The sequence below is a fragment of the Capricornis sumatraensis genome, chromosome X (genome assembly GCF_032405125.1).
Source record: "Capricornis sumatraensis isolate serow.1 chromosome X, serow.2, whole genome shotgun sequence".
Lineage (NCBI taxonomy): Eukaryota > Metazoa > Chordata > Mammalia > Artiodactyla > Bovidae > Capricornis > Capricornis sumatraensis.
The window spans coordinates 12,937,737-13,009,825 of NC_091092.1; the positions used below are offsets into that span (position 1 = coordinate 12,937,737).

At 42.1% G+C, this 72,089-nt stretch overlaps 1 protein-coding gene across 1 annotated transcript; it reads right to left on the reverse strand.

Moving 5' to 3' along the window:
* Window positions 1–30,596: 30,596 nt before the first annotated feature.
* PLP1 (proteolipid protein 1) lies at window positions 30,597–39,635 on the reverse strand. The gene is made up of 7 exons (XM_068962523.1): window positions 39,554–39,635; window positions 36,316–36,502; window positions 34,615–34,771; window positions 33,273–33,441; window positions 32,751–32,824; window positions 31,927–31,992; window positions 30,597–30,668 (listed from the first exon to the last, which is right to left on the reverse strand). Exons 1-7 carry the CDS (start codon window positions 39,633–39,635, stop codon window positions 30,597–30,599), a joined length of 807 nt encoding a protein of 268 aa, XP_068818624.1.
* Window positions 39,636–72,089: the final 32,454 nt, after the last annotated feature.

Here is a 72,089-nt window from a genome sequence, read left to right on the forward strand (position 1 = left end):
CAACAACCAAAAAAATCTGAAGGAAAAAAAGAAACAGAAAAGCAAGATAAAGAAAATGAAAGTTTCCTTTAATCTTATTACTCTGAGGTAATCAGATTTTTAAATATTACTTTTTAGTGCATGTGTGTTTTAATATATTTATGTAATAAAGAAAATTGATATCATACTGCACAAGCTGATTGTAATGATTTTCACTTACCAAACGTGACATTTTTCACTAGGTCATTATATATTCTCCTAGGGATTATATTTAATGCTTGCATAATAGTCTATTGAAGGATTTGCCATAATACATGTAATCAGGGAAGAGTTGGTTCTCTAAACCTGGAGCTTATATCTCTCCATTCTTTGACTGAAGAATAAAGCTTTCCTTTGCTTCTGAAAAAAAAAAAAAAGATATTTCAGACACTTATTGCTAGACATTTAGGCTGTTTTCCAATGATTTCCTTTTTACAAAGTAAAGCAGCAGTGCATGTCCCTAATATTAATCAATTCACATTTCTATTATTTCCTATAAGTAAAATTCTAGGTCAATGAGAATGAATATTTTTATGATTTTTAATATGCATTATCAAATTGTCATGTAGAAGAAAAGTTGTCCCAAATTACATCAATAACAGTAAAATAAAAGAAGGCCTATTTCTATAAACACTCAATTTTTCATGGAATATTATCTCCATGAACCACATATGCCTAATTTGATGAATGAAAAATAATCTCATGTTTTGATTTGCATTTCTTTCAATCTTTGAGAAAAAATATTTGTTCATGAATTTATTGACTATTTTTATTTTTTCTTGAGTGAATAGCCCATTCTAATCCTTAGCACATTTGGGGAACAGTCATTTTTGTTTCTTATTGATTTCTAGAATCTCTTTATATATATATATATATTATATGCATTAACCTTTCATCATATTTGTATTACTGGTTTTCTGCAGTCCTCTCCCATACCTCTTCCTCTTTAATTTTGTTTATAATATTTTTTAAATGTTTGAAGATTATTGAAAGGGCTGGCAGGGTGGGGGAGGAGAGAGAAATGCTACTTGTTCTGTTCTTTGTTCTTGACCACATTTGAAACTATGCACTTATTCTTGTTTAGAAAGATTATGAGTCTAATCTTGTGTCATCGTGACAAAAAATTGATAGCAAAATATTCAACTTCTTTATCTGCATGATGTCAAAGGCTGGTTCCATTTGTGTTTTTTGCTGTTATTTTAATGAATATTATTCTGAAATCTTATACGAATACAGAAACAGTGACAGTTCAGCTTTCACCCACAAGGGGGCAATAAAGACCAGTATTCAGCGGTAGATGACCCACAAGACTGCAGACTGTTAGGAGCTGAAGAGGCGCCTAGAAATCATCCAGTTAGTCCACCTTCTCTTTATTTTACAGATGAGGAAAACTGGAACCTGGAGTGGTGAAATAACTTGCTCGTGGTCACAGAGGTGGCCAGTCAAAGCTGAGTCCTAAGCATTTTCCAGTTGACCATATTGTGATTTAGTTACATTGATACAAACTATAAACACATACATTTTTTTCTAATTTTAAATTTTTGTTTGTCTTTTCAGGTAAGAATCACATAAAATTAACCATATTAAAGTGTAAAATTCAGTAGCATTTAGTATATTCACAGTGTTGCAATCACATAGGTTTTAATCTTCTGAATTCAAATCCCAGTCCTGCCCCTCCCTGTAAACTTGCTGATCTTCATTTTCTTCAGCTTATGTAGTAAGAAAATGTCTTCCTTACCATGTTGTTTTGAGGATTACCAGAAACAATACTCACAAGGACCTAGCAATATTCTTGGCACAGAGTAGATGAGAAATTCTTTCTTTCCTTCAAGATATTAATCAACAATTCCACCATCTATATTTATTTCACATTAAGAACAGAAACACATTCCAGAGTAGATTTTTTTTCTCTTCTCATGACTATTACTGCAGTATTTACAATGAATTTTAAATGCGCTCAGAGGTTAAAAATGGTTTTTAAAAACTTCACAACATGGGTTCTTCTGATATAATTGGCAAAGGATTGCAGTATTCAATAGACATAAAGACTCTCTTTAAGACAAACAAGTTTCCTAGTTCAGTTCACTTCAGTCACTCAAGTTGTGTCCGACTCTTTGCGACCCCATGAACCACAGCATGCCAGGCCCCCATGTCCATCACCAGCTCTCAGAGTCGACCCAAACCCATGTCAATCGAGTCGGTGATGCCATCCAACCATCTCATTCTCTGTCATCTCCTTCTCCTCCTGTCCCCAATCCCTCCCAGCATCAGGGTCTTTTCAAATGAGTCAGCTCTTCACATCAGGTGGCCAAAGTATTGGAGTTTCAGCTTCAACATCAGTCCTTCCAATGAACACCCAGGACGGATCTCCTTTAGGATGGACTAGTTGGATCTCCTTACAGTCCAAGGGATTCTCAAGAATCTTCTCCAACACCACAGTTCAAAAGCATCAGTTCTTCAGTGCTCAGCTTTCTTCACAGTCCAACTCTCGCATCCATACATGACCACTGGAAAAACCATAGCCTTGACTTGATGGACCTTTGTTGGCAAAGTAATGTCTCTGCTTTTTAATATGCTGTCTAGGCTGGTCATAACTTTCCTTCCAAGGAGTAAGGGTCTTTTAATTTCATGGCTGCAATCACCATCTGCAATGATTTTGGAGCCCAGAAAAATAAAGTCAGCCACTGTTTCCCCATCTATTTGCCATGAAGTGATGGGACCAGATGCCGTGATCTTAGTTTTCTGAATGTTGAGGTTTAAGCCAATTTTTTCACTCTCCTCTTTCACTTTTATCAAGAGGCTCTTTAGTTCCTCTTCATTTTTTGCCATAAGGGTGGTATCATCTGCATATCTGAGGTTATTGATATTTCTCCCAGAAATCTTGATTCCAACTTGTGTTTCATCCAGCCCAGCATTTCTCATGATGTACTCTACATAAAAGTTAAATAACCAGGATGACAACACAGACTTGACATACTGGTTCCTTTTCCTATTTGGAACCAGTCTGTTGTTCTATGTCCAGTTCTAACTATTGCTTCCTGACCTGCATACAGGTTTCTCAAGAGGCAGGTCAGGTGGTCTGGTATGCCCATCTCTTTCAGAATTTTCCACAGTTGATTGTGATCCACACAGTTAAAGGCTTTGGCATAGTCAATAAAGCAGAAATAGATGTTTTTCTGAAACTCTCTTGCTTTTTTGATGATCCAGCGGGTGTTGGCAATTTGATCTCTGGCTCCTTTGCCTTTTCTAAAACCAGCTTGAACATCTGGAAATTCATGGTTCACATATTGCTGAAGCCTGGCTTGGAGAATTTTGAGCATTACTTTACTAGCGTGTGAGATGAGTGCAATTGTGCAGTAGTTTGAGCATTCTTTGGCATTGCCTTTCTTTGGAATTGGAATGAAAACTGACCTTTCCCAGTCCTGTGGCCACTGCTGAGTTTTCCAAATTTGCTGGCATATTGAGTGCAGCACTTTCACAGCATCATCTTTCAGGATTTGAAATAGCTCAACTGGAATTCCATCACCTCCACTAGCTTTGTTCATAGAGATGCTTCCTAAGGCCCACTTGACTTCACATTCCAGGATGTCTGACTCTAGGTGCGTGATCACACCATCGTGATTATCTGGGTCATGAACATCTTTTTTGTACAGTTCTTTTGTGTATTTTTTCCACCTCTTCTTAATATCTTCTGCTTCTGTTAGGTCCATACCATTTCTGTCCTTTATTGAGCCCATCTTTGCATGAAATGTTCCCTTGGTATCTCTAATTTTCTTGGAGAGATCTCTAGTCCTTCCCATTCTGTTGCTTTCCTCTATTTCTTTGCATTGATCGCTGAAAAAGGCTTTCTTATATTTCCTTGCTATTCTTTGGAACTCTGCATTCAGATGCGTATATCTTTCCTTTTCTCCTTTGCTTTCTGCTTCTTTTCTTTTCACAGCTATTTGTAAGGCCTCCCAGACAGCCATTTTGCTTTTTTGCATTTCCATTTCTTGGGGATGGTCTTGATCCCTGTCTCCTGTAAATGTCACAACCCCCGTCCATAGTTCTTCAGGCTCTTTGTCTAGCAGATTTAATCCCTTGAATCTATTTGTCACTTCTACCATATCATTGTAAGGGATCTGATTTAGATCGTACCTGAATGGTCTAATGGTTTTCCCTTCTTTCTTCCATATAAGTCTTAATTTGGCAATAAGGAGTTCATGATCTGAGCGACAGTCAGCTCCCAGTCTTGTTTTTGCAGACTATATAGAGCTTCTCCATCTTTGGCTGCAAAGAATATAATCAATCTGTTTTGGTGTTGACCATCTGGTGATGTCCATGTGTAGCGTCTTCTCTTGTGTTGTTGGAAGAGGGTGTTTGCTATGACCAGTGCAGTCTCTTTGCCAAACTCTACTAGCCTTGCCTTGCTTCATGCTGCACTTCAAGGCCAAATTTGCCTGTTACTCCAGGTATCTCTTGACGTCCTACTATTGCATTCCAGTCCCCTAAAATGAGAAGGACATTTTGGGGGGGTGTTAGTTCTAGAAGGTCTTGCAGGTCTTCATAGAACCGTTCAACTTCAGCTTCTTCAGCATTACTGGTCGGGAGTCTGGCAAGCTACTGTCCCTGGGATCACAAAGAGTTGGACATGACTGAACCGACTGGGCATGACCATGATACACAATAGATCCCCCGAACTTATTCATCTGATGTAGTTTGAAAGATGCAGAAGAGATAGAGACAGGGATGAAATGAAGCCAGAGGGGCAAAGAAAGGAAAGGTAGGTAAGTTTCAAGGAAATGAAGGTAAGTTTCTAAGCAGAGCAAGATTCAGTCTTCAGATAGTGGAAGAAGAAGTCAAAAAAAATAGCAAGCAGCTCTTTTCTGGAAGATAGATTGAGTCAGTCACGCCTTACTCTTCCTCCCAAGGAAGCAACCCTGGGAACTACTAAGAAGGCGTGCCTCCCCACAGTGTCTGCCTTACTGAACAAACAAACACTACTGAAAATTGTTGTTGAAATCAGAGCTGTCGGGTTTTGTTAGCATCCCAAGTCTTTTAAAGTCTGACTAAAAATTACACAAATGACTAAAATCGAAGTTTCTAATAAACAGCAAGGAAAGAGATATCTGATGGAGAGTTTTAAAAGAAAATCCGGTCCTTCAGTCCCACGTTCTCCTCCTTCATTTTATGTAGGTACAATAAGAAAAAGTTATTGGCAATCAATCGTAAAAACTGCTGTTAATTATTTACGGGTGTTAGCTCTTGTTATTAGCTGTATCTCAGCCAAGTGACAACCCACTCCAGTATTCTTGCCTGAAGAATTCCAGGGACAGAGGAGCCTAGTGGGCTGCAGTCTGTGGGGTCGCACAGAATCGGACATGACTGAAGCGACGCAGCAGCAGCAGCCAAGTGAGCTTTCTGATCTAGCTTTCTGATTTGTAGTGTTATTTTTTAGTTTGTCACAATAAAAAAAAAATTGGAACATAATAAATTGAGCTGAAGAATTATTGTCTCTGCATGACGCATGTCTTTATTATTTTTTTCTAGAATACTTCTTTTGTTACAGTAACAAAAGCTGAGTATCTTACATTTTGGCAGAGATTTTTGTTACCTGGCATTTCCACACTTCAATATTATGAGAACTAATGTTTGTAATGGTGGCCCATAGACATTGTAAGAGGCTAAATTATTTATTGGAACAACAAAGAAAAAAATAAGGGATGTTAATTTTGTTTGGTCTGTTCTGTAGTATGAAAAACAGATACTCCATATATAATATATATGGGTATGGTGTGTATGGTAATGTAAACCCATAATGCTCTACTTACCTGAAAAGGGGAGTTTATTTTCTTTCCTTCTCCCATTTAGCTTTATTACCCCATAGAATCCTATTTCAAGAATGGTAGGTTATTTCTTCCCAGTTTCACCAATTATCTGCCAAGTGGCCATGGAATCAATGCTGGAATACTGCAGAGGGCAGGAAATGTAACCTTTTTACAATGCAGGTGATTAATCTTTGCAAAGATGGTGCAAATTCCTTACATGGAGTCAAATTCTGACTTCTTATGACTTCCAGTGATTGCTCCTGCTTCTGCTCCTGCTAAGTCGCTTTAGTCATGTCCAACTCTGTGCGACTCCATAGACGGCAGCCCACCAGGCTCCCCCGTCCCTGGGATTCTCCAGGCAAGAACACTGGAGTGGGTTGCCATTTCCTTCTCCAATTCATGAAAGTGAAAAGTCAAAGTGAAGTCGCTCAGTCGTGTCCGACCCTCAGCGACCCCATGGACTGCAGCCTACCAGGCTCTTCTGTCCATGGGATTTTCCAGGCAAGAGTACTGGAGTGGAGTGCCATTGCCTTCTCCTACTGATTTGTCCTAGGGCTATTCAAAACAAGTATTTTACAGGTCTTTGTGTATATATCCCACATATATGCAGTGTACAGGAAGGGAATTAGACCTGCATATTCCAAATCTGAATTACAGTAGTCCAAAATAAAAATGTCTCTTCCCTAAATTAAAAAAAAAAAAAAGGAAACAAGCGTTTTACATGGAATAGACTTCCCGTATTTGAAAACAGCTCTGTTTTTTTTGACTTGAAATATCCCCAGGTCCCTAAGCAAGATATGATATGTTTTAAATTCCTCATTTTCATGGTAATGGGTAAATTTTTGTCCTGTGTCTCCCCTGTACCAGGCACTATTAAATGTGTGGGGATAAGAAGGGTAAACGGGAAGCAGCAGGAGCAGAAGTTGAGGCAGAAGCAAAAGCACAAAAAGCCATTTAATCCTTACTAAGGAATGTGGATGTGTTTTGAAAGTAATAGGCAACAAATGAAAGGTTTTTAAACAAACAGATGCGAAACTCCAATCTGCGTTACAGACATGCCACTTATGTCTATAGAAAGGTCCACAAAGCAGCAGAGCACCTAGAACAGAACCACCTGGAGACCTTATTGAAAATGCAAACACTTGAGCCCACCATGAGCTGCTAAATTCAGGTCTCTGTGGGCTGTGCAGCCCAGGCACCTACCTATATCTTTTCTCTCGGACTGCGATGCCCATGGTCTGAGGCCTTGGTGTTAAAAAGTCTCGGTGGTAGCAGTCAGAGACTTTGTTTGTCAAGTGAAAGTCAATGGCATCCAGAACCCAGAGCCTGACCCACCAAGGCAAAGGGCTTGGAAACACCCTGGCCCAGGGCAGGGACACAGTCGGCCCTCCTTCATCCTCTCCCCTCAGTCATTGCCTGCCTGGTGCCTTCTCTCCCTTGGGGTCAGGCCTAAGCATGACCTCTTTGGACTTCTTTCCTGGCTTCCTACTCTTACAGGCTTTCAGAACACCTCTCTATTTCTTTCTGTTTCTCCCAATCTGTAATCTCACGTGGATGGAAGGATGGATGGGTACCTAGATAGATAGATGGGTGAATAGGTGGGTGGGTGGATGAGGGGTGGGTGGATAGAAGAATGAATGGGTACTTGGTTGGATGGTTGGGTGGATGGAAGGATGGGTGGGTGCATGGATGGGTGGGTGGAAGGGTGGATGGGTGGGTGCATGGATGGGTGGGTGGAAGGGTGGATGGATGGGGAGACACTGGGGGCAGCCCCAGCTTGGACAACAGTGCTGAGTGGCAAACCTCTGTGGGGCCAGTCCTGGCTGCCCTATTGGCCAGGTTGCTCATGATACCATTAATGGCTTGAAGCACAGGCCCTTTCTCTGTAGGTTCCCAAATCTTGGCAGAATCATAGGTGACTTTCCAAATGGAAAGCAAACCAAAGCCAAGGCATCCTGGTCTGGGGTAAGAGGTCAAGGGAAGCTGCACATTTCTGGCTGGTTGTCTGAGTACCCAGAGGAGAGGCCTGGATTTGCTGACCTCTTGCCCTGGCCCTGGCCTCCCTTGCTGTGGCTCCCTGGGGGTGGGCACAGAGCAAGGGCAGAATTCACCACCTCAAAATATTTCTCTTTGGCATAAGGATTATTTTAGGCTGGTTATTTTTAAGGAACAGCAGAGCTAGGAAAGCTCTGGAAACCTAGTAGAAGTTACCATGTTGTAAGAAACATTTACATTTATCAGGGAAATCTCCATTTGAAGGGAGTCCCTTCCTGGACCAGGAAGAGAAGGATGGCTTAATCTCAAGCAACTCTTATCAGTGGAGAAGACAGCAACTGTTAAATATGCATGGCAATCTTATCCTTTTCCCCTGGGCTTTTCCTGAAAACCTCCCATCTCTGGCTCTCCCCACTCCCTCATCATTTTCTTTTGTTTTAGCTGGCGATGGTATATAAGTTGGAGGTTTAGACCATTTTGGGAAGTCACTCAATTTTCCTGGGTCTCTCCCACGAATGCAGGAGGTACATAGGTTACTAAGAGTCTGCTTGTTTTTCTCCTGTTAATCTGTCTTTTATTACAGGGCTGGGGGCTTCAGTCAAGAACCTAGAAGGATAGAGAGGAAATTATTTTTCCTCCTTCACAGTCCTTACTCTATCCTATGCAAAGTCATGGGCAAATGTCCTGGAAGCCTGGGAGCACTGGTCTCCACCGCAGGGTTCCCCAGGATGCCTCAAAATGAGGAGGGCCACACGAAGGTTTGCAGAACATCACACGTGATGTGCCTCCATCTTCTTCTGAAGGGCTGGCCCAGGCCACCTGCAAACCATGCCTCCTCACCACCAGAATGACATGTTCCCTCCGGAACGAAGAGCCAGGTCCCAGTGACTTGAACAGATCAGACTCTGGAGAACGAGGACCTCTGATGAGACGCACCCTAACCCTAACCCTAACCCAACCCTCTCTGAGTGCCTCTCAAGGCTGTGCGCTGGCTGCTGTGCAGTTTGCAGCAATCTTTTGAGGCGGGCACTATTTGTTGTCCCCATTTTACAGGCAAGAGGACTGAGGCTTTGTCAGGCTAAATGGCTTTGTCACTGTCACATACAGAGCTGAGATGTGAACCCGGGCAGCCTGGCTCCAGAGCCCGTGCCCCGATCACCGCACAGTGTGTACTGCCTCCCTTGCACCAGTGAAAACGCAGACACAGAAAAGCCAAGTGGTGTGCCCAGTCACACAGCTGGCTAATGGCAGAGCTGGAACCAGAAATTAGGGCTCCAGTCCCCACTCCATCCTCTTCCCCGCATGGCTCTGTCCCTCTAGGTACAATCGGGATGGATAACTTGTCCTACTTTACTGAGTCCTGGTGGCAGAGACAGGGGTGAGTTCTCCTCAGTGATGACTATTTCTTTGACTGCTCAGCACTTGGACAGTCTTAGGCTGAGAGGCATGGTGGGCTCAGGCCTTCTGTGCTTTTCCAAAGCTTTCAAGGAGGATAATGGCCCAGACTAGCACACTGGTCAGCCTGGAGCCCAGAGCCTGCCTGTGTCCATCACCCTCCTGACTCCCCGGGTCTCGTGGACTCTGTCTAACTCCCAGCCCAGCCACCATGTATGTCTCTTCCTCCCCTTGGCTCTTTCTCCTGTTAGCTGTGTGGGTTGGGGCCAGGGTGTGTCATCCCCACCCAGGGCTTTTAATGAGATGTTTTGTCATGCTCCAGGAAACATAGATAAATAATTCAGTGAAGGAAGCTCAAGAAATATTCTTCCAGAGATTACTTTGACAGTAGGAGAGGCAGAGGAGGACAGCAGCTTATTATGGGAGGGATGCGGGTTGGGTGAGGAGCCGTACAAGAGAGGAGGGGGAGAAGAAAGAAGACTGCATAGGAGTCACTAACAGTGCAGGCTTTCAGCAGAGTTTTAAACATAAAAGTTACTGAAGACCAGAATTGCCTTTCTAGAGTCCTCTGACTCCAGTGAGAGGTTGGATGTGAATGGGGGCTACAGTAGAGACAGGAAGAGCATAGAGGAAGCTATTGCAATCACTCAAGTTTCTGTTGTGATGAAAGGGAAAAGCTAGACTGGATAGGAGGTGTGGGTCATGAAGGCAGAGTCTAGGGTGATCCTTCGGTTCCTGAGCTCTGACCTCAGAGCAAACTCTCATTTGTTAATTCCTCTCTTAAAATGTGTCATTTGGGGTGCCTTTGGTGTACCACAGAGTCAATTTCAACCATCGGCTACTTTCCTCACCAGCACAGGATCCAGTGACAGCCTATGGCCTGGCGCATAGAGGGAAGATGGGGCGGGATTTGGGTGGCAAGGCATCCTCCACCTGCCAACTCTTCCTCCCCTAGGAATATCATTGTAGTGGGATTTTCTTGAGATAATCAACTCCTGCTAATTCAGCCTGAAATTACATTCTATTTCTTTGTATTTGTACCAGCTTTCTTCCCTTTCTCCTTCCCTTCCTCCCTTCTTTTCTTTCCTTTTCCTTTCCTCGAGCAGTTACTGCCAGGCACTGGGCTAGGCGCAACTAGCTACTCATTATTAATTATACCCCTTAAATGGCTTTCTCATGTGGTACTAATCAATCTTGTACTGCTCTCTTGTATTAATGCAATTCACTGGAGGGGATAGGATACTTACCACTGTGGGAATGCATTTACCCCTGCTAAATTGCATCTTGTTAGACTCATCCCATGGTCACACTTTGTTAAGATGATTTCTTAACCTAATTCTAGCAGCCACTATATTTGCTGTCACTCTCAATATTTGTCATTGACATATTTAATATGCAAGTCTTATTTTTTTTAACTTCAGTCATTAATCAAAATTTCAAACAGTATGTGCAATAATCAATATGTTTTCCATGTTATCTGCAAAACTATTGTGAGGAGTCCCAGCTAAATTTCTTCTTGAAGTCTGGATATATTCTTTTATTACTTTGGTATAGGTGGGAGCTGAGCAATCTTCAAGAATCTATCCCATATGTGCATCTAACAACAGAACCCTAAAATACATGATGCAAAAAACTGACAGAATTGAAGGAAGATGTAAACAATTAAACAATAATCACAGGAGACTTCAATACTTGACTTTCAACAATAGATAAAACTATTAGACAAATGATCAATAAGGAAAAAGAAAACTAGAATAGACCAAGTAGACCTAACAAAGCATCTCTAACGATTCAAACCAAAATGTATTCTTCTCCAGTGCACAAGGAACATTTTTCAGGATAGATCATATGTCACACAATTGCACAAGTCTCAATAAATTTAGAAGGGTTGAAATTATCTAAAGAATGTTCTCTGACCACAGCAGAATGAAATTAGAAATTAACAACAGAAGGAAATTTGAGAAATTCACAAAGATGTGGAAATTAAACAGTACTCACCTTAATAACCAATAGATACATGGAAAAATCACAGGAAAATTAAGAAATATTGAAGATGAGTGAAAAATGAAAGAACAACATGCCTAAACTTGGGACTGCAATAAAAGCAGTGCTCAGAGGGAACATCTGCATTAAAAGAAGAAAGGTCTCAAATCAGTAGCTTAGCTTTCACCTTAAGAAACAAGAAAGAGTAAATAAAAAATAAAACAAGGAGAAAGAAGGAAATAACCCAGACTAGGGTGCAAACAAGTTAAATTCAGAACAGAAAAAGAGCAAAATCAATGAAACAAAAAAGCTGGTTCTTTGAAAAGATCGAAAAAGCTGACCAAACTTTAGATGAACTGACCAAGAATAAAAGAGCAAAAGCTCAATTCATTAAAATCAAGAACAAAACATAATCTTATAGAAAATTTTTAAAAAATTATAGAGGAAATTATGAACAACTCTGGGTGAATAACTTAGATGTGATGGACACATTTCTAGAAAGGCACACAGTGCTAAAACTGACTCAAGAAGAAATAGCAAATCTGAATAAACCTATAACAGGTAAAGAGATTGAATTAGTAATTTAAAGGACACTTCCCACAAAGAAAAGCCCAAGCCCAGATGGCTGTAGTAATGAATCCCACTAAACTTTACAAAAAGATTAACACAATCATTCACAAACAATCCACAAAATAGAGGAGGAATGGACACTTCCCAACTCATTCTATGAAGTCAGTATTATTACCTCGCTACCAAAGTCACATAAAGACATTATGAGAAACGAAAATACAGACCATTTAACCCTTATAAATATAGAAACAAACAACTTCAACCAAATACCAGCAAAGTGAATCAAGCAGCATGTAATAACGATTATATGCCATAACATATAATTGGGATTTATCTCAGAAATACTGGGCTGGTAACATACAAAAAACACTGTCATATGTTAATAGAATAAAGTAAAAACACATGATCACTTTCATAGATGACAAAATTGAGCACTCTCTTGTGATAAAATACATGCAGACACAACACTTAGCAAACTCAGAATATCAGGGAGTTTCCTCAACCTAATAAAAGGCATCTGTGAAATATTTACACCTAATATCATGCCTGTAGGGGAATGACCGAATGCTTTGCCCCTATGATCAGAAACAAGACAAGATGTCCAGTCTCCACTTTTATTTTATGGTGATGAAAGTTCTAACCAAGGTAGTTAGGCAAGAACAAGAAATAAAAGTCTTCTACATTGGAAAAGAAGAATTAATATTATCTCTATTCACAGATGACATACTGTTGCTATTTAAAATTTTAAAGAAACCCCCCAAAATTATGAGTTAATAAAGTCCAACAAAGTCGCAAGTTACAATATCAACACACAAAAATCAGTTGTATTTCTGTATACTAGCAGTGAACAATCAAAAATGGAAATTAAGACAATTTTATTTATAATAGCATCAAAAAAATAACATGCTCAGAAGCAAATTTGATTTTAAAAAGTCCAAGACTTGTACACTGAAAAATACATAACATCATTGGAAGAAATTAAAGACATCCTGTATTTATGAATTGGAAGACTTAATATTGCCAAGATAGCAATACTCCCAAAGTGATCTACAGAATCAACACAATCCCTAGCAAAGTGCCAGCTGGCTTCTTTGCAAAAATTGTCAAGTTGATGCTGCAGTTGATATGGAAGCACACAGGATGCAGAACAACTAAAACAGTCTTGGAAAAGGAGAGCAAATTTTGATGAATCGCACTTCCAAAATTCAAAATTTATTACAAAGCTATAGTAATCAGGACACTGTGGTAATGACATAACAATAGATAAATAGATGAATGGCATAGAACTAAAAGCCCAGAAATAAATCCTTACATTTTCAGTCAGTTGGCTTTCAGCGGAGGTGTCAGGACAATTCAAGGTGGGAAAAAGGGTCTTTCCAACAAATAGTACTGTGACAACTGGATCAATTCAGTTCAGTCGCTCAGTTGTGTCTGACTCTTTGCAACCCCATGAACTGCTGCACGCCAGGCCTCCTTGTCCATCACCAACTCCTGGAGTCCACCCAAACCCATGTCCATTGAGTTGGTGATGCCATCTCATCCTCTGTCATCCCCTTCTCCTCCTGCCCTTAATCTTTCCCAGCATCAGGGTCTTTTCAAATGAGTCAGCTCTTCACATCAGGTGGCCAAAGTACTGGAGCTTCAGTCTCAACATCAGTCCTACAAATGAACACTCAGGACTGATCTCCTTTAGGATGGACTGGTTGAATCTCCTTGCAGTCCGAAGGACTCTCAAGAGTCTTCTCCAACACCACAGTTCAAAAGCATCAATTCTTCAGCACTCAGCTTTCTTTTTAGTCCAACTCTCACACCCATACATGGCCACTGGAAAAACCATGGCCTTGACTAGACGGACCTTTGTTGACAGAGTAATGTCTCTGCTTTTTAATATGTTGTCCCCCATGAACAGTATGAAAAGGCAAAAAGATAGGACACTGAAAGATGAACTCCCCAGGTCGGTAGGTGCCCAATATGCTACTGGAGATCAGTGGAGAAATAACTCCAGAAAGAATGAAGGGATGGAGCCAAAGCAAAAACAGCACCCAGTTGTGGATGGGACTGGTGATGGAAGCAAGGTTCGATGCTGTAAAGAGCAATATTGCATAGGAACCTGGAATGTTAGGTCCATGAATCAAGGCACATTGGAAGTGGCGAAACAGGAGATGACAAGAGTGAACATCTACATTCCGGGAATCAGCGAACTAAAATGGACTGGAATGGGTGAATTTAACTTAGATGACCATTATATCTACTACCGTGGGCAGGAATCCCTTAGGAGAAATGGAGTAGCCGTCATAGTCAACAAAAGACAAATGGATAACCACATAGAAAAGAATGGAGTTGCACCTCACACAATATGCAAAAATTACAGTAAGTCCTGTACATATGAATGAGTTCCATTCTGAGAGCACATTCAAAAGTCCAATTTGTTCATTAAGTCCAACAGTGTTAGCCTGGGTACTCAACTAACATAATCGGGTATATGGTCCTGTACTGTAATAGGTTTACCATGTTGTTCTGTTGCTCAGTTGTGTCCGACTCTTTGTGAGCCCATGGGCTCCAGCACTCCAGGCTTCCCTGTCCTTCACTACTCCTGGGAGTTTGCTCAAACTCATGTTCATTGAGTCGATGATGCCATCCAACCATCTCATCCTCTGTCACCCACTTCTTCTCTTGCCCTCAATATTTCCCAGCATCAGGGTCTTTTCCAATGAGTCAGCTCTTCACATCAGGTGGCCAAAGTATTGGAGCTTCAGCTTCAGCATCAGTCCTTCCAATGAATATTCAGGGTTGATTTCCTTTAGGATTGACTGGCTTGATCTCCTTGTAGCCCAAGGGACTCTCAAGAGTCTCCTCCAGTACCACATTTTGAAAAGTTTGCAATACTTTCACACAAATAATACATATAAACAAACAAACACACACACAAAATAAAGAAAACCTTTTAATCTTACATACAGTTCCTTGCAAGTATAGTGGTACAGTACAACAGCTGACATGCAGGGACCAGTTTGCATCAAGTGAACAGGAAGAAAAAGTTACTCACTAGAGCAGGGAGAAGGGGGTGGGAGGTGGAAGAGGTGGAGGATCATCAATAGGAGACGCAGGGCCAGCTGCAATTCCACATGCCTGATGGTGATGGAATGCGTGTTTGCATCTTTGAAAGTTTGCAACTTGAAGGTTCGTATGTAGGAGACTTAATGTAATTCAATATGGTCCATAGACCTAAACATAAGAGTTAAAACAACACTGACATAAAGAATGCATGGGATGGATACTGAAGGTGGGGGGTGATGAACTGGTAGATTGGGATAGACATATATACACTGCTGCTGCTGCTGAGTCACTTCAGTCAGACATATATACACTGCTGCTACTGCTGAGTCACTTCAGTCGTGTCTGACTCTGTGTGACCCCATAGACGGCAGCCTACCAGGCTCCCCCATCTCTGGGATTCTCCAGGCAAGAACACTGGAGTGGGTTGCCACTTCCTTCTCCAATGCAGGAAAGTGAAAAGTGAAAGGGAAGTCGCTCAGTCGTATCCGACTCTTAGCAATCCCATGGACTGCAGCCTACCAGGCTCCTTTGTCCATAGGATTTTCCAGGCAAGAGTACTGGAGTAGGGTGCCATCGCCTTCTCCACTACTATTTATAAAATAGATAACTAATAAGAACCTACTTTATAGTACAGGGAACTCTACTCAATACTCTGTGATGACCTAGATGGGAAGGAAATCCCAAAACGAGGGGACGTATACATAGAGATATAGATATAGATATATAGATATGTAGAGCTGATTCATTTTGCTTTACAACACAAACTAACAGCATTGTGAAGCCAATATTTCCCCCCAAAATTTAATTTTAAAAGCGATAAAATTCTTAGGAGGAAGCATAGGTGAAAACCTGAAACTTGGCTTATGCAAGGATTTCTCAGATAATAATAACAAAATCAAGAGCCTCAAAGAAAAAATAAATTAGACTCTTCAAAATCGAAGAATTTTTCCTTCAAAACTACCATCAAGAAAGTGAAAACACAACTCAGGATGGAAGAAAATATTTGAAAATCATGTATGTGATAAAGGATTTATAGCTCCTATACTTTATATAATACTCTTAAAACTCCATAATAAAAAGACAACTCCCCAGTTTTAAAAAGGGCAAAGGATTGAATAGCTATTTCTTCAAAGATGTGAAAATGGCTGATAAATATACAATAAGCATATTAAAAATGCTCATCATTAGTCATCAGGGAAATGCAAATCAAACCAAAATGAGATACCACTTCATACCCAGTAAGATAGCTATAATCAACAGATCAAATGGTAACACGTGGCAAAGATGTGGAGAAATTAGAACTTTGATACCTTGCTGTTGGGTATATAAAATATTCCAGCCACTGCAGAAAACAATCTGGCAGTCTTTCAAAAAGTTAAACATAGAATTAGCACATGATTCAGCAAGTCTACTGGCAGATATATACTCCTAAGAATTAAAAACATATTTTCTCACAGAAACTTGTACAGTAATGCTTATTGTAGCATACTTACCCAAAAGTGGAAATAAACCCAAATATCCATTAACTGAAGAATAAATAAAATGTGGTATATCCATACAATGAAATATAAATTATTTGGTAATTGGATATATTACTCAACAATTGGAAGATATGTTATTGGCCAAATAAGAACAAAGTACTGATATATGCTATAACACAGATGAACCTCAAAAATATTATGCCAAGGGAAAGAAACCAATCATGAAAGATCACATATTGTAGGTTACTATTTATGTGAACTATCCAGAATAGACAAATTCTTAGAGACAGAAAGTAGATTAGTGGTTGCCTCGGGCTGGAAGGGTGAGGATGAAAGGATAGAAAGTGACTGCTAATGGATATTGGGTTTCTTTTGGGAGTGATGCAAATGTTCTAAAATTATGGTGATGATTGCACAACCCTGCCAAAACACTAATCACTAATTGAATTGTACACTTTAAATGGGTCAGTTGCTTGTGAATTACATCTCCATAAATTGTTGAAGAGTAACGTCTTATACACTGACAGCCTGGGATATGAGTTTATTTTCAAGTCAAACTGCAAAGAAAAGAAACAAAGAATAGCCTAGTAATTTCCCAGTAAAGCAAAGGCTACACTAAGGTTCATTCTTATACAGTCACCTACTAGATTTTACTTACCCTTGACATGTATCAGACACTCTATATAGACAACCAGAAGAATGATAAGCATCTTCAAAAGTAAAGGATTCTATTGCAGGGCAACTATTTATTTGTTTAATTGGACCTCAGGTGGCTGAGAATTGAGTTGATCATAGTCCTCAGTTCTTAGTAAATTTTTGTCATCATTCCAGACAAGGCCTCTCTCTCTCTCCATGTCTTTCTTTTCTTTTTTCCTTCTTCCATGATTTCTACGCCCAGATCCCCCTCCCACTCCAGGCATCCACCCTAATGTATTTAATAGTCTTTAAACATGGTGATGGACAGGGAGGCCTGGCGTGCTGCGATTCATGGGGTCGCAAAGAGTCGGACACGACTGAGCGACTGAACTGAACTGATCCATTTATTTATTTTAAATTAATTTTTATTGGAGTATAGTTGCTTTACAACCTTGTATTTCTTGCTGTACAGAAAAGTGTATCAGCTATATGTATGCACATATCCCCTCTTTTTTTGATTCCTTTCCCCTTTAGGTCACCACAGAACACTGAGAGAGTTCCCTGTGGTATATAGTATGTTGTCCTTGGTTATCTATTTTATACATAGTATCAATAGTGTATATATATATATATATATCAATCCCCAAATCCATCCCACACCCCTCCCTTGGTATCCTTATATTTGTTCTCTATGTCTGTGTCTCTATGTTTGCTTTGCAAATAAGGTCACCTATAACATTTTTCTTCCCAGGTGGCTCACTGGGTAAAGAATCCACCTGCAATGCAGGAGACACAGGAGACTTGGTTTTGATCCCTGAGTCAGGAAGATCCCCGGGAGAAGGGCATGGCAACCCACTCCAGTATTCTTGCCTGGAGAATCCCATGGAGGGAGGAGCCATGGCTACAGTCCATAGGGTGACAAAGAGTCAGACACGAGTGAAGTCACTGAGCACACATTCATGCACATGCCACTTCTCTAGATTCCACATATATATGTTTATATATATATATATATATATATATATATATATATATATAATGTTTTTCTTAATTTCAAAGCCCTGATCCCCCATGATAGGATATGTCCTTGAGCTGGGAGAGCCACAGAGCAGTGGTTAAGTACAAAGAGGCTGGAATCTGACTGCCTAGGTTTAAGTTTTGCCAGGGGCTGGGGGTGGGGAAGAGAAATGGGGAGGCATTGGTCAAGGCTACAGAGTTTCAGTTCAGTTCAGTCACTCAGTCTTGTCTGGCTCTTTGTGACCCCATGGACTGCAACACACCAGGCTTCCCTGTCCATCATCAACTCCCAGAGCCTGCCCAAACTCATGTCCATTGAGTCAGTGATGCCATCCAATCATCTCATCCTCTGTCTTCCCCTTCTCCTGCTTTCGATCTTTCCCAGCATCAGGGTCTTTTCAAATAAGTCAGTTCTTTACATCAGGTGGCCAAAGTATTGGAGCTTCTGCTTTAGCATCAGTCCTTCCAATGAATATTCAGGACTGATTTCCTTGAGGATTCACTGGTTTGATCTCCTTGCAGTCCAAGGGATTCTCAAAATCTTCTCCAACACCACAGTTCAAAAGTGGCAGTTCTTTGGCTCTTGGCTTTCTTTATAGTCCAACTCTCACATCCATACATGACTACTAGAAAAACCATAGCTTTGACTAGACAGACCTCTGTCAGCAAAGTAATATCTCTGCTTTTAAATATGCTATCTAGACTGGTCGTAGCTTTTCTTCCAAGGAGCAAATGTCTTTTAATTTCATGGTTGCAGTCACCATCTGCAGTGATTTTGGAGCCCAAGAAAATAAAGTCTGTCACTGTTTCAGTTATGCAAAATAAATAGGTTCTGGAGACCTACTTTCAACACAGGGCCTGTGATTAACAGGCCCTTTTAACTGGATTGTGTAGCTAAAATTTTCCTAAGTTCTATCTTAGGCTGTGTTCTTACGGCAAAGCTTCTCTGGTGGCTCAGCTGGTAGAGAATCTGCCTGCAGTGCAGGATACCTGGGTTTGATCCCTGGGTTGGGAAGATCCCCTGGAGAAGAGAATGGCTACCTACTCCAGTGTTCTGGCTTGGAGAATTCCATGGACTGCAAAAGGAAAAACAAAGCAAAACAAAGTGGGCAGAGGAAACTTTTGGATGTGATGGCTAAGTTTATGGCTTTGAGAGTGATGATGGTTTCACAAGGCATACTTATTTCCAAACACATCAAGTTGTAATATATTAAATATCTACTGCTTTTTTATGTCAATCATGCCTCAATAAGTTTTAGTTCCACCAGTTATGAGCTTATAACTTTGGGCAATGTACTTAACCTGTACCATGCTTCAGTTTCTTCATCTTTATCATTTATATTAATAGTACAGACCTTTGGGTTGTTATGAAGCTTGCATGAGTTCATATCTTCAGAGCACTAAGAATAATGCTGACCCACAGCAGAAGTTCTATGTTCTTGCTGTTATTATATTTCCAGGTTGTTATTCATGTTACCAGATTGTCTGGTGGGGCAGGGAATTTCTTTGTAAGCCAGTAGGGTGAACAGAGTGCAGAAATAGAATCTAAAGAGGTTCAGGCAGATTTGCCAGTGGCTGCTAGGCCTGTCACCATTGAACAGGAATGGTGGACCGACTGGTAACAGCAATTCTGAGCCACGCTCCTAGGAGGGAACAAGACTTGTAAGTTACTGTTGTGGTGATCCAAAATTGGGACAGTCTTATTATATCTGGGGTACAAGGTGAATACTCAGGCTGTGAGAATGGGGTGCAGAAACACTATGCAGGAGAGGCCATGACTATCAACATAAGGGGTCAGAGCAAAACCTATTCCTGGGAACATCAGTGTACCCACCCATAAGCCCAGGAAGGCAGAAGTGGAGGAAATAGGACAGAATCCACACCTTTGGTAACTGTTTAAAGCAGTAATTTTCAGATATTTTAGAACTGAAAATTATTGCTTCTTTTATTTATCTCATCTTTTCCTTAAAATGTATGGCATATGCCTTTAAAAGTTTAACTGCATTAAAATCTTTTTAATATTTTTTATACTCCTTGAAACAATTGCAGAACCCCAGAATGTGGAGAACAGCCCTGGGAATTAGCTCCCCTCGACTCTTATTATGGGAAAGAGAGTAATGAACAATGTAAAAGCCTTCCCAAACTGTGAAAATAAAAACTCTGGGCATGAAGCCATTTTAATTCAAATTTGTATCTATTTCTTGAAGTGTTTTCCAGATAGAGTACCTTCAAGGATGATATATTAAAAATGGCAAAAAAAAAAAAAAAAAAACACCTGGAGTTCATCCCAGGGTTGGAATATCAAATCTGCCAAGGTCTGATTGAGAGATGTTAATTCACCATACTTGAATCCATGTATTAACTCACTCCAAAACCACATCTGAACCCAGTCTTTTATTTCTGTATTCTGCAATTTGAAATTGAAGCTGGAGGAAAAAATTTAAGAAAAAACAGAACTGTTTTTTTCTTTGTCTTTCAATCTCAACCACCCTGTGCAGCTCCAGAGGGGAAAGAGAAAGAAAGAGAACCCAACAAAGCAAGAGGTTGTTCTGGAATGGTTTCAACAACTCAAAAATTGATTAAATTACTAAAGTGCTTGAATGTACTCCAGAAAAAAAGCATCCAAAACACAACAACATCAGTAATCATAATGAATTTGCATTACCCCACCATTCAAATAAGGCACAGCTATTTTTGATTCAGAGATTGCAAAATGTCTCCACTGTCGCTTTCTACATAAATATAGTATAGTATGGTGAATAACACCCACAAAAACATACCCATAGTAAACATAGTCACTGTTGCATAGGACTGCTTTTTAGAAACAGTGCTTAGTATATGTCCCTAATATCACAAAGCAGCACAGTTTAATAAAAGTGATTCTGTGGGGGCCAATATGAAATGATTCAAGTATATTGTCACCTCCTGGCCTAGTTTAACTCAGAAAGACTTTAGACTCTAGAGTGACACAGTTCTCAAAGCTTTGTTTGTCTGTCTACATGCATGTAGGGTAGAAAATGACAGTACTTCTGCAAGGAGTCACCACACCCAGCTGAACACCAAGGATTGCCACTGTAATAAATCAATGAATATCTTCATGTATGTGGACAGCAATAATATAGAAACTCCCTTTAAAGTGCTATTGAATGTTGATTGTTGAAGTTGAGTAAACAATGCATGAAACTGATTCTCTACTTTTGTGTATATTGGCAATGTCCTATAAGAAAATGTTTTAAAAGAGTGTTATTCAATATGGAGTTTCCTTAAAAAACTAGAGTTACCATATGATCCAGCAATCCCACTCTGAGCATATATCCAGAAAAGACAAAAACTGTAATTCAAAAAGATATATGCACTCCAACGTTTGTAGCAGCACTATTTACGATAGCCAAGACATGGAAGCAATCCAAATGTTAAATATCCATCAGTGGGTGACTGGATAAAGAAGATGTGGTGTGTACACACACACACACACACACACACACACACACACACACACACACACACACACAGAGGAATATTACTCAACCAGGAAAAAGGATGAAATAGACATTTGCAGCAATATGGATGGACCTAGAGATTGTCAGACTGAGTGAAATAAGTCAGACAGAGAAAGAGAAACATCAAATTATATAGCTTATAAGTGAAATCTAAAAAGAAATGATACAAGTGAACTTATAAAACAGAAACAGACTCACAAACATAGAAAACAAACTTATGGTTACCAAAGGGGAAAAAGGGGAGGGAGAGAGAAATCAGGAACTGGGATTAACAAGTACACATGACTATATATAAAGTAGGTCAATAACAAGGGTCTACAGTATAGCTATATTCAATATCTTTTAATAACCCATAATAGAAAGAAATCTGAAAAAAATGTAGATATATGTGCATATGTGTAACTGAATCACTTTGCTCTATCCCTGAAACTAACACAATATTCTTAATCAACTACACTTAAATTTTAAGAAGAAAAAAAGAGAAACTCTTTACATTAAAGAAAAGAGTATTATCAAATTAACAGTAAATTTTAAATATTTTTTCAACCAATTAATGGTAAAATATGACCACTATCATGGTGGTACCTGAGAAAAGTTTTCACCTTAAAGCAAGAGATTTTCATACTCAAAATAGTTTGGAAAAACTGCTACACAGTATGGTCTCTAATGTGGGATGTGTGTACTCTATGAGACTGAAATATGATTCATCAGAACTAGTATTTATATTAATTTTTAATCTTAAAAAAGAAAGAAACCATCTCATTAATATCTAATATAAAGATTGACTGATGTCGTCACTTTGTCTGTCTGTCAAGGAAAGATGCCTTTTTAACAGTAAGTGAGAAAGGAAATGTCTTTCAAAGGCATAGGTCACAGAGAGTGTTTTTTGTTATCCTTTTGTAATTTTGTTGCTGAGAATTGTGTGAAAAAAACATAACAAGATGTTATAAACTTGCTTAAAACAGCCTGCAATAGCTTGAACTGATTTGTAAAAATATTTTTACTCTGCAAAAGCCACTGATTGATGCTAGGGAGAATGGAAATTTAATACCCAAATTTTAATAAAAACCTTTGCATAAATGAAAAGTTAGTAACATGATTTACTGAGCACAGGTAATGTCATACCACAGCCATTTAGATCTATGAATCTTAGTTAGACATTGTTTCCATCTATGACATTCATTGGAGCCAAGCCCTAAACTGCTATATTCCAAAATGTTCAACCATCATTACAAAATTAATGAGACATATTCAATCACATTGTTCGCACTAAAATATTTATAGGAATGTTTCAAATAAGAGACAAATTTACATATGTGATCAAATGAAAGAAATTTCATTTCAAAATATTTCATATTCACATTTTAAATGTTCTGTTTTGCATGCTTTATAATGCATACATTAGTAAGGCAGTTCACAAATATCACATTAATTTTTTAAGATGAGTGTATTGTACATTTTAATGCATTTTTACATAATTACATACAGAAAAAATGTTCTCTAAGATCTTGTTAAATTGTGGCATCTGATTCAGTAATTCTATGGCAGGGCCTGAGAGTCTGCATTTCTAACTAGCTCGCAGGATCTGCCTGCAATGCAGGAGACTTAAGTTCGATTCCTGAGTCAGGAAAATCCGCTGGAGGAGGAAATAGCAACCCACTCCAGTATTCTTGCCTGGGAAATCCCATGGACAGAGGAGTCTGATGGGCTACAGCCCATGGTGTAGCAAAGAGTCTGATACTACTGAGTGAATGAGCACACACATAGGGGAATGCTTATGTTTCTGTTAGCATTTTTTTGTTACTGTGAGCTGATTTCGCATTTTAAATCAAATAAGATTTCAACAAATTCATAACTAGCACATCTGAAGGCATGAAAGAGAGTTTTGACTGCCAGAGCCCCATTTTTCTTCTCAGTTGCTCTAGATGTAAGCTCAAATCACCAAATAAAATGAGAGCTACCTAGCAAGGATGTGGAACAAAGAGAACCTTCTTACACTGTTGGTGGGAAAGTAAATTGGTGCAGCCATGGAGGAAAACAGTATGGAGGTTTGTCAAAAACCTAAAAATAGAGCTGCCTTATGACCCAGAAATTCCACAGAATACCTGAAAAAAAAAAAAAACACTAACTTGAAAAGACACATGTACTAAAATTTTCATGTAAACATAGTTAATTGTTTACAATTAACAAGATATAGAAATAACCTGAGCATCCATCAACAGATAAATGGCTAAAGAAGATGTGGAGTGGAATACTACTCAGTCATAAAAACAAAAGTTTGTCATTTGCAGCAACATGGATGGACTTTGAAGGCATTATGATAAGTGAAATGAGTCAGAAAGACAAATACTGTATGATATCACTGATATGTGGGATCTAAAAACACAACAAACTAGTGACTATAACAAAAAAGAAGTAGACTCACAGATACAGGGAACAAACAAGTGGTTTCAAGTGGGAGAGAGAAAGGGAAGGGGCAATATAGGGGTAGGGAATTAAGTGGTACAAATTATTCTGTACAAAATAAGCTACAAGAATATATTGTACACCACAAGGAATATAGCCAATACTTTGTAATAACTATAAATGGACTATTACCTTTAAAAATTGTGAATAACTATATTGCACACCTGTAACTTTCACAATTGTTGTTTTAGTCACTAAGTGGTGTCCGACTCTTTGTGACCCCAAGGACTGTAGCCTGCCAGGTTCCTCTGTCCATGGGATTTCCCAGGCAAGAATACTGGGGCGGGTTACCATTTCCTGCTCCAGGGTATCATCCTGACCTAGAGATTGAACTTGCATCCTCAGCTTGACAGGCTGATTCTTTACCACTGAGTCACCTGAGTTTCAAACAGGCAGAACAACCAGAGATCAAACGGATAACATTCACTGGATCATGCAGAAAGGAAAAGAGTTCCAGAAAAACATCTACTTCTGCTTCATTGACTATGCTAAAGAATTTGACTGTGTGGATCACAACAAACTGTGGAAGATTCTTAAAGAGATGGGAGTACCAAACCACCTTACCTGTCTCTGGACAAACCTGTATATGGGTCAAGAAGCAATAGGTAGAACCAGATATGGAACAACTGACTAGTTCAAAGTTGGGAAAGGAGTATGACAAGGCTGTATATTGTCACCCTGCCTATTTAACTTACATGCAGAGTACATCATGTGAAAGGATGGGCTGGGTGAATCAAAAGCTGGAATCAGGATTGCCAGGAGAAATATCAACAACCTCAGATATGCAGATGATACCACTCTAATGGCAGAAAGTGAAGAAGAACTAAAGTGTCTCTTGATGAGGGTGAAAGAGGAAAGTGAAAAAGCTGGCTTGAAGCTCAACATCAGAAAAAACTAAGATCATGGCATCTGGTCCCATCATTTCATGGCAAATAGAAGGGGGAAAAGTGAAAGCAGAGACAGATTTTATTTTCCTGGGCCCCAAAATCACTGTGGACAGTACATACAGCCATGAAATTAAGAGATGCTTGCTTCTTGGAAAAAAAGCTATGACAAACCTAGGCAGTGTATTAAAATGCAGAGACATCACCTTGAGAACAAAGGTCTGTATAGTCAAAGCTATGGTTTTTCCAGTAGTCATGTATGGATATGAGTTGGACCATAAAGAAAGCTGAGTGCTGAAGAATTAATGCTTTCAAATTGTGGTGCTGGAGAAGACTCTTGAGAGTCCTTTCGGCTGCAAGGAGATGAAACCAGTTAATCCTAAAGGAATATTTATTGGAAGGACTCTTGCTGACGCTGAAACTCCAGTACTTTGGCCACCCAATGCAAAGAGCCAACTAATTGGAAAAGACCCTGATACTGGGAAAAATTGAGGGCAGGAGGAGAAGGGAATGACAGAGAATGAGATGGTTGGATGGCATCATTGACTCAACGGACATGAGTTTGAGCAAACTCCTGGTGATAGTGAAGGACGAGGAAGCCTGGTGTGCTGCAGTCCATGGGGAGAGTGAGACACGACTTAGCAACTGAACAACAACTTATATAAAATATTGCTGTACTTCAACTATACTTTTAAAATTTTTTTTAAGAACTTAATCAGAAAAAAAAAATTTTTTTTTAATTTGAGCCACCTATAAATTTTCAAGTATCAACTCTCTTATAACTGCCAGAACCCAGCTTTGCTGTTTTCCCCTTTTCAAGTTTGAAAGTTAGACCTTCACATAATAGATTGGAGTATCAATTAATATAGTTCCTTCAGAGCCTACAGCTGGAGGCTTACTGTTTATGTTGATGGACAATACATTAGAAATGCATTAACATTTTTTGACCTTAATACCATAGTATGTCAAGGCTCTTTCTCTAGGCACAGACTCGTATGCCTCCATCTTCATTTACTTGACTCCGTTTCTCAAGGGACTGTACAGGTTTCTCTTTTTCCCCACCTTTTCCGTCTCAGGATGTTACTCTCAATCTTTACCACATTTCTTGCCTCCCTCCTTAACTTTTTTTCCTTTAGTTGAGTTCTCTGAGGGCAGAGACTGTGTCTGTTTTAGTCACAGCTATATTACCAGCAACTGGCACGACACTTGGCACAGAGAATTTGTTGAACAAGTATTTTCAAAGGTTTAAACCATGTTAAGGCTGGATTTCCTTTGATTATTTCGTTATGTGGGGAATGCTCATAACTCTATCTTAATTTTCTTTCCTTTGGAATAAAGTTGATCATCAATTCAAGGAGTTCCAGAGCTGGAACACATAGACACCAAACTTTCTAGGACAATAAAAATTGGGAAAAGTACGATTGCTTGTTTCAAATTAGACAAGGAAAATCTTCCCAGTTTATAGATATTGACTTGAATTCCTTACCTGTTTATTTATGTAGGAAAAGGCCAAGTATTGATTTTTTAATGTAAGAATGGCTATTTATTCTGTTACTTAGTATTCATCAAGCTAGACATGAATGTCAAAATAGACACGCTGTCTGTGCTGTCAATATGAAAAATCAAAGAGAAAAGTATCATGTGTCTCATATTACCCATACATGGCTTCTCAGATTTAGCCTGGAAGGAAAAAAGTCAGGCAGAATAGCCTGTGTTTACGTAAATTCTGATCTGTGTGCCCTCTGACTCCCCAGATGACTGAGTGGGTGGAAGCACGCACACTCATTGTGACAGTGTGTGCATAAATACTGTCACATGTAAGGCCAGGAGCAGGGGGACATAGAGAGCAAGTCACAAGTTGTCAGAACTCTAAATTGAAGTTTTGTTTTTATCAGAGCCCTAGAAAACCAGAGCCACGTGAAGTCCTGGCCCTTAACCACGACCTCTCCCACATACTGGAGGGAGAATTCAGATGCCCACTGCAGTCAGCCAGTCGGACTGCTTCTTGCATGCTCCCTGCCTCCACTGCTCCCATGCTCCACCCTGGGAGATTTCTCCACTATGGTTGAGGCTGACTGAGATCTTTGAGATCATATCTTTATCCCCTTTCTACTCACATCACCCCCAAACCTGAAATTCCTAGGATTTAGCACGAAGCTTATAAGGGCCTAATTAATATTTGTAGACTGAATTAGTGAATGAAGGAATGTTGCTCTGGGCCAAACCCACAGCTTCCACACCCTGCATAACTGCACTCAGTACTGACCCTGGAGATGCGAAAAGCAATACCATTGACGCTGTAAGAAAATGTTTCTTGTTTATACTGCTGCAGCTTGATCTTTGGCTGATTTAAGCACAAAGAGAACTCTTTCAGTTCAGAGAAAGGAGGTTTATGGTGTGTGGGAGAGCTAAGAACAATGCACTCAATTGATAGACTGGATGTGCTCTCAGCTTCTGAGAGCATGAAAACTCGATCTATAGATGGGTCCCAGAGGGCAGAGCCAAATAAGGGCAGATGGAGAACACAGCTTTCTTGGGAACTGGCTTTCCACTGTTCTGAGGCAAAAATACATTCACTCTATAGCACCCTGAATCAGTTTTCCAAAATATGGTGCTCTGTCCTTGTTTGCCAGTGTCTAAAAATAAGTCCTTTTCATATTTTTATTCTTTTTGTCTTAAAGTCATCCAACCAGCCTTGCTTGCAGAATATTAATTGCAGTGAAGCAGAAACCAGGAGATTACATTGAAACTACTTTTGTACAGAGCTCCTTAACTGATGAATATCTTGTTGCCCCCAAGCTAGACTCTCTTTTCTCTCTGATGATGCTCCTTGCCGGCTCTTTAGGCTGGTTGTTAGAGTGCCAAATTCTAGCCTAGGGTTGTGACAGGGATTGAATGCTGTGTCCTAAGTGGGCTAGTGAGTGGACCATTGGGATAGCATGTGCTACTTATTAACTTAATACTGCCCTGCCACAGATTGTTTAAATTTACATTGCCTTTACTTTATCTGTTCTGCCCATACATTAAACCTTTCACCCAGTACTTCTCATATAAAACTAAGCATTATTCATGCATGAAGCACTAAGTGTTCATTATTGGAATATACAAACAATTCAAAGAAAAGTTAACAATAACTGAATCCTATACACACCAGGGCTGGGGCACTATTGCTACATAACAGTGAAAGTCACTCAGTCATGTCCGACTCTTTGCGACCCCATGGACTGTACAGTTCCATGGAATTCTCCAGGCCAGAATACTGGAGTGGGTAGCCTTTCCCTTCTCCAGGGGATCTTCCCAGCCCATGGATTGAACCCAGGTCTCGCACATTGCAGGTGGATTCTTTACCAGCTGAGCCACAAGGGAAGCCCATTGTCATAGAAAAGAAGTAACCATATTTGACTCTGAATTTGTAGAACACTCTGAAACCCAATTTCTAAGAGAAAAGAAACCCTAAAATGCAATGAATTAGTATCAAGATCTGAGTGAGTGCTAGTCCAAGCCCAGATATATACTGGTTATTTGTGGTAATTTACCTTGCCTCTATTTCTTAGTGTCTCCAACTATAAAAACAGAAGTGATTTATTTACTCTTTATTTCAGAAAATTGTTGTCAGAATGACTTGGGATGACCTCAAAAATAAATGAGGTCCTTGAACAAAGCACACTCAAGGTACAATTAGTTGAACTGCTATTGTGGGGTCAAACAGAACAATTCAATTAAAAGACACAGTTGTTTGATTGAGAACATTCTTAATTTTATTTTCTTTAATTTTATAAAATACATTTTGTAAGATAAGTTTCTAAAAGTTTATCCTTTATGCATGTTAAAATTGAAATTCTATATCAGAAATGAAGGAAACACTTTCAGTTGATTAACTCTGTTTGTATGTGTATATGTGTGTATGTATACATAGAAAGTTTTCGGGGAAGGGTTGGTTATTTGTTATATTATTAAATCAAAACAAAACACAAGGTATGGATTACTTCACTTTCCTTGATCTTGATTGGTTTCTTACAGAACCTTTTCCATCTCCTCCCTATATGCAGCCTGGAAGCTTATATTGTATGCTTTGCTGAAAACAAATATCAAGTGTTTTTTTTGGTAACGATTTTACATCTCCTTAAATGTGCTGAAACCACTTTGGGGGACAAAACAAAACCACTCTACATCAAAAGAGCCGCCTACAGTCAGACCCGTAAAATCTTTCCCTTAATAAAGACCAATCAGCTTTTTGTTTTTTTAACCCAACATTAAAACCCAAGCACAGAGAGGGAAGACTGAAACTGGGAGCTATTTGGGTTTCAAACTCTTTCCCCCTTTCCTTTTCCATGGAACCTTACCAACAGAATAGCTAATGGCTGGTGCGTTTAGTTACATGATCTGCACCAGGAGAGAATAACTTGTATGTCAAAACTAACTCTTTAACACACCAAGGTAACATTACTAAATCAAATTATCTCCCACCACCTAGAAAGGACAATCAGATAGGTTACTCAAACTGAGATTCGAATTCACCAGATCTGTTTCTGCAAAGAACGGAGTCATTGGTCAAAAATCCCAACAGATGAAAGAACTAGCCAATTTTACATATCATTTGTGTTGTTTAATGTCCAATTTTCATTTGTTAGAGAATCATAATCAAAGAATCATTCTCCAGACCTTTCTGGTACAACCCCAAACAAGTGATATACAAGCTGGAAAATATGAAATGTGCATCATTCTGAAACAAATCAAGATCTTCAAATCACCTGCTATGACTGAATGGCTAATACCCCATGAAAAGAGCACCATTGTGAAGATATGACAGAGGCCAAAGTACACAACTAATTAACAGAAAAAAGACATGCTATCCAAAAAGTTATCTATCCTGTGTCTACCAGAGGGCTGGCCCGGTTTACACCGTTAGCCACTAGCAACTGCTGCTCGTTAGGCCAGTCTATTTTTCATATGAACTAGTTTCTCTCTATCCTCAGCTCCTTGGAAACCACAGGGTTGTCATGGTAGCTGTTATCAGGGAGAAGGGACTAAGAAGATGCTGACTACACCCTGTTTCTCTTCTCTAACGAGGTATAAGGCCAAGCGCCCCCTTTGTCTACACAAACACTATTCTCCCTTATGCTATAAGTAAGGTTGGCTGAGTTAGGGCTTAAATAGTCCATCGCCATCGGGGTCAGTGCTCTCTTTCTATGGGAGAAAGATCCTTGCTTTGACCCCCTTCTCCCAGCTGCAATAGGTAGATTTGGGCAAATGCTCTTATTGTTTTGCTGGCATTCTTTTTTTTTTTTTTTCTTCTCTCTTCAGTGGTACTAGGGAGACTGGAGTGAGTTCTCGGTTTTGTACACCAGAGAGAATATATTTGGCTCCCAAGATGGCAACGGGGACAGGTGCCTCCCTTCTCTCTACCTGAACATCTTTCTTTCCACTTTGTTTTCATCAGTGGAAGTGCCCTTTGAGAAGAAAACACTTTCTGGTCCTCAGGAGATGCTTGAAAATTGAATGAGAGCCTCCACTTCTTTGTGACTTGCAGTTGGGGAGTCACCATCTTTAAGCATTTCCCATTTCTAGCAGGAACCAGCTATGAAGCAAAATGACTAAAAGAGGTACATAAGAGGGGAGAATCCGCAGAGACATTAATCACCGTGAGACTCTCCTTTCTTGTTACACTCGTCAAGTAAGAAGAGGGCCAGTCAGTGGCAAAGGTAAAGAGTTAACATGGGAGACGCAGCACTGTAGGCTGTGTGGTTAGAGCCTCGCTATTAGAGAAAGGGAAATTTCTACAGGAGATCAGAACTTGGTGCCTCGGCCCATGAGTTTCAGGACGGCAAAGTTGTAAGTGGCAGCAATCATGAAGGTGAGCTGTAGGGAAGAGAAGAGAGAAGACTCATGAGAGTAGAAAAGGCAGCTCTCTCTCTTCCAATCCTTTTGGGAATGAGGAAGGGTAGAAATAAAATCACAGGTAAATAAAGAAAAACATATTCTGCACAAAGAACACATTCAGGCTTTTGCCCTGTATGCTTGACTAGACGTCCTCCATGAGACAGGCCCAGAGAATCAACTCGACAAGGACTTTTTCCACACCTCTGCTCTGCCCAGCACTGAGTTTTCCTCAGGGAAGTCAACACTACCTGGGCTCTGCCATCATCATATATGTATGTCTGAGGGACCTAGACTTCCTGTAGAGGCATAGCCCCACTGGGCAGCACAACCTTCTCCCACTTAATACAGCCATGTATTTCACAAGATGAGGAACAAGTCAACTCTGGAGAAAACCCTCAGCGGTGGGAGCCAGGAGTGCTGCAAACAGATTCTTGGTAGATCAACACTTATTCAGTACCCCGTGTTCTTAATAATGAAGGCGTGACATTGACACTGTGCCATAACACCATCAATAATAACAATTCTAGCAGTGTTAAGAGGTCCTTCCAGTATTTTCAGGAGAGTAACTAAATCCCTTGGAAGGCATCCCAGATATATTCCTGTTTATGGTATATAGAATTCCAGGCTACAAAAAAATCACGTTTAGTAAGGTCTCAGTGTTCTTGTCACTGATCTGACCAGGATGTGTTAAGAATTAACGATAATTTCTGACTGCAAAGCACTTGGCAATGTTACATGCTCTGTAAATGCTATATCTTATTATTCTTTTTTAAATTATGTATGTATGTATGTATTTGGCTGTGCCGGGTCTTAGTTGCAGTAAATGGGATCTTTGATCTTTGTTGCAGCTTGTAGAATCTTTAGCAACAGCATGCGAACTCTTAGTTGTGGCATGTGGTATCTAATTCCCTGATCAGGGATCAAACCCAGGTCCCTTGTGTTGGGAGCTCAGAGTCTTAGCCACCAGCAAAGTCCCAATATCTTATTTCTTGACCACAAATCTCTTTCCTCCTCTTCCCTCATATCACTTTGCTTGTTCCTCTCTCATTTTTGAAAATTGTCTGCCTTGCCAACCCAAAGTAGAAAGACATAGTCTCCATACTCTGCCATCTCTGCCCAGGAGCTTCTCGCCAGCATTTCAAGTTTAGAAGGAATCTATCCTTTTACCTTTCAGTATAGCTGTCTCCAAGCTATCCCAGGACCATTTATTTGCCAAGATCATTCAAAGACAACTCACCAGGGAAACCAGTGTGGCTGCAGCCCCCACAAATGCAGCAATAAACAGATGGAAGGTCATTTGGAACTGTAAGAAAATGCAGAAGAACTGGGTCTTGCAACAGCAAAAATAAGCTGTGCTGTAGATTGTGAAGCGCAACTTTCAGAAGGTGCTGATATTTTTTTGTGTGCTAATTTGGCGTCTCTAACTAACTTATCACATCCCAGAGTATAGGCCTCCCATTCTTCCGTGTACCCATAGCACCCAGAACATAGAATACTCACAAAATAATATAGTCCTCCCAAATAATCAACTGGTTCCCCACGGTTGTGCCTGGGATCCCAAAACATTTTGCTTTCAAAGAAATAGTTTACTGCCTTCTTCCTTCCTTTTATTCCCCTGCTGCATTTGTGCATAATATCCACTTTCAATACAGTGTTTTCCTTTTTCAAATGTACTTTCTTTTTAAATGAGATTGAGAAGTTCCAAACGAAATATGTGTTATAAAATCTATGAATATCTATGCACAACTCATTTCCTTGATAAGGTTTTTAAGAATAAAAATGTTCACTTGGGGGATTTTGCCATTAAGCTCTATCTTTACCTAAAGCTACAAATTTCTCTTTTAAGAGCGGAAGCCTTAGAATGGAAGGTTTTATCTGCTGTTTTTAGGAAACTAGATATTTTACCATGTATATGCTCACTGGCTCAGGCGATATTTCATAGAAGGCAATCTGCTAACTCAAAACCCAGCAAAGAGAAACTGTAGTCCTAAAAATCCAAGATGGGTAGAAATGTTACAGTTTGGGCGATTTGACTGTAAAATAACCCAGTGGCTCACTCACCTCAGCTGTTTTGCAGATGGACAGAAGGTTGGAGCCACACACCTTGCCAGGGAAAGCATTCCATGGGAGAACACCTAAGTAAGAGACAAATATCACAAGGTAAGCTTCACAGAGCTTTGGGGTTACCTGGAGAACTTCTTTCGTCTTTAATCATCCTGGCTGAAAAGTTGGGTCCTACTAATTATCAGGATTTTCTTTTCTAAAGATTTACTCAAAAAATAGAAGGTGGTATTGAACAGTTGCAAAATTTTGTGTTTGTTCTTGAAATGGGCTGCTTCTGGTTTCAGAACAGCAGTCAACTAAGAGAGAGGAGTGCAAACAGCCAAGAAAACTTCCACCACTTCCAACAAGTTCCCTTCTCAGGGAAGAAATCTCTCTGGTTTCAGTGGAGAGGGATTAACGAACTAAGATCCAAGCATCCATACTTCTTATTTCTCCCCATAATTACCACCCTCCTTAGCCTAAGAACCAAATATATCATGCTTCGATAGTGAGTAGGAGAGCCAAGCCGCCCTAACTCACCATACATTCTGGCATCAGCACAGAGAGTGCCTATACTTGCAGAGGTCTTGCTGGGGGCAGCAATAGACTGGCAGGTGGTCCAGGTGTTGAAGTAAATGTATACAGGCACAGCAGAGCAGGCAAACACCAGGAGCCACACAACGGTCAGGGCATAGGTGATGCCCACAAACTAAAACAATTGACATGGAGCGGTTAGAAATCAGTGTCAGTCTGCAGACATTGAAATGTAGACAAAGAGATCCTGGAATGGCATGTGCCAGACATGAAACCAGATTTCAGGGATCTCCGCCAAATAAAATGAGTAAGCGGGGCACCTTTGCCAAATGTCATTGGCAGTATCTTATCTACTAGAGAATTGGCCCCAAGTAATGACGGGGAGGGGGAGAATGGGTGGGGGTTGGAGTGAGGAGGACCCCTGGGTTAGAAAGGCTTCGGGAGATTGTTTCGACAGAAAAGGTGTGAAGAAATCAAAAAAGATCTTGAAAGAAAGTCGTGCCATTTAAATGCCTTAGGCTGAGCTCAGAAACTGTCCCTTGTCAAAGGACTTTGGATCCCTAGTTATTGAACAAAGCCAATAAGAGATTTCAATTTCCAATCCAAAAACCTTTCTAAGCCAACTGCTAGCCACAAAAGATAACAGCACAACCCCCAGATGTTCAGCCCCCAAATGGTCTTTAACTCTAGAGGCTGGAAACCAATGTGTACCTCACTAGAAGCATAATAGCCCTCTGACAGATAAGGCCTTAAACATGCAGATCTATGCCAGTTCCCTCTGGGACCTTCAACAATGTAGGATCCCAGAATAGTATGGATTCCATCTAGGAGTCAATTTCTATGATCCACCCTCCCTCTCAGATCAGGAACCTACATCTCAATCCACTGAGTAACATTTTAAATTCTTAGGCAGTCAGATCTACTCTTGTTGTGGTCCCAGCTAGGAAGGGATCAAAGAGGTACCAGTAGATGGCTTAGAAATGGTCTGATTGTATGAAGCACCCCACAGAACTCAGGCTTTCCCTTTTGAGATGAAATTTTCTAGGGACATTTTGAAAAGTGAGGCTAAGCCGGCTGGGCACCACGTTCTTCCTGACCTTCTCATTAGGCCGTAGCCATCAGGTCCTCACTCAGAAGCCAGGCCCCTAGAGAGGACCCAGCTTTGGGTGGGGATGAGGCCACAGACTCATGCCCAGTTGTCCCCCACCCCTTGTTATTGCCACAAAATCCTGAGGATGATCACCTTGTCGGGATGTCCTAGCCATTTTCCCAAACAATGACACACCCGCTCCAAAGAATGAGCTTGATGTTGGCCTCTGGAACCCCTCCCCTTCTGGCCCCCTGTTACCGTTGCACTCAGGCCCTTGCCGCAGATGGTGGTCTTGTAGTCGCCAAAGATCTGCCTGACTGCGCCGGTGGTGTAGAAGCCCTCGGCCAGCAGGAGGGCCCCATAAAGGAAGAAGAAAGAGGCAGTTCCATAGATGACATACTGGAAAGCATGGATCCTGTGTTAACAGATAACACAAAGCCAGAAAATCTTATGCATGGAGGACCTGGATCCCTTGCTGCATAAGTCAGTTGGACTCTTGAATAGGCTCCTAAACAAGGCTAGGGATGCTTTAAGGGAATCACTAGGTTCTTCCTCTAGGCTTCTACCTTGTACTTATTGAAGTAACTGGAGAAGGGAATGGCAACCCACTCCAGTACTCTTGCCTGGAGAATCCCATGGACAGAGGAGCCTGGCGGGCTACAGTCCATAGGGTCACAAAGAGTCAGGCACGACTGAGCAACTAACACTTATTGAAGTAAAAGAAGATGCTCCTCCCCCACATTTGGCTTACCCTGTGACCTGAAGAACTGGGACCCTACTTTCCTTGGCCTGACCCTTCAGAGATGCTCCCTCAGAAGAGAAAGGAGAGAGGAGCTAGGTAAGAAGGAAGACGGATGAAGGAAATAGAGCCTAACTTGCTCTAGAAACAGGAGAGGCTTAGTATTGGGCCAGAGCACACTCAAGTGGTGTGGTGAAACGAGAGCAGCGGCCCGCCTCTTGTCTCATCAGCCTGCCTCCCGCAAGGTCTCTATATGGACCACTGCGGAGGCTCCAGCTCAGTCCATGTGAACCCTACCTAGCAGAAATGAGAACGTGTGAGACAAAGCAAGGGCAGGGGTGGAGGGGGTGTGGTTAGGAGTGAGGTGGCAGGCGGCCAGACCTCCTCCCCTGAATGTGGCACTTCCCCTTCATTTAGGGCTTCAGATGTGTATAGGTGGAATCTGCACACATATCAATGTGTGTATGTGGAATCTAGAAAAAATGGTGCAGATGAACCTATCTGCAGGGCAGGAATAGAGACGTAAACAGACGTAAATAGAGACGTAAATAGAGAACAGATGTGTGGACATAGAGTGGGGGGAGGGATGGATAAATTGGGAGATTGGGATTGACATATATATTCACTGTGTGTGTGCGAAGTCGCTTCAGTCATGTCCAACTCTTTGCGACACTATGGACCATAGCCCGCCAGGTTCCTCTGTCCATGGGGATTCTCCAGGCAAGAATACTGGAGTGGGTAGCCACACCCTCCTCCAGGGGACCTTCCCAACCCGGGACCTTCCCAACCAAGAACCTTGGCAGGCAGGTTCTTTACCACTAACACCACCTGGGAAGCCCCATATGTATATATTCACTTTCACTATATATACACTACCATGTGTAAAATAGATAGCTAGTGGGAAGCCGCTCTATTAGCACAGAGAGCTCACCTTTGCGTTCTATGATGACCTAGATGGGTAGGATGGCAGGGGAGAGTAGGAGGGAGATCCAAGAAGGAGGGGATATGTGTATACATATAGCTGATTCACTTTGCTGTACAGCAGAAACTAACACAACACTGTAAAGCAACTATACCCCAATAAAAAATGTTTTTTAAAAAAGAAGGAAGACCCAGGAATTCTGTCTGGCTCCACACCAATCCCCTACTAGTCACTAAGGCACTGATGAGTTCTGTGTCTCCAAGATAGACAGGATTGGTGGGGGAGAGTAGGTACTTACACATTGATAAGATACTCATAGTCCTGGTAGTTTTTGGAGAAATATGTCTCAATTAACTTTTCTGTACCAGTGAGTGCTTCATGTCCACAGCCACAGAATAGTGCCACCCCAAAGAAACACAATCCAGTGGCCACCAGGGAAGCAAAGGGGGCCCCTACGAGACATCTTGCACAGCACTCTAATAAGCCTGAAGAAAAAGGAGGGCAAACAGTCAGGGATGTACAACACCTAGTTCAGCACTCATCTCTCTCTGCCAGCCCAGCCAGGCCCTGTGCTCATATGCATGGATGCAGAGATGGAGGAGGGGTCACCTCAGAGACCAAAAGCAGGAAAGTCTAGAACCTCAGAATTTGGGAATGTGAGACTGACTCCCCCAACCATATTTTGTTCCATTCTTGAAGATAAATCCTTGCCTTGAATTCCCAAAATGTCCATGAGTTTTTGAGTAATCAGTTTTCAAGTAGGCTGCTAGAAGGATGATGCTCTCATTCCCTCCTTTCTTACCCTTCTGATTTGTTTGTTTTTGCCATCTATCAACTTTTATGGAGTACTTACTATGTGCCCAGCATTGTGCTAGGTGTCACGTGGAGTGTGAACGTATAAAAGACATAGATTCTGCCATGGGGACATTTTTGTCTATGGAGGAGAATGAGCTAGGTAGACCTGACATTTTTAACCAACAGTTTCAGGCAGCCTAGTAAATGGTTACAAAGGGTAAATGCCCTTCCAATTTCGTAGAAATATTGATATTGTCAGACAAGAGTTGACCCTGAAAGAGCATTTCAGGTGGGAAAACTGAAATTGCATGTTCCTGGGTATTTCTGAACATTGCATTTGCGGCACAGAATGCTTGATTCTTCTTAGTCTGGATGTCTGGAGAGCACTCCAAAGAAAGGAGGGAACTGGCAGAGGACAGGAGATGTTCACGGGAGGATGACTATTATTCACAGTAGTAAACATACAGGCTGAATGATTTGGGGACACTTTGCATGGCTGACTTGTCCTCCTATGCTACAGTTTGGCCAGTGTCCCCACCCTTAGCCCTACCCTGGAGTTCTGTCAAAACAACTACAAAGAGACGTTATACAAAGTCAACAAAGCATGAAATGTCTTTCTGGCATGACAAAACACACTAGGGCCTGGGAATACAGGTGTCTTAAAATGCTGAGCTCTGAAATTCCGCAGATCTGGTACCCCAGGCTCCATGCAAGTGTTGCTGAGAAACAGGAAGGGCATGTAAGAAGTCACAGGTTCTGAGAGTAGCTGTGTCCCAAGTACAAGCCCTGAGCTCTAAGGTGTCATGTGGAGTGAAACAACAAACATCCAGTAGATGATGAGAAAGGCACCTTCTAGCCTCTTGGCCACAACCCCAAAAGGTGAAAGAAATGAAAATCTTCAGAAAAGACGTTACATATACATTAATTTTATCCATCTATTCACATATCCTATAGATATGATATATGAATTATTTTGTATATATTATATGCATCGTTGCTGTTCAGTCACTGTCGTGTTCGACTCTTTGTGACCCCATGGACTGCAGCATGCCAGGCTTCTCTGTCCTTCACTATCTCCCAGAGTTTGCTCAGACTCATGTTCATTGAGTTGATAATGCCATCCAAACATCTCGTCCTCTGTCATCTTCTTCTCCTTCTGCCCTTAATGTTTTCCAGCATCAGGGTCTTTTCCAATGAGTCATCTCTACGCATCAAGTGGCCAAAGTATTGGAGCTTCAGCATCAGTCCTTCCAATGAATATTCAGGGTTGATATACTATATGCATATATTAATTATTTGTGTGCATACACACATGTAAATAAATAGCAAATGTGCCAAGAAGCTGCTATTTTGGGAAAGCATGCTGAAACTCCTTACACTAATAAAATGCATTGTATTGACTTTTAGATTTGGACTTTATCCAAAGCTCATTTTTTTAATGCCAGGGACAAGGAAAATCCTTTGCATGACTCTCTTAATGCTAGTACAGTTTCTTTTTAGCCCTTACTGCTTGACCATCTGGTGATGTTCCTGAACTATGTCCATGTGAACAGATTCTGAAGGACCAAATTCTTTCTATCGTGAGAAAGCTGAGGTAGAGGCATTTGTCTCTGCTCTCAGGGCCACAAGTGAGTCCTCTTACCCACTGTCCCCTAAAATGACAGCCCTTCCTTGGTGCTCAAAGAGCCTCTTCCCAATATTCTTGTGTGTCACCCCAGAGATGAGGCATAGAAGCCCAAGCCAAGCAAAATAAGAAGCTAACATTTGAAGCAGAACTGCATTTCCTCCCTTCTCTAAGAACTGAAGGCCTGCTGTCAGAAAACTTGGCCTCTATGGAAAGCAATCAGTCTGTGGCTTTGTTGCTGTAAGTGGAGGCACAGTTTACTTTGTATGAATTGTGCTTGGTAAGAGAGTTCATTAGAGCTGGTGCATGGGGGGGGTGTGTGTGTGTGTCCCCACATGTACACATTTGTGCCAGAGCAGGGACACATGCATGAATGCAAACATCCACATAAAGCACGTATAAACCAGAGAGAAAAACACAGCACTTGAAATTGATTATTGTTCCCAGGAAACATTCAGATATCAATCTTCCTCTTTCTTAACAGGTCAAGATACTAGATGCATCTTGTAAGTCAAGAAAAGGAGCTTGGAAATAAACAGTGCTGCCATTTTCCTTCTCTGCCTATCCAAATCTTCCCCACTCCCAAACTCTTAGAATCTTCTACTAAAGAAGGTCTCTGAAGCCTGGGGGTGGAGGGAGGGGAAAGTGCATGACCCCACTGTTCCCTCTCTCCCCAGCACAGGGTCAGGGCTTGGACAGAACCCTCCATAGCTCCCCTGGACAAAGAAGCCTTGTTTTTTCCCTAAGATCTTAGGAGCCTCATTGGTATTCTGCAGGGGCCTCCAGGCCTGGGGGTGGGAAGGGGGTCAGACCCAGGGAACAATGGAAGAACTGTTTGTTTAGCCCAGAGTAAGGAGAACCATCCTCCCTAGAAAGTGACCGTCCTGTGCCCACTGACTCACCCCACCATTTTTTATCCTGGAAAGGGCTAAAATGGTGGTGCAAGTGAGATCAGGAATGAAAAAACTTGAACTCTTGCTAACGAAATAGAATTCCACTCTAAGTTTCAGCTGATGCCCCCTCCAGGGTTGTAAAGATCAGGGGGGAAAGCCTCGTTAGTCTATCTGATCCCTGTATCATCCAAATAATCAGAGAGTATCATATATAGTGTTCTTACTGGGTGATAAAGGGCTAAGCCTTGGGAGCAACTCTGAATCATCCACTGATAGTCTTTCTTCTTCAATCCATTTTTCCTCCATTTTCTTAGAACTCAAATAACTTAGCACCCCCTTTTCTGTTTTACTGTCACTCGAAGCAAGGTACAAGAAAGACCTAGGCTTTAATGAGTCTCTAACTGGGAGTTGAAATTAAATGGCCCTGAGTATATCTTTCACTCTTCAGCTATAAATAGTTCAACAATATCAGCATAAGATGTCCATCTCTTCACATTGAAATGAAATGTTTGTTCTGAGGGCATTTAAGTTCAGTAGAAGTGAATTATCTCCACCAGTCACCCCAAGCAAAAAATCAAATTTTGGATTCCAACTGGGAAAAACTCAGAACATGCAATAAATTGTGCCATCAAAGGAGTTTATAATCAAAACATTCTGAGAAAGGTTCATTGGGTTCCCTTTGATTTGGGGGTGTGTGAACAATAACCTAAAGCCAAAGGGTCTCCATTTCAGAAGACTTCATGGTTGAAAAGGTACCGTTTTGTTTCAGGAAGGCCATGAAGGATTCTATAGAACCTCCTTGGCCTCTCAGGAAACATTCTTACATACATTTCCAGGCTAAGTATTGACTGCAACATGGTGGAGTTGGCAGAAAAGAACTATATAGCAATAATATTACCCAATGCAACTGAATTGAATTAAACCACCTGACCTTTTCTAAAGGTTTTTATATAGATCATTTTTAAAGTCGTTACTGAATTGGTTATAATATATTGCTTCTATTTTATGTTTTTTTGAAGGTTTTGGCTCTTAAGGATGTGGGATCTTAGCTCCCTGACCAGGGATTGAACTTGCGCTCCCTGCATTGGAAGGCAAAGTCTTAACCACTGGACTGCCAGGGAAGTCCCTAAACCACCTGACTTTGATGAGAGATCATACAGAAAAATAATGACCTTCCCCAGGGTTTTCCTTTCCATTCATTGCATCCGGTACAATTATTAAGCATATGGCAATAACCTAGATACTGTGGGAAACAAAAGGGAACTATAAGGCCCAGTCTTTTCCTTCAAAGACCTTTCAGTCTTGGGGAGAACAAACATATCGGCAAATCAAAGACCAAAGCTACCTACAATCTAGTGTTAAAATGTGTATAACCAAGCCCTGTGGGCAAAACATAAGCAAAGGGAAAATATTCAGTGTTGGCTAGATGTATCTGCAAACTCCCCAAACTAATCAATCTGTGACAGAACTTCAAGTCCTTCTCATTAATGCTCTTCACGGGAATCTGACAAGGATCAACAGGACTGCTGTGACTCTCATCCAGATTTCTGTCTATCCAAGATACTGGGTTGATCCTGATGCTGTCTCTTTAAGCAGGAGCCAAGAGCTCCCAAGCCCTCCCTCCTTTCCCATGCCCTGGGCATGCTTCAAGGACGAGCTCCATGATGGAAATTCAGTTTGAATCTGGGAACCCATCAAAGGGAGGAAAGGAAGGTCTTTGATCAAAAGGGATAATAGAAAGAGACCAATTGTGCCTTGCACAAATCCCAGCCTGTCCCTTGAATCCAGCTGACAAAGGGAGAGATAGAAGAACCCTATACAATAGAGCTAAACAACAGGCAGGCTCATTGAGTGAAAAACTGGCCCCATCTCTCTAAGTCTCTAATCTGAGCTACAGTTTTGCCCTCCTCCCAGAACCCACCCCTTAACCTCACCCCATGAACAGAGGCTCACTTGATCAGGACCTATCGCAGTTGACAGGGCCAAGATGCTAGAGCAGCCGTGACTGGTACCAGGAATGGATGGGGATGAATGGGTGGGTTCTAGGAGTAAAACAACAATCATCAGGAGATGCCAGAGACAAAGACTTCTGCTTCTGGCTTTATCCAGATCAGACAAAACCCTGCTTGTAATCTTGTCTTTCCTACATGAAATCAGCACTTAAACCATGTTCAAGTGCTGGAAAGGGGCTCTGTAGCCACTGGGCCATGAAAATCCAAGCTTGCTAGATAGTCAAGTCATGCAGACATAATTAAATAAAAATGAAAGGCAGCCTCCTCTTTGAAAAGATATTATTATCACCATGGCAACGGCATCTGGACCACTTTGTCTCCTATATTCCCTACTCCTCCCCCAAATGCACACACTCACACATGCACACATGCATGGGTGCACACGTGCATTGATGTATGCCAACTTGTACCCAAACATTGGGAGGCTGGGGTAGAGACTGGATTGTTAAACTCTCTCCCTGACATGTTGTCCTCACTTTGCCCACTTCTGGGAAAGTGCAAGAGAAGCAACTGGCACTAAGCTGAGAGACAACAGTTTCCATACTTCATTCCTTAGCCTAGTCTCCCACCAATTCCTCCTCTTCCCTTGGTTGCAGTGTGAAGCTGATCTAGAGAACCTTGTTCTCTTCCTTGGGATATCACTGACTCCTTTCCAGAGCCTGGCCTGGCAGAAAGCTCAGAGGCCAGTGCAGAGCTGAGTGATCACCTTTAGGACCATTTTAAAATAACCAAGGGGTTTTTTGATGAGAGCTTGACACTGGGCAGGCCCTGACAGTGGGAAGGGAAGGGAAAGCTACTCTATTCACCTGCCAAGGCTGCTGTTATCTTTCCCAATCAGTTTACTGCCCTAACTTGATGTTTTCTGGACCTGAAGTTCTGTGGGCATGGAGGGCATTTCTACTGTTGCTTTCTTTTAAAACCAAGAACCCTGGGGATGGTTTTCAAGGCTTCAAGATAACACACAACAAGGGGAAAAGATGCCATTGGCTAGGGTTCTGCTTTCATGGGTTTGGAGACTGTATTTTCCCTCCTACCCATTTCTCAAGGGTTTCTTGGGTCTATTTATTACTCAGAGAGATTTGAGAGCATAGTTCTAGTTGGCAGGTTATTGAGTAAATTTCTGGCTTTCCTAGCAGAAAGCCAGGGCAAAAGGCCCTTGAAGCAGAGCAGACCTTTCAATCTGCCTGGTTCTCCTCTGGCTCTGCCAGGCCGAGGTGAGGAGTGGGGTGGGGAAGGGTGCATATGGTCATTTTAGTCAGTGTCTCTAGGAAAAGTAAGTGAATGTGCTGGTTTTCATCTGCTTTCTTTTTAGCTCCTGGCACTCTTGCAGTCTTCTTGCCATCATGATGAGATTCAGTTAGTCTTCAAGCGTTTTGTAAAAACCTGGACCCCTGCTCTGCCTCCACACTTCTTGCCTGGGCTGCACTCACACTGTGAGCCAGCCAAAACTACACTGCTCAGCAAACAGCCACCTTTGGAGGGAAGCATCATAGTCTGGTTACCAGGGTAACAGCCACTGTTCTCAGACATCAGGCTTTGCAAGAGCCAATATTTTGCTGTTCAGTAATGGCATTGTGTTGCTAAGCAGAGAATAATCAGCTACTGCTCTTTGGCTCTTTTCCAGTTCCATTGTTATCCGAAGGACTCATTTGGAACATCCCTCTCCCAAATCAGGAAAAGGTTTAATGAACTACCATGTCGCTTGTAAATCTTTTGTGTGAACACTACAGAATTCCCTGTTCCTCCTCATTTCCGATCCTACTTGATTCTCTGTGGTGGAGGTAGTGAGCTTCCTGTTCCTGGGGATGATGAAGAAGAAGCTGTAGGAACATTGGAGAAGGGAATTCTGCACTGAGAATTAGCTCAGACAGCTTCTAAAGTTCCTTCCAGTCCAATCCCAGATTCTATGATATAATTTGTCTAGTGCAATAGTTAGACAGCAACACACTCCCTGTCAGAAGCAGTAGCAGTCCAGTACCTTGCTAGAGATGGTCTATACTCACAAAGTATTTGAAATATCAATACTTTGCTATTGCATAACTGAGAACATAATGGCTACTCCATCATGTGCACCTAGCCCAAGTATGGCTCACCCTCAGAATAAGAGATCCCATACACAGCTTCGGCTGTGCCCTCATCTGCAATAATCTTCCCTGGAGAAAATCATTCAGCCTCTGTAACAGGAAAATGTCCCTATGGTCACCTGATTTTTCCTGTCTTTTCCTCAGGGCTTTTACTCCCTGAGGAAGTAGTATTCAACATCCTTCCTTACTCCCTCTCTGTTTTTTATTCACAACCTACCCAATCAGCTGCCCTGACTTCAGGTAAGGTTCTTGACATTACCTAGGACAGGAACTGAGTTCTTGCAATATTCACCTCTCATCTGGCCCCACTTGATTGGACAATTCTTACCCAAGTGCACAAAGTACATGCAAAGAAAGCTCAATCACTTCAGGAAGAATAAGAGACAGCCTGTACATGCATCATTGTATAATAATTAGTATTATTATTATTTACAACTGTTACAGAGTTTGCTCATTTTCAAAGGACTCTGACATATTATTTTTTATTTTTATAACTCTGAAATTAGACAAAGCAATTATCATTATCCCTATTTTCCAGATGATGAAGTAATAATTCATAGCAACCTACCCAATGTCACGAAGTTCATAAGTAGCAGATCTGGGATTCGCACCTCATTATGTTCACTTCTAGTCCAGTGCTCATGCCTTAATTATCCTGCCTGAATACATGCCTCAAGAGCTCTCTCAGTGTTTCAGGATGAAACAACCTAAAAACTGACACTAGCCTAATATAATTGAAAACCCATCTCCGTAGATGCTTTTGGAACCTTCTGGGTAATACATTTGATGGTGAATACACAGGACAGTTGATTCTCATTTCATTTAGGACACATTCAAGCTGTTGCTCTTGTTTTGGCAAATGTGAGCAATGTCTACATGGTTCTGTGGCCTCCTGTTTGGACAAACATCCTTGTGCTCTGTACATCTTGCACTGAGCGGACACTACAAGAGACCAGACCATGTAGCTTCTCTCTACAGAGATGCCCTCAGGACTCAATCAAGTCAGCAAGAGCCCTAAAGTTCCTCCTTGTCATAGCAGGGATTTAAAATCTGAGTCATGCCCTCAGGAAAGCTAAGTCTGTAATATTTACTAGATATGGTAACCCAAACGGGTGCATGCGTGCGCACACACACACACAGCCCTACCCATATCTCTTCCTTATGGTAAAGCCATTGAGGACTTTATTTTCATTTCCTGAACTTGACATCGGCCTCCTCAGCCATGACGAAGCCTGAATCTATGACACCCAATTTCATTCTGATGCCCCACAGGGTCCAAATTTTGTTTCAAGCAAGCAGTCATTTTGTACAGCTGAGAGCCAGCCAACATGAGTTGCCTCCAGCAGAACCAAGGATGTCAGCTGACCAGGCCATTACCAGTACATGGGGACCAGGGGAAAAGAGAAGGCAGAGGGGAGCAAGGGGGTAGGAGGACACATGACCACATCCAGCCCTGCAGACACTCTCTCCAAGGACCTGTGGGACTCCCCATGTGTTGCTGGAGTTCTTTGGCAATAAAGCATCATTCTCAGTACAGCAGAGAAGGAGTTAATCGAATTGCGTGCTAAGGAATGAAAAAGAAAACAAGTGCCAGAACACAATTCATTTCAACCATTAGAAACTCTGAACCCCAAAGTTCTTGCAAATTCCTATGCTTTGGCTTTGAATCTTCCAATCTAAAGTTTTTGAAACTCACCCATGTCTTTGGGACTCTGACTCCAATGGTAGCCGGCTGGCTAGTCTGTTTGTTCAGCTGGAAGGATCCTGGTCTCTCCAGTCTCCTTCTTCGGTCCTTTACTTTTTCTCTCTGAGTATCTTTGTCCTCTTCTCCTGCAATGAAAAGGGCTTTCTGATTGACAGCCAACCCCCTTAAAGGGACAGGCCCACTTTCCTCCTCCTCTCCTCCTCCCCTTCTCCTCCCCTTGTCCCCACCTCCTCAGGATACTCCCTTCTCTAAGACTTCCATCTTCTCTTTCTGCTTTTCAGTGCCAATTGTCTCTTTTTCTTTTCCCCCCTCCCCTAAGGCTTGCCCATGTGGAATTTCGCTTTGCTGCAGAGACATCTGGAAATGTGGTTTGGGGGTGGAAATAAAAGAAAGAGGTCCTGAAATCCTCCAACTGATCCTTGGGTCTATTTTGGTATGAGATGTGGCAGCGTAAGAGTCGGAGGCCATGAAGGTGTTAGCCCTGGTGAGGCAGTCAGGGTCAAAAGCCTAGATGTGACCTCCTAGTCCTTCTAACTCTGCCCCAACACCACCCCTCATGCCTAGCTGCCCTTGACCCTACCTGCCTTTACCCTCCCCCCGCCTTTAGAAAATAATTGCTTCTCCCAACTCTTCCCATTCCAGTTTTAGAAACACAATAGAGAAAAAAAATTGTCTTTTAAAAATAATTTCCTCCAAATCCTTCCTGGTTTCAACTGAATGAGGACAAAACACAAGCTGTTGATTCCTCGAACAGATTTTGACCAAGCTGGAGTAAGCTAGAATTGTAATCATTTTACAGACAGGGTAACGGAGACCCAGGGAGGGGGCAAGCAGACACGCTGTGCAGGTTCACGGAACAGGCTAAAAGAAAGGCGAGAGTTGGGGATGTGGGTGATCTCCATGGAAGGTAACTGACTTTGACAGAACACAACCTGGGAATTAGATAGTCACTACCCCACCCTCAGAAGAGAGTGTCATGAGAGAGCTGTATCCAGATGAGAGGCAAGGAGTGGGTTGTGGTAAAGCCATGGTTGTCAGTGAGGGTGGAGGGAAGGGGAAAGAAATATGGTCCTTGCCTCAGAGAAAGAAGCATGAAGCAAAATAGCCAAATCAAGGAAATAATAATATACAAAACCTAATAATAATTATTTCTAAAGACTGTGATGGTATTTGAGTGCCCGAGACTAGGTGGGATTCGTGTATGGAAGGTTTTCTAAAAGAACTGAATCTTAACCACTGTTGACTCATTGGAAAAGACTCTGATGCTGGGAGGGATTGGGGGCAGGAAGAGAAGGGGACGACAGAGGATGAGATGGTTGGATGGCATCACGGACTCGATGGACATGAGTCTGAGTGAACTCTGGGAGTTGGTGACGGACAGGGAGGCCTGGCGTGCTGCGATTCATGGGGTCGCAAAGAGTCGGACACGACTGAGCGACTGAACTGAACTGAACTGAACTGAACTGAACTGATCAAACTGCTTGTTTGTGTTCCCTAGCCCTTCAGGAGCCTCAGAGAGACACAACTCTCTTGACTTTGAGGTTTGCATCCTCCCATGGATGGCCTTTGAGGAAACTGGTTGACATATAAGTGGAGGATTACCCTACAACTCCAGGGAAGTAAGGTATACCCTCCCTTCCTAATTTTCCCCATGGCTTTGCCTTGAGGTAAGAAAGGAGAAGAAGGAGGTATTGAGCAGAGCCTAGAATCTTTCTACGAGGGGAGAGAGGCAAAATTGTGTCTTACAGTTGTCTCTTTGAGTTGAGACCTTGGTCACATTTCTAGCTTGGGCTCTGCTGTTAGGAAATGGGTGAGTCTTCTGCAAATGCCCCTGTGGGTACCCCAGGTTCCTGAGTCTTGCCATAATTGAGCAGAGGATCTAGAACTTTAGAGCCTCTGCTCTTATACCAGCCCCAAGGAGAAAGGATCCCTGTAAATGCTGCTCCTTTGGCAGAACCATATAATAGTGGTTTTCCGGAGCAGACCAGACTAAGGCCATACGCCTGATGGCAGACGGTCCCAGGATCTCTGACCTCACCAGCCCTGTTCTCTAGCCATGGACTCTGCCTGCTGTGGGACTGTGCCAACAATTAACTTCTGGATGGATGCTGTCAAGAGAATGACTCTGGAGGAGAGGGAGGTCCAAAAAGAAGAAGTCACCAAATGTGTGCCCTTCGCTTCTCAGATGGCAGGAGCTGTGTCCAGACTTCAAGGCCTCTGATTGATATGATGAGGGAGATGGCTTTTCGTAGCTTGAATAGGTGAGACACTTCTACATGCAAGGGAAATCACTCAGCCTGGGCGTCTCACAAATCTGCTCCTGGACTCCTACCAGCAGCCCTGGGGACTGCTAAGCTATTGGGAAGAAAAGATGTGCTCCTGATAAACTCACAGAGACCGATTTTTTTTCAACTGCATTCCCCTTAATACACATTTCTCTTCTTCCCTTCAACTCTCCTGCCTCACTATTCATTTTGTCTTCTCCCCAGGTCTCAATCTCTCAGCGTCTCTGTTTCTCCAGCTCTGTCACTGCTGCTCTCTGTCTCTCTCTTTCGCTTGCCACGCCCCTTGATGGAGCACGTCTTCCTGTGTCTCCCTGGTTCTTATGCCTGGGATGGTAAAGGGGCTCAGCCGGGTGACTGTGCCATGTTCATGGGCCCCAGTGCCTTAAGGTTCCCAGCTCTCCAGGATCTAGTATGTCACAGTGGCTCTGGAGGGCCTGACACTCTACCTCAGCTGCCACTCACCACTCTTCTCCTGAGTCTTTCCCACAGCTCTTATAGGGTTTTTTCCTTCTGTCCCCAAGTGGGCTTTTTTTTTAATCTATCCAACTCCACATATTTCTGTGATTCTGTTTCCAGTGGTTCTGCAGGCAAAATGTTCTCCAGAGTCCAGCTGGATCCCTGGCAGTGCCCAGGGATTCCCCTAGAGGGCAATACCAGTCTTCTTGGTGGTAGCCTACTGCCTGCACTGGGTGCCTGTGAGGACAATACAGGATTGTATGAAACTCATAAACAGTTTGCTTCATGCACTTCTGATGGTGCCTCCAAAGATCTGGGCCTCCTTGATCATTGCTTGCTTCGGTCATGCAGCTTTCTTGCAAATAACTCCAAATGCTTAGATAAAACATCCCTCTCTGCTGTGTGATCACACAGTACCAGATTCTTGAAAGCCACGGGACAAGAGTGTTCTCTTTTCTCCATTATACAAACCAAACTCTGAAATTCAGGGAATTCCAGTGAATTTCTCCCAGGAAAGTAAATAAGAGCTCAAGTACCCAATCTGGTGAGCCACTCCTCCGTGTCCACATAAAAGATCATAAAGGGGAACAGAGAAGGCACAGTATCAGTGAAAGCTTGAACTCACCTACTAACACTGGGGCTTCTGGAGCTGAGGCTTTGCTTCTCCCCAAGATAATGTCTTCCCAGACCAAATTTCAAAAGGCAAGTGGCTTATTCTTACAGCTTTTCTGGCCCTGGCACTGAGGCTGCTTGGCAGGCAATATATCCTATGCACTTGTGGCTGGGCTTCCCTGGTGGCTCAGCAGTAAAGAATTCGCCTTTCTCTAGCAATAGATGCAGGTTCGATCCCTGGATCAGGAAGATCCCCTGGAGAAAAAAATGGCAACCCACTCCAGTATTCTTGCCTGGGAAATTCCATGGACAGAGGAGTCTGGCAGGCTACAGTCCATAGGGTCGTAAAGAGCCAGACACGACTAGGCGATTAAACAACAACAAAAGCACCTGCAACTAGAACTTTCCACACCCAACTTCATGCCGATCGGCTTGACCTTGCTTTTCTGGCAAAGAGAACTGAGGGCCAGAGATGTCACATACATTGAGCTGGCATGGAGTGGGAGGAAATGGGGGGGGTGCGGTGAGCTGGATGTGCATTTGTGAGGGGGAGATGTCCGTGGCTTAGAATACAGTGAGGGGTAGTCTGGAAGCCAGAACAGTCAGATGAATAAACTCAGGAAATGAGTGTCTGGGGAGCATCAAACAGCTACTAGCGACATGGAGAAATCAGTTGTTCACATAATCCACCTTCATGAACATGAAAACTCACCCAGTCTTGGTACAGTGGTCCCTGGAGAGTGCTGTACGTTTGATACAATCTCTGAGTGCAGCAGAAACACTACTGCTATCCCTGGCTGTCAGATACTCACCTAACTTCTGAGGATGAACATTATTTGTTACAGTTTGCTGATGAGGTACAGACACAGCTCTCCCAACACCACCCAGGAAGCAAGGGACAGAACCACTTCTAGAGAATGCCTCTCTAAACTCTGACAGCCTTAGAAGTTGCTTGGAAAATTGTTTTGCTCCAAAAAGATGTCTGCATGGAAAGCCTCTGGCCTGAATAAGAATAGCCAGGGGGAACATGGACAGGTTTCCGGCTGCTATGGCCGAAGTCTCCAACCCTTTGTACTTCTCAGGCTAAGCAGAGGGCCCACGTTAGAACTTGAGGCATGGCAAGTTGTGTGAACTCTGTAGATTAGTGGCATTCAAAATCAATCACTGGGGATTAGTTAATACTAAGAACTTTCTTATACTTGGTAGGTGTGATAATAGCGTGGTTGTTGTTTAGTTGCTCAGCCATGTCCAACTCTTTGTGACCACACGGACTGCAGCCCGCCAGGCTCCTCGGTCCATGGAGATTCTCCAGGCAAGAATACTGGAATGGGTTGCCATGCCCTCCTCCAGGGAATCTTTCTGACCCAAGGATTGAACTCGTGCTTCCTGCATTGCGAGTGGATTCTTTACCACTGAGCCACCAGGGAAGCCCCTAATAGCATGGTAATTATGTTTTGGGAAAGAATCTTTTGGCAGTTAGAGATGCATAGCCAGATACTTACAGGTGAAATGTCGTGATGCTTGGGATTTTTTTCCTCCCTCACAAAATTATAGTTACATGAAATAACATTGGCTAAATGCTGAAAACTACTGAAGCTGAGTGATGAGGACATGGAGGTTCATTATACTATTTTCTCTACTTTGTGTATGGTTAAACTTGAGGTCAGAAAAGAGGAGTCATTACGGTTAATTTGAAACAAACTCAGGGAAAAAAAGAACATTTTCAAGAGCGATCTCTGCTATTCCTGGGAGGATTCACATAACCTGATGAGTAAGAAGGAGATTTTCACTCTGCATTTTTGTGATCAGCCTTTGGTATCCTCGGGTTCACAACCTTGGATTCAACCACTGTGAATGGTTGAATACATGGGTGTGGAAACTGTGGAAACTAGGGGCTGAGGGCTGACTGTGGGACTGAAGCATTTACAGATTTAGGTATCTGTGCGGGTCCTAGAGCCAGTCACCTGCAAATACCGAGGGACAATTGTAATTATATGCATGCCTTAGTGTTTCTATTGAAAATCTCATTTGAAATGTGCTTCAGGCAGATTGAGGGACAGCAGTCTGCAGGCCCCTTGAGTCTGCTCCATTGATGCTAAGAGATCACAAGAGAGAAGTCCTCACCATGACAAGTTGGCCAGCCCCCACTCCCCCCACACACCCAAGCTGCCTGTGTTTCCAAAACATTGACCTATTCTGAAGCACGGGCTGCCTCCAGCCACAGGAGAGGACCCCCAGGAACCCCTTTTGAGGCACAGTTGGAGGAGAGAGGAGGATTGCTCTTGCCTGCTCCCCATGGGAAAAGAAGACGTGAGCCCTTGAATGAGAGAAAGTTCCTCAGGCCAAGAGGCCACTCCCTCACCTTCCAGAGGAACAAGGCCCCTCCTTGCCTCGCTGCTGGCCCCAGGAACAGTGAGGCCTATGCCTGCAGTGGAAGCCACCCCCTCAGGCAGATTCTCAGGCTTTCTCCTTTCAAAGTTGCTGCCCGGGATGCCAGAAATATGATTCTGCCCCCTCTATCATCATCAAAGTTGACTGCCCCTTCAGAGAAGCCAGGCTAAGCCCTTCAGCCGTGGCTGCTTGGCTTGTTCAAAGGAGTCAACACCACCTGTTACAACAGAGGTGGGCTGTACCAGTGCCTCAACCCAAAGCCTCGCTCCTATGGAGCACACTGTGTACCCTCGAGGCTGGGATGCCTTCCTTAAGGAACTGTGCCAGCATCCAGGATGGAGAGGAAGGGGAGCCTCAGTTATCCCTGCTAAGAACATATTCTGCAAAGAGTGAAAGTGCTAGGCACTCAGTTGTGCCCAACTCTTTGCGACCCCATGCACTGTAGCCCGCCAGGCTCTTCTGTCCCTAGGATTCTCCAGGCAAGAATACTGGAGTGGGTTGCCATGCCCTCCTCCAGGGGATCTTCCTGACCCAGGGATCCAACTTGGGTCTTCAGCATTGCAGGCAGCTTCTTCACTGTCTGAGCCACTGAGGATCTGTGCTTCCTACATACTCCAGGTAAGCACAGATCATGGGGCCAGAACAGAGAAGATGCCTTACACAGGGAAACCCGCCTGCCCCAGCCGAGGCTTGCTTTCCACCTCCTCCTCCCCATCCCTGGCTGAGCCTGGGCAGCTGCTCTCCCCACCAGCATGGGCTCCTCCTGCCACTGAGTAGCACGTGGCAGGCGCTGGGCCATGGGCAGCCCCCGCCTCCCAACCACTCTCCCATCCCCCCCACTTAGGAACTCCATTGCTGTGGGATTTTCTGTGACAACTGGGCAGGCCCAGGCGCCCAGGGCCCTGGAGCTGAGGCTGTGTGAGGCTCTGTGGAGCTTCTGCTCCTCCCCCAGGCCCCAAAGCAGGGAGGGTTTTTTTGTTGCTGTTATTTATTTTTAGTGAAGTCGTTCAGTCATGTCCAACTCTTTGCGACCCCATGGACTGAAGCCTACCAGGCTCCTCCATCCACGGAATTTTCCAGGCATGAGTACTGGAGTGGGTTGCCATTTCCTTGTGCTGGTTTCTGCCCTACATCAACATGAATCAGCCATAGGTATGCGTGCATCCCCAGCAGGGAGGGGTTAATGCACTCCTCCATCCTGGCTTGCCCCTTCCTAGGATGTAGATACCCTGGCCCTTGGAGGGAACCAGGTTCTTTTTTTAAGTACAGTTAGTCCAAAACCATAAAGTCTAAGAAGCAATTTCCCCAGAGGACCCTCCAAAGAGGGTTTTACATGCTCCTTGAGTTATCCTTGAAAATCCTTCAAATTTTCTAAAGCGCTGCAATTATTTCCGCAGGCTGAAGCCAGCAGTTCTTGGAAGAGTTTCAAAAGATAGAGTGGCAGCAGCTTCCTTTAGCCTCTGCTTCCTCCCTGCAGCACAAACCTTCAGGAAGGAAAGCAAACCCTCCCTGCTTTGTCCTCTCTACCCTGGCTATACCGCAGCTGCCCAGCCACAGAAGCTCTGTGCAATGCTCAGCCCATGGAGACACCCTCCAAGGAGCTGGCTTAGAAAGTGCCACTGAGCCTACCCTGCAAGCCTAGAGAGCCAGCCAACAGGGCTCTTCATTCTGGGGCAAGAGATGCCCAGCTGTCCTCAAATTTCCTCCAAAAAGGATCATGAAATTAGCTGGGGGATGCTGGGGATGGGCTGGCTGTCTCAGTTAAATCTCAGTTTGGAGAACGTGGCTAGTCCTGGGAGTAGCAGTCCTCTCTCTGTTAATAACTAAACAAGAAGGAAGTTAATAGAATTGCAGCATGAAGGATTTTAGCAAGATACCAAGGAGGCCTTCCAGATGAAAGGAGCTCTCTAATCATAGAGAGCTGATTAATAACATAGACTGTGAAGTCAGACACACCTGGGCTTGAGTAGCAGCTCCACTAAATACCAGTTCTGTGACTTTGGGCAATTCAAACTCTCTGGGTTTCCAATTTTTCATTCCAAAAAGGTACAGTAATAATAGTGAGTTATTGAGAAGATTACACAGACAATGAACATCAAATAATTACCACAGTGCTTATGCTAAGGTGTAATAATAACAATAATAACCAGGAGAGGTGACAGATTATTTTTGGAAGTGTTTAATAAGCATTAAGCAAACAAAGTCTGAACTTAAATGATCTCTAGAACCAATACCTTTCAGATCCAGGATTCCTAGACTTCCCTGGAACCTGTTCATCTTTTAAATGGACTCAAGAACTATGCTGAGAAGAAATATTGAGATTCAGCCATTCAACAATTCAGCCACGTGCTCCCATTGGTATGATCCTCACCAGGATGGCCAACTGTCTTTATTTGCCAAAAAGCAAGAGGTTTCCCAATATGTGGAAATTTCCATGCTAACCTTGGGTAAATCCCAGACAAACCGAGATAAGTTGGTCAACCTACATCAGCACTCGCACCCATGCATGGCCATAAGCATGATCCTTGAAGCAGTTCCCTCGAAGCCTGTGCGAAAGAGCCCGTGTCAATTTTCCAGTGCTGAAGCTGCTGAATAGGAAATTCCAAAAGCTCCCCACCCTACTTTCCTCTACTGTCTAACATATCATGCCCAGGCAAGTAAGCTTGCCAGATAAAATACTCAATGCCTAGTTAAATTTGAATTTCAGATAAACCACAACAAATTTGTTAGGGTGAGTACGTTCCCAATTACTGTTTGGGATATAGTTATACTAAAGAATGTGTTTACTGTTTATCTATTGGAAAGTCAGATTTAACTGGGTGCCCTATATTTTTATTTGCTAATTCTGGCAACCGTATAAGCCAGAGCAATCTTCCATGGCAAGTCAAGCTGGCTTCTGGGGAGGGAGCCAGGGAACTTGCTAGGGAGACCTCAGAAAAGAAATCACAGTTCCCTATGGACACACCTTCTACTCTGCATTCTGTTCACCAATTCCTTCATCTTGTGAGCCTTACCAGACCCCTGAGCCATGCCCGGCACGAGGGAAGATCATTTGGGGCAAGGCTAGATGTGATTGATCCCGAGGTGGGCTGCACAATGCAGGGATTAGGGGTTTGGATTCACATCACACCTCAGCTTAGGACACAGCACAATAATAATAATAGTGTTTGTTGTCAGTACTTAAGGCCTAACCTTTCTCCTGTTGATCTCCCTTCTCTCCTGTATCCTGGGGAATACAGAGTAATAGGAGCATTTCTGGACACAGGCCTTGCCTGAGGGGATTTACAGGCTCATCTGGAAAACATGTTAGAGATATTAACCAAATGGAGACTCAGGCACAACTAACAGTGAGCATCTACCTGTGCTTGGCCTGCCCTATATGTGCATGGAAGCCATTATCAACAGAGGATCGGCCTGTCCTTTCAAACTCAGGTAAAATTGGCTCCAGCTCCCATACCACCCTTTACCAGGAAAGCCCAGTGTCTTCCCCAAGATTTCTGCGAATTTTAAGGGAGCTCAAAATCCCATGGCCAATTCTGGTTCTGAATTTGGGCTCCTAATGAACTTTGATTCACCCCCAGTTCATCTTCTTGCTTTCTATTGCTTTCTAGCAACTCCTTGCTTTCTATTTTTTTGTCACGGCAGATTGGGAATGATGTTTTTCTTTCTGGATTTCTGTGAAAAACCACTCACATAAAGGATTTGTACAAGTAACCAAATTTATCAAGGTTAGGTAGATGGATGGGACATACAGTGATACAAACAATTTAAAAGTGATAGCTAGACATTTCTGTATTTAAACGTCCTTGACTACATTGCTACTTGGAATTTCTTTGCAAATTCCATCTCCTGCCATACATCCACTCTCATTCCTTTCTCCTTTCTCTCACTTCCTCTCTTCTTCTCTCCCACCTCCAAATATTTATTCATGTTTATTTCTTACAAAGAGCAATTTAGCCACATATGTGTTCTCTTCCAGTCCTTTCCATCAGTTTCTCCTTCCCTGAAACTGACATATCCAAGTATTTTCCTTACAAAGGACTATACCTTTCTTAAGAGGAACCTTGATTTAACTAATATATCACCCCACTCCTCTTGCACAAAAGTAATCACTGTTAATCCCACAGCACATAAGTTAGGGTTGTTGCACCCATTTTGCAGGCTTCCCCGGTGGCTCAGGGGTAAAGAATCCACCTATAATGCAGGAGTCTCAGGAGACCCAAGTTAGATCCCTGGGGCAGGAAGATCCCCTGGAGGAGGAAATGGCAATCCACTCCAGTATTCTTGCCTGGGGAATCCCATGGACACAGGAGCCTGGCAGGCTACAGTCCAGGGGGTCTCAAAAAGTAAGACAGGACTGAAGTGACTGAGCACACACACACACCCATTTTACACACGAGCAAATTGAGGTGTCTAAAGCCCACAGCTGGCATGGGAAGAGCTAGGATTCAAATGCAGTTTTTCCAAGTCCAAATCTGGTATTCTTTCCATTACGCGTGGGGGTTGCTGCAGACAAAAAATATCAGAAAGAGCTAAATTGTGTACTACAAACTATTAGAGAATATGTCAGAGATGGGGGTTGGAGAAATTACTCTCAGGTGGAAATGGCCCACTGGAAAAGAACCCACTGAAGTCTATAAGCCTCTGCCTCAGCCCAGCTCCAGAGGCAGCAAAGCAGTGCTGTCTACACGAAAATCAGTTAATACAGATTCACTAGGCAACTGGATCCCTGAGTTGTTTAGCCTAGGAACTTTCAGACATGACCTAGATATCACATTTTTGTTTTTTGTTTGTCTGTGGGTAGGGCGTTGTTTGTTTGTTTTGTTTTGTTGGGTTTTTCTTTTTCTTTCCTTTTCTTCTTTTTTTTGCGGCAACCATGTGGTCTATGGCACTCCAGCTCCCCAACCAGGGATCAAAGGGCAACACCCTACTGTCCCACAAGGTATCCGTTTTCCCTGGAGGCAAAGAGCAGTAAGTCCAACTTGTTCAACTCCAGGTGTGCTCCTGGTGGTCTTTGGCTGGAGGACACCAACAGAAATGAGGGTTCACCAATATTCAGCTGAAGCCTTCAGCCGAGGGCTGCCTTGGACCCAGATCTGCCACTTAGTAATAGTTACTGCATCTGAGATGCCTGTCTACCTGTTTGAGGTGCCAGCCTACCCATATCTGGGAGGTAAGTTTGTGCTGAATTGTGCTCTGATAGTTCATTGAAGTCTTTCAGCTTTGGGTTTGTTTTGCTTTTCCAGGAATGATCCCTTGGGATATTTTTGGTTATCTGTTCAGATTTGTATTGTTCCCCAGTAAAATTGTTTTCTAGCCTTCTAACACATGCTCCTACTTGTCTGCTTGTCTAAGCGTCTTAACGTTGTTTGTTTAGAAGAGGAAAAATCTGTGGGGAGAGGATGGCACAAATTCAATGAACTTGTCCTTAAGCTGGCTCCAGGGACTGAGGAGTTCATGTCTCCTCAGACCAGTGTCTTTCTGACAAACTTTATCTCAGTTTATCGTTTCAAAGGGCTTCCCCTGTGGCTCAGTGGTAAACAATCCACCTGCAATGCAGGAGACAGCAGAACCACGTTCGATCCCTGGGTCAGGAAGATCCCTGGAGTAGGAAATGGCAACCCACTCCAGTATTCTTCCCATGAAAATCCCATGGACAGAGGAGCCTGGAGGGCTACCGTCAATGGGGTCACAAAGAGTCGGACACAGCTGAAACGATTGAGCACACACACACATCATTTCAAAGCATTATAAAGGTTTCTCAATCTTGTCTTTGTGTCCCTGAGAACTGCTTTTGTCAGTTTCATCTACCCAGTATCAGGGGATTTCATCTGGCCCCTCACTGGTAGTGACTGGCCTTTGGCCAAACTCTGAATGCATGAAGTTCACCACCACCATCTTTATAGACTGTTGAGCTCTCATAGGGTTTTCTTGATCTAAAAATGCACCTCTACCAGGCTCAAGACCTGCTTCCTTCATGCTTTCTCCCCATAATGCTAATTTGTACACTTAGCCCCCTAACTGGCACAATTTCATCAGGGATGATTTAAAACTGCAGTGGTCTCTTTGGGGAGTTTTGGACATGAACCAAAGAGGTTCTTTAGAGCAAAAAGCGAAAGAAACTCTCAGGAGGAGAATGTCTCCTTTGTCTAAAAGAGAGAACAGTTTGTTTAATGTAGGAATCACCTCTTCAGTTTCCATATTTGGAAGATTAAAAACGTTGGCTTTTAAATTATACAGTTTGATAAACTTATCCAGAACCCATGTTATGTCAAAACCAGCTACATGGCACTCTTTTTGTATGTGTATACCTCAAAATCTGTATTTCTATATGTGAACTTTCTACTTTATTCTTGCAGAGGAAACATAACTAACCCTTTATGGTTGATAATTATACATTTGACTGTGGCTGACCCTCTCATTTTTATTTTTTCTGTTCCTCTCTCTCTCTTTCTCCTGTTTGGTGAAACTTGAAATATTAATTTATCACAAAACAATTTAGTTGTTTCACATATACCCTAGGAATATTTAGTCCAAATAAACTCAGATTTGTCTAAAAGAAAATTTTAATGTATTAAACCATGCTACTTTTTGTGTTCACTGAAAAGCTTAATAGCCTTGTGGCTATAGTTTATAAGAAAATAAGAAGACGCTTTAGTTTCAAAATAAAAGAAAAATTTTCGTATGATTTTATATCTTTAGCACACCATCTTGGTTTATTCAAAGGCAGGTTTAAATGTCTAATAACTAAACTTTCTACATTTTTTACATTGGTTTTATAAGTTAAATAAGTTAGTATTGTTTCCATAACTTGTTTATATTAAAATTATATGTATAAAATTGTATTCAACTAAACAGAATGAAAATAATAGATATCTTTTCAAAACTTTAATTTTATGAAATTCTTAAAAAGCTGTATATTGTAAGAATTCAGTGTCTTAGCTAAATTGTATTTCCAGATTCTTCAGTTCAGTTCAGTTCAGTTGCTCAGTCATGTCCGACTCTTCGCGACCCCATAAATCACAGCATGCCAGGCCCCCTTGTCCATCACCAACTCCCGGAGTTCACCCAAAAACTCATGTCCATCAAGTCGCTGATGCCATCCAGCCATCTCATCTTCTGTCGTCCCCTTCTCCTCCTGCCCCAATCCCTCCCAGCATCAGGGTCTTTTCCAGTGAGTCAACTCTTCCCATGAGGTGGCCAAAGTATTGGAGTTTCAGCTTCAGCATCAGTCCTTCCAATGAACACCCAGGACTGATCTCCTTTAGAATGGACTGGTTGGATCTCCTTGCAGTCCAAGGGTCTCTCAAGAGCCTTCTCCAACACCATAGTTCAAAAGCATCAATTCTTCAGCGCTCAGCTTTCTTCACAGTCCAACTCTCACATCCATATATGACCACTGGAAAAACCATAGCTTTGACTAGACGGTCCAGATTCTTAGCTAATTTAAAACCTTAGACCTGGGTTCATTGCAAATAATCTTTGGATGTCTGGACAGTTCCAAAATGAAAAAAATAAATAAATAAACCAGGTACAAATATAGTTATATTCTTATTTTTGATAGAAATCAACTAACAAAACATACAAAACCTTTTGGATGATATTTTATACATTTTTTTTTGCCCCCTAAAATTTTAAAGTGATATGAAATAATTTGCTCATGGAGAAAACATATTTAAATTGCTTTTTATTTTCTGTTCCCTAGTTTTCTCTAATGTTTGAAGAAACAAAAGTTCTCTACTTTGGTTAAAGATAGGAATTAAGGGCTGTGAGCTGCAGGTACTGAGCCTGCGCACCCTAAAACCAAAAGTAGAAAGCCTGTATGCAGCAACAAAGAGCCAGCAGAGCCAAAAATAAGATAAACAAATATTTTTAAAAAGATAAGAATTAATATATGTGGTTAGTTGTACTTAGTACAGAGAAATAGAAGCATGTATAAAAGATAATAGATATTATTTTCATTTTGCTTTTTGAAGAAGCTGTCACTTAATATGATGTTTAATTTAACACACTAAAGCAATTAGATTTAAAGCTAGAGTTAAAAGCTTGAGATTATTACATATTTTCACATTCATGTATCTGAATATGCATAAGTGCATATATATATATATATATATATATACTTGTATTAATTCCTTGCTATAAATTGCCTGCATGAATAATGTATCAAAAGAGTAAAAGCAGAATTTGAGTCCTTTTTTTGATAGAATGATTAACCTTTTCTGTGCCCAAATTAGTAGAGGTTCTTTTTTGTCCCCAAATTATTGTTAGTTCTCAGAGCTTTGTGATGTAATTTGAAATCATTTTATAAAAAATTCCTCTTCTTAAAAAAATAATTTCCTAATAGATGTTGTTTATCACTAGGTAATTTTACCATGCTAACTATAAATATTTTTGGTTTTAGATATTTATGTCTTCTTATACCTTGTCCCTTCTAACAACTCTTTTTAATTTTCCCTTTCCCAAATGCAGAATGATAAAACTATTTAAATGTCTTTTACGTCTAAACTATCTTTGGGTTTTCTAAAATGGACATTAAGTAACAAAAGGATTTGCCCATTCACCCTATAAAAGAAAAGACAGGAAGAATAACTAAGTCTGTCAAATTTTCTCTAACTTTTAATTGTTAAACTATTATGAGAACTCTGTCTCCAAAACTTAGCATTAAAAATAATCTGATAAATTAAAAATAGAGTTTATCTTCAGCATAAATAAAATATTCAAATGTAAATATCTTTCTATGTTGAATAACTTTCAAGTTAAAAGAAACATACTAATATTTAACTACAAAGAGTGATATAATACCTTCAGAGACACTTTGGCTTGTTTTGCAAGAACTGCTTAGCCTGACTCAGAAAAAAATCAAAAAAGGTCTATAAAGTTAGAAGGATACAAAATGGGCTCTCTGCTATTGTTGCAGGTGTCAATTTTGCTCCCAATACGGTCTGTGCCTCACTAGGGTACTACTTCATATGTGGACATCAGACATCACACTAATTCAACTTGTGTATTCACTCTAATTTTAGATATTTTCAGATATTTAAAATTACCACTCCTCCAGAAAATTATGTTTCTCTATAAATAATTTTTAAATTGCCTCCAAATTACTCAATCACCTCCAAAATAACGCATATGCCAGCCACTTTGGAGGACTCCCAGAAGGGATAGCTGATTGCCTCTTCATGTATACTATTGGAGCTGTGATTCCCACATTAGAAACCGGCAAAGATAGTCCAAAATTTGTTTCTGACCCTAGAAAAAATCCTAAATAATATAAACTCAACTCTGAAATCCCAACAGCCTAGTCAAAATTCAGTCTCCAGTGCTGTTATAAGCAATCACATCACTCTTGATTTTCTCTTAACTAGTCAAGGATAACTTTACACTGTAGCAAATACTTCTTTCACGCATGGCAACCCACTCCAGCATTCTTGCCTGGAGAATCCCATGGACAGAGGAGTCACGCTTCCTTAAACCTTCTCCAAAATCAGTTCAGTTCAGTTTAGTTGCTCAGCCATGTCCTGCTCTGCAACCCATGAACTGCAGCATGCCAGGCCTCCCCTGTCCATCACCAGCTCCCAGAGTCCACCCAAACCCATGTCCACTGAGTTGGTGATGCCATCCAACCATCTCATCCTCTGTTGTCCCCTTCTCCTCCTGCCCTCAATCTTTCCCAGGATCAGGGTCTTTTTAAATGAGTCAACTCCTCGCATCAGGTGGCCAAAGTATTGGAGCTTCAGCTTCAACATCAGTCCTACCAATGAACACCTAGGACTGATTTCCTTTAGGATGGACTGGTTGGATCTCCTTGCAGTCCAAGGGACTCTCAAGAGTCTTCTCCAACACCACAGCTCAAAAGCATCAATTCTTCTGTGCTCAGCTTTCTTTATAGTCCAACTCTCACATCCATACATGACCACTGGAAAAACTATAGCCTTGACTAGACAGACCTTTGTTGACAAAGTAATGTCTCTGCTTTTTAATATGCTATCTAGGTTGGTCATAACTTTCCTTCCAAGAAGTAAGTGTCTTCTAATTTCATGGCTGCAATCACCGTCTGCAGTGATTTTGGAGCCCCCCAAAATAAAGTCAGCCACTGTTTCCACTGTTTCCCCTGTTTCCCCATCTATTTGCCATGAAGTGATGGGACCAGATGCCATGATCTTAGTTTTCTGAATGTTGAGCTTTAAGCCAACTTTTTCACTCTCCTCTTTCACTTTCATCAAGAAGGTCTTTAGTTCCTCTTCACTTTCTGCCATAAGGGTGGTGTCATCTGCATATCTGAAGTTATTGATATTTTTCCCGGCAATCTTTATTCCAGCTTGCAGCCCAGCGTTTCTCATGATGTACTCTGCATATAAGTCAAATAAGCAGGGTGACAATATACAGGCTTGTTGTACTCCTTTTCCTATTTGGAACCAGTCTGTTGTTCCATGTCCAGTTCTAACTGTTGCTTCCTGACCTGCATACAGGTTTCTCAACAGGCAGGTCAGGTGGTCTGGTATTCCCCTCTCTTTCAGAACTCTCCAAAATCACGTAAGTCCAAATCCTGAAGCACGCCATGAGTCCTCATGTTGTGCATCCTCTTTTTCCTCCAATGACACATAGATCATCTCACTTTCATCCCACAGGAAGAGATGATTACCATCACCATTTTGCAGATAATGAAACTGACTCTGACAATTTAACTTTCCTAAGATTACCCAGCTAATAAGCAGGAAAACCCACACAAGAACCCAGGACTTGTTCTTTACAATATGTCATATTGCTTTTAGGGGCTTCCCAGGTGGCACTAGTGGTAAAGAACCTGCCTGCCAATTCAGGAGACTTAAGAGACAAAGGTTCAATCCTTGGGTCAGGAATAGCTCCCGGAGAAGGGCCCAGCAACCCACTACAGTAATCTTGCTTGGAGAATCCCCATGGACAGAGGAGCCTGGCAGGCTACAGTCCATGGGGTTGCAAAGAGCCAGACACGACTGAGTGACTAAGCAGAGCATACAGAAGGACATTCTATTAGGTTCCTGGCAATTTTTTGAAGAAAATTCCATTTTTCAATAGGCTACCTCTTATTTTTAGTTGATATCAGTTCCGTTCAGTTGCTCAGTCATGTCTGACTCTTTGCAACCCCATGAATCGCAGCACGCCAGGCCTCCCTGTCCATCACCAACTCCCGAAGTCCACTCAGACCCACGTCCATCGAGTCAGTGATGCCATCCAGCCATCTCATCCTCGGTCGTCCCCTTCTCCTCCTGCCTCCAATCCCTCCCAGCATCAGAGTCTTTTCCAATGAGTCAACTCTTTGCATGAGGTGGCCAAAGTGCTGGAGTTTCAGCTTCAGCATCATTCCCTCCAAAGATATCCCAGGGGTGATCTCCTTCAGAGTGGACTGGCTGGATCTCCTTGGAGTCCAAGGGACTCTCAAGAGTCTTCTCCAACACCACAATTCAAAAGCATCAATTCTTCGGTGCTCAGCCTTCTTCACAGTCCAACTCTCGCATCCATACATGACCACTGGAAAAACCATAGCCTTGACTAGACGGACCTTTGTTGGCAAAGTAATGTCTCTGCTTTTTAATATGCTATCTAGGTTGGTCATAACTTTTCTTCCAAGGAGTAAGCGTCTTTTAATTGCATGGCTGCAATCACCATCTGCAGTGATTTTGGAGCCCCCCCAAATATAAAGTCTGACACTGGTAAATCACCCCTTCATGATCATTCTCAGGTACTTTGAATGTTCTCATTAACTTGCACACAGTAGCTGCTCACTAAATCATGTGTGTGCGTGTACATGTGTGCGTGGTTGGAGGGGTTGGGATGTATTTTAATGTGTCCTGTGATTTATCCTGGGGGCTTGCATCTGGGTAACTTGGATCACTCATCCATTTCTGTACAGAGCAAAACCAGGAAAAAAACCTCTTTCTCCAGGACCCTTCCAGGCTCAGGTGCTGAGGAGTTCACAGGCTGAATCAGCTAGCTTGGCGAGGCCACTAACTCAGTGCAATGTGCAAAGTGAGGAGCCAGAGCGGCCACTGCAGGGTTTCTGACTGTTTAGTGCTGACAATGAAAATGACAGGAGTGTCCGTTGTTCAACAAGGATGAGGTGAATTCTTCCTACTGTCAGCTTCCTGCCCACATTGTGCCTGGTGCGGGGGGTAAAAGAAGGGTTTCAGAAGGGCTGTGAGATATGGTTTCTGCCCTGGGGGAATTATCTTGGCCTCCTCCAGTAAATATGCCTCCTGCCTCCTTTTCTCTCCCTCCCATCTGGCGCTATGCATTGAGAAGCTAAAGGAAGCACTCTCATAAGGGAGGAGCAGATGCGCAGGCTGAGAGCCATCAGATGGAGGAGTGTGCACAGTCATTGACCTAGGCATGTCTTCTGGCAGATAATTACCAGTCAAGAAAATCCCAAGGGGTAGTGAGGAGGGAAGGGGGCAAGGAACAAAGTTTTAACCACTTTTATGCAGTAGGGGTTTAGGGACAGTGATCTGAAACGTGTGCTACGTGAGCAGGGGAGTTTGCCTGAAGGCTGCATCTGCTTAAAGGTGCTTTATTTGGATTATAGTTTCATCGGGGGTGGCATGGTGAGCAGGTGGCATCTTACAGCAGTATTAGTGAACTGAAGATGCTCTAAGCCATCCCTGCTCTCTGGTATGAAGATAGGAGCTCCTTCCCTGGGCTAGCAAGCAAGAGAGGAAGTCAGAGAGATGGGATAAGCAAGGATGAGGGTCTGGAGTCTTGAGAAAAGGTGTGTATGTTCTGTGTGTTAGTTGCTCAGTCATGTCCAACTCTGTGAGATCCCATGGACTGGAGCTCACCAGGCTCCTCTGTCCATGGGATTTCCCAGGCAAGAATACTGGAGTGGGTTGCCATGCCCTCCTCCAGGGGATCTTCCTGACCCAAGGATCAAACCCAGGTATCCTTCATTGGCAAGTGGATTCTTTATTGTTTGAGCCACCTGGGAAGCCTGGGGAGCAGGCCACAAACTGTTTAAGATACAGTGGTTCCCTCCTGAGAATTGGTTAGGAGAGGCACTATTTATGAACTTCACAAGACTGTACTGAGGGCCTTCCCACAAGGGCACTATGGCTGGCAAGGGTAGACGGTGTGCTTCATACAGCCCACGTGTAAGTGTTACAAGCACCAGGTATCCTCTCCCCACAAAGTCCTAGTTTAATATCATGCCTCGTTCATGGCTGGCCTTTATTAGATAGAGTACATTTTCCCATCTTCACTCACAGATTTAAGAGGGGAATAGAACCACTGAAGTGATCCGTGGCTTTCTTGAGATTGGATCCTCCAAATTTGAACCTGGAAGGTTAGAGTGGGGGGCTGACTTGGTCCATCTGGACATCAGTCATCTTGTTTGTCCCACAGTCACCAGTCACCAGCCCAGTTTCTACTCCTCTTCTTAGAAAGCCCCAGGCCCCACAAGACACAGTGCCTCTTCTCCTGTCTCCAGCAGCCCAGTTGACAGCAGGATGGCATTTAAAAAAAAAGAACCTCCCTTCAACCCCTCTCCAAATAGGAGATAATGAATAGGAAAGAAAGCATCAATAACATGATATGGAAACATTCTGAAAGCACTGACACAGTTCATTGGAGTCACTCCCTAGAAGGAGAATGGAGCTTCCCAAAGTACTTCTTTTATAATGTCAGTTCCACCAGATGCTGAAAGGTGGCTGTGAGGAGAAATCTGCCTGTGAAAGGCTGCGTTAATCAAACTTAAAAATTAAAAAAAAAATGTTTCTACTTCGAGACTTCTTAGAACCTCTAATATGCTAATGTGCATTTATGGTTTCTAAAAGATGGAAAGAATGGAGTTTGCAGCTAGATGCCATTTATCAAGCCCTTACTGTGTGCTAGGTCTGAGCTAAGTGCTTCACTTGTAGTTTTTAAAGCTTGTTACTTTTTTATATTTATTATTTATTTATTTGGCTACACTTGATCTTAGCTGAAACATGCAGAATCTAGTTCCTTGACCAGGGATCAAACCCAGGCCCCCTGCACTGGGAGCACAGAGTCTTAACTGCTATACCACCAGGGAAGTCCTTGCTTCACGTATATTAATCCTCATGTAACCCTTATCATGTAAGATAGATGCTACTGTTCTCTTCATTCTAGACGTGAGGTAGAGGAACAGAGAGGTTAAGCAACTTCATCCAAGGTCACAAGCAGAGCTGATACTTTGGGAGATTGCCTGTAGTATATCAGATCCCTGTGGCAGAGACTGTTTAGATGCTCAACAAACACATTTTCTCTTCTTAAGAGCCCACTGCCAAATTAGATCTCCCAGGCTCCCTTGTAATGAGGTGGTTAGTTCTTATGTTTGGAATGTAAGTAGAAGTAATGTGTGTCCTCTCCAGGCCGAAGCAATAAAGAATGGGTGTGTCCTGAGACACATAGTAATCAAAATGATGAAAATTAAAGACAAAGATAAAATATTAAAAGCAACAAGGGAAAAACAACAAATAACATACAAGGGAACTTCCACCAGGTTATCAGCTGATTTCTCAAGAGAAACTCTACAAACCAGAAGGGAATGCCATGATATATTTAAAGTGATGAAAGGGAAGAACCTATAACCAAGAATACTCCACCCAGCAAGACTCTCATTCAGAGTTGATGGAGAAATCCAAAGCTTTCCAGGCAAGCAAGAGAATTCAGCACCATGAAACCAGCTTTATAGCAAATACTAAAGGAACTTCTCTAGGCTGGAAACAAGAAAAGGAAAAGACCTACAGAAAATAAATGCAAAACAATTAAGAAAATGGTCATAGGATCATGTATGTGTGTGCGCAGTTGATCAGTCATGTCTGACTCTTTGTGACCCCATGGACTATAGCCTGCCAGACTCCTCTGTCCATGGATTTCCCAGGCAAAAATACTGGAGTGAGTAGCCAGCCATTCCCTTCTCCAGGAGATATTCCTGACCCATGGATCAAACCCCAGTCTCCTGCAGTGCAGGTGGATTCTTTACCTTCTGAGCCACCAGGGAAGCCCAATAGGATCATACATATCAATAATTACCTTAACTGTAAATGGATTAAATACACCAACCAAAAAACATAGATTGGCTGGATGGATGAGAACATGTGCATGTATGCACTTCCACTTACCACATCTACTTAACCCCCCAAACTGTATGTAATTATTTTATATTGTTAAGTTTCTATTATGGCTTGCAATTGTAATAACCTTTTGTTTGTTGTCTGGCTATTGACTGTGAAAACTGATAAACATATTTTACTATTTTGATTATGTAACTAAAAAAATAAGAATGGTTGTGCCTCCTCCAACTTCTCAATTTTCCCTCACCTCTTGGCAGAATGCAGAGGATTCAGTAAAGGACTCCAGGGACATAAAATTGACCAAGTCACACCATGAGATGAGCCTTGGTCACTGGAAGTCTGTGTAGATCAGAAACCCCCAGCCCAGCCCCCCCACCACCACTCCTTCCAAGCAGCATTGCACTGTGACAGGGATACAAAATAATCATTTATTGCATTAAACCACTGAGATTTGGGAGGTGTTTGTTTGTCACAGCAGTTTTCCTATCCTACCCTGATTAATGCAATCAAGAAATTCTTTTTTTTCCTAGAGCGTTTCCTGGAGCAAAGATTCTAAGGAGTCGACACTGAGGAACACCTGTGTAATATAATAAGTATCAGCTTCAAACTCAGTCAGAACCAGATTCAAACCTCAGTTCTGCACCAGCTGTGCCACTCTGGGCAAGTCACTTAACTCTTCTGAGCTGCTGTTGCCTAATTAAAGTAGACATAATAATGCCAAATTCAGGGAGATTAAGTGAGATCATGTACAGAAAAGTGTCTGACATGCAGTAGGTGCTTGTTAAAAGGTATGTGTGTGTGCTCAGCCACTCAGTCTTCTCTGACTCTTTGCAATGCCAAGGACTGAAGTCCATCAGGTTCCTCTGTCCATGGGATTTCCCAGACGAGAATATTGGAGTCTCTTATGATCCTTTGTATTTCTGTGTTGTCTGTTGTGATTTCTCCATTTTCATTTCTAATTTTGTTGATTTGATTCTTCTCTTTATTTTTCTTGATGAGTCTGGCTAATGGTTTGTCTTTTATTTATCTTCTCAAAGAACTAGCTTTTAGTTTTGTTGATTTTTGCTATAGTCTCCTTTGTTTCTTTTTCATTTATTTCTGCCCTAATTTTTATGACTTCTTTCCTTCTACTAACACTGGGGTTCTTCATTTCTTCTTTTTCTAGTTGCCTTAGGTGTAAAGTTAGTTTATTTATTTGATTTTTCTCTTGTTCCTTGAGGTAAGCTTGTATTGCTATGAACCTTCCCCTTAGCACTGCTTTTACTGAATCCCATAGGTTTTGGGTTGTTTTCATTTTCATTAGTTTCTATGCATATTTTGATTTCTTTTTTTATTTCTTCTGTGATTTGTTGGTTATTCAGAAGCGTGATGTTTAGCCTCCATATGTTTGTATTTTTAATAGTGTTTTTTCCTGTGTTGACATCTAGTCTTGCTACATACAAGAGATTTCTTGGTTATTCAAAAGCATGTTGTTTAGCCTCCATACGTTTGTATTTTTAATAGTTTTTTTTTCCTGGAGTTCACATCTAATCTTACTTCATACAAAGGATCATAAGAGACTACTATCAGCAACTATATGCCAATAAAATGGACAACTTGGAAGAAATGGACAAATTCTTAGAAAAGTATAACCTTCCAAAACTGAACCAGGAAGAAATGGAAAATCATAACAAACCCATCACAAGCATGGAAATCAAAACTGTGATCAAAAATCTTCCAACAAACAAAAGCCCAGGATCAGATGGCTTCACAAGTGAATTCTACCAAAAATTTAGAGAAGAGCTAACACCTATCCTACTCAAACTCTTCCAGAAAATTGCATAGGAAGGTAAATATCCAAACTCACTTTATGAGGCCACCATCACCCTAATACCAAAACCAGACAAAGATGCCACAAAAAAAAAGAAAACTATAGGCCAACATCACTGATGAACATAGATGCAAAAATCCTCAACAAAATTCTAGCAAACAGAATCCAACAACATACATCCAAAGATCACACATCATGACCAACTGGGCTTTATCCCAGGGATGCAAGGATTCTTCAGTATTCACAAATCAATCAATGTGACACACCACATTAACAAATTGAAAGATAAAAACCATATGGTTATCTCAATAGATGCAGAGAAAGCCTTTGACAAAATTCAACACCCATTTATGATAAAAAAAAAAAAACTCTCCAGAAAGGAGGCTCAGAAGAAACATACCTCAACATAATAAAAGCCATATATGATAAACCCACAGCAAACATTGTCCTCAATGGCAAAATACTGAAAGAATTTCCCCTAAAGTCAGGAGCAAGACAAGGGTGCCCACTCTCACCACTACTATTCAACATAGTTTTGGAAGTTTTAACCACAGTAACCATACACACCAAGGAAATCAGAACTGAAAGAGACACATGTACCCCAATGTTCATTGCAGCACTGTTTACAATAGCTAGGACATGGAAGCAACATAGATGTCCATTGGCAGACAAATGGATAAGAAAGTTGTAGTACATATGAACAATGGAGTATTACTCAGCTTAAGAAAAACACGTTTGAATCAGTTCTAATGAGGTGGATGAAAGTGGAGCCTATTATACAGAGTGAAGTAAGTCAGAAAGAAAAACACCAGTGCAGTATATTAACACATGTATATGGAATTTAGAAAGATGGTAATGATGACCCTATATGCGAGACAGGGTGGGATGATTTGAGAGAATACTATTGAAACATGTATATTACCATATATGAAATAGAGGATGAGTCCAGGTTCAATGCATGAAACAGGGCACTCAAAGCCGGTGCACTGGGACAACCCAGAGGGATGGGATGAGGAGGGAGGTGGGAAGGGAGTTTGGGATAGGGTACACATGTATACCCGTGGCTGATTCATGTCAGTGTATGGCAAAAACCACCACAATATTGTAAAGTAATTAGCCTCCAATTAAAATAAATATTTTTTTTTTAAGAATACTGGAGTGTGTTGCCAGTTCCTTTTCCAGGGGATCTTCCGAACCCAGGGATCAAACCCTTGTCTCCTGTGTTTCCTACATTGCAGGCAGATTCCTTACCACTGAGCCACCTGAGAAGCCCAAGAATACTGGAGTGCATTGCCATTTCCTTCTCCAGGGGATCTTCCTGACTCAGGGATCAAATCTGGGTTTCCTGCTTGGCAGGCAGATTCTTTACTACTGAGCTGCCAGGGAAGAGTGCCTGTTAAAAGGTAGCTATTTTCATTACTGAAAAGCCCTGGCACTCTGTCTGACACATAACAAGGACCTAATAAAGAGTAACTCTTGTTGTTCAGTCACTCAGTCGTGTCCGACTCTTTGTGACCCCATGGATGCCAGGCTTCCCTGTCCTTCACAATCTCCTGGAGCTTGCTCAAACTCTTGTCCATTGAGTCAGTGATGCCATCCAACCATCACATCCTCTGACATCCCTTTCTCCTCCTGTCCTCAATCTTTCCCAGCATCAGGGCCTTTTCTAATGAGTCGTCTCTTTGCATCAGGTGGCCAAAGTATTGGAGCTTCAGCTTTAGCATCAGTTCTTCCAATGATGTGTATTCAGGGTTGATTTCCTTCAGGACTGACTGCTTTGATTTCCTGGCAGCCCAAGGGACTCTCAAGAGTCTTCTTGAACACCACTCTTTAATTCCTTCCCTCATCCCCATAGCTTAAGAGCTGGCTTTGACTTGGCTATCACCTTGTTGAAATTACCTCTCCCAGTTCCCTCCTAACCAGTGTCTCCTTGGCAGCACAATCCTCTACCACACCTTCCAAATCTGGTCCATACCCCATCTTCATCTAATCCCACACAAACCACAAAACCCAAGTGAAATGACTCTCTACTGAAGACCTGCCTTTTTAAAAAAGGTTTTGTGGGGGTTAATAATGTCCCTCTTCCTAAAGCAAGCCCTCAGCTCCAAGCTCCTCTGGGGTCCTCTGAGCTGACTGATGATGTGCCAGGGATATGGTGCCACTCTCCACACCCAACATCCAATTTAATGCTTCCTTCAGCATGCAGGGACCAAATGTGAATTCTTCCGGTGCCAACCAATGTGGTGCCACTGAATCCTACAAAGGGGCACACCTATGGAAGACCTGACATTGCAAGAACTGCAGACAGAGGGCTAGTGGGTAGTGAGAAGGGAGTGCCCACTGCACAAAGAATTCCAGGGGCAAGGGAATCCTTGATCTGTGGAGATCTGTGGTTACTGCAGGCAGTGATCCAGAAAACTGAATTCACATCGACTCACCTCTTCCTGGAGCAGGCAAGAACAAATGCTTCTTGCTTCCTGTCCAGTTCTAGCACCCTCCTAATTCCCCCACCACCACTAAAAGAAGAAGAAAAAAGTTCAGCTATTTTTAGTTCTCTGCTTTTTCAGAGTTGGCCTGGATCTCTCAACTGTTTTTCCTCTTCCTTCTGTGCTTGGTTTTTCACTGATTTGAAACTTTCTTATTCCCTTAGGCTGATCAAGCTCCTGAGGTAATCTCTTTGGAGGGTAGCACAGGTGGGTGTCCATGTTCTTTCTGGGGACAAGGAAGGCCTTCCTTGGCCCCTGTAGGTCATGACCTCCTCCTGTTCTCCCTCTGGCTTTTCCTGCTGTTCTTGACTATGAGCCTAGGGGCACCTATGCCCACCCTAAATCTAGACCATCTGTCTCTTCTGCATGAAGTAGATGGCTGGACCTTAAGTCTGAAAGGAATGACAGTGCTGGAACTAATACAGGCAGCATCTGCAGAAGTCTTCAAGGTCTCAGGGCTGATTACAGGACTGAGGCTGAGGCTGAGCCAGGGATCACTGGAGAGAAACCTTTAGAAGATTCCATGGTCTCCGAGAACAGTATGAAAAGGCAAAAAGATAGGACACTGAAAGATGAACCCCTCAGGTCAGTAGGTGCTCAATACGCTACCGGAGTTCAGTAGAGAAGTAACTCCAGAAAGAATGAAGAGATGGAGCCAAAGCAAAAACAACACCCAGTTGTGGATGTGACTGGTGATAGAAGCAAAGTCTGATGCTGTAAAGAGGAATATTGCATAGGAACCTGGAATGTTAGGTCCATGAATCAAGGCAAATTGGAAGTGGTCAAACAGGAGATGGCAAGAGTGAACGTCGACATTTCAGGAATCAGCGAACTAAAATGGGAGGGGGGTTCAGGATGGGGAACACGTGTATACCTGTGGTGGATTCATGTTGATGTATGGCAAAACCAATACAATATCGTAAAGTAGTTAACCTCCAATTAAAATAAATAAATTTATATTTTAAAATTTTAAAAATAAATACATAAAATAAAATGGACTGGAATCGGTGAATTTAACTCAGATGAACATTATATCTACTGCTGTGGGCAAGAATCCCTTAAGAAATAAAGTACCCATCACAGTCAACAAACGAGTCTGAAATGCAGAACTTGGATGCAATCTCAAAAACGACAGAATGATCTCTGTTCATTTCCAAGACAAACCATTCAATATCATGGTAATCCAAGTTTATGCCCCGAACAGTAATGCTGAAGAAGCTGAAGTTGGACGGTTCTATGAAGACCTACAAGACATTCTAGAGCTAACGCCCCATAAAAGATGTCCTTTTCATTATAGGGGACTGGAATGCAAAAAATGGAAGTCAAGAAACACCTGGAGTAACAGGCAAATTTGGCCTTGGAGTACAGAATGAAGCAGGGCAAAGGCTAATAGAGTTTTGCCAAGAGAACACACTGGATAGCAAACACCCTCTTCCAACAATGCAAGAGAAGACTCTACACATGGACATCACCAGATGGTTAATACTGAAATCAGATTGATTATATTCTTTGCAGCCAAAGATGGAGAAGCTCTATACAGTCAGCAAAAACAAGACTGGGAGATGACTATGGCTCAGACTATGAACTCCTTATTGCCAAATTCAGATTAAATTGAAGAAAGTGGGGAAAACCACTAGACCATTCAGGTATGATCAAAATCAATTCCCTTGTGATTATACAGTGGAAGTGAGAAATAGATTCAAGGGACTGGATCTGATAGACAGAGTGCCTGATGAACTATGGATGAAGGTTTGTGACACTGTACCAGAGACAGGGATCAAGACCATCCCCAAGAAAGAGAAATGCAAAAAAGCAAAATGGCTGTCAGATCAGGCCTTACAAATCACTGAG

Coding starts and splice junctions, on each gene's coding strand:
- PLP1 (XM_068962523.1), bottom strand. CDS start 39,635: ATGGAGGAAAAATGGATTGAAGAAGAAAGACTATCAGTGGATGATTCA. Junction 32,825..33,272: donor TGCTGATGCCAGAATGTATG/GTGAGTTAGGGC, acceptor TCTCTTACTTAG/GTGTTCTCCCATGGAATGCT. Junction 30,669..31,926: donor CAGCCACACTGGTTTCCCTG/GTGAGTTGTCTT, acceptor TCTTCCCTACAG/CTCACCTTCATGATTGCTGC.